A 70,957-nucleotide genomic window follows, 5' to 3' on the forward strand; every position below is an offset into this window, starting at 1 on the left:
ACCTCAGCTTTGAGAGACTAATTTGGATTACTTGAATGTGTACAGCAAGTAAAGAGTTGGCAAAGCCTCTTGAATTTATGGGCTTGGGCAAAACTTAAATATTTATGCACTTATAGAGCTAACTGTATTATCAACCTCTCATTTGTAGATTTATAGTAATATTACCGAAGTATGGAAATTATAAATATTGAAAGTGGTTTTTCTCCTACATTCTCTACTGGCTGAGCACCTTAACAAGCTCTGGCTGAAAACCATTCCAACTTTGTTGCTGGTAACTTCCCTGTAACCTGGGCAACTAAGCTTTGAGGAGAAAACAAGAATATAAGTAAACGTAACTGCAGTTTATTTTAAAATATTTTCCATTATTAACACATTTTTAATAGCAGGAGACGCCCAGATTTTGGCTTCATTATTAAACATGCTGGGGAATGGGGTTTGTGCTGCAGCAGCTGCCAGCTTTGTGTCTCCACTCACAATTATTTCCAAATTGTTACCCTGCTACTGCTATTAACTGGGTTGGTCATTCACAGGTTTTTAGAAAGCAAAAAAAAAAAAAAAAAAAAAGAAGAAAAAAGGGCATTTTAGCATTTTACTTCAATTTGGGTCACTACTGTCTTTAACCTGTCGTGTTTTCTGGACAATCTCACCACGGTGCCTTTTTGTAAAAGCCCTCTGAATGATGGATTAAGATCTGTCTTGGATTTTACATGGATTAAGCTTTAAATTAACATAAAAGAATAACAATGTGAATCAATTTGATCAAAGAAAAAGTGTCACTAATTATTTAAACAGGACACTTAGTCCCGAGCTTTAAAGGCAAAGGAGCGGATTTCCCTTGCATGTGGATCGAATCAGAAGTATCCCATAATTGACTCTTTACAAGACCTTTCTGCAGAGTAATGGACTAGATATTAAAGCCTTAAGTATTTAAAGTGAGTTTCCTCCTTCCCTAAGTGGAGTGCAGCTCTAAGAGCAGTTTTACAAGTCTGACACATTAGTGCATCCCGGGAAATGGCGGGCCGGGAGCGCGGCCCTCACGGTGCGAACCGGGCACCGCGGCACCCGCCAGGAGCATCCTGGCAATCGCTTCCAGATGGGGCTGTGCTGGCAAGGAGCAGAGACAGGGGATGGGGCTGTGCTTTAGAAGCATCTAATTGGCTTTATCTTTGCCACCTAGTTCTAATTTTGTTGGTGCCTCTTGGGAGGATTCGTTCTCCGGTGACAAAGGCTCACGTGGCCTCAGAGCTGTTCTCCCTTCTGGGCTCTGGAGATGTCCTTCTGCATTTCTGGCTGTCCAAAACAGATGAGATGAATGCTGGTACAAATAAAACACGGGTTTGTACCTGAAGGAATTCTCTATTTTCTCAGCCGGTTTTATTTTGGAGGGGATGCAGTGAAGTGATTCCCAAAAAGGACCCTGCTCTCTCCTTGGCCAGTCCTTGTTTGCATGAGGGGTGTTGCAGAGCTTGTCCTTTCAAACTGAGATATTCCTCCTAAGGGAAGCAAAGGTAGTGCAATTTATCTAATCTTTTAAAAACAATCATAAATAAGACAGGAAAACATGAAAATGTGCTCCCATTCTTTCCCAATCTTTTTTTTCCTAATTATTACTACATATAAAATGGCATGTGTTATATTAGGGAATATTTCTGTCAATATAAACTTTATTTTGTATTAATCCTTGTTTAAATTACTGCTGTGCTTTGTTTTAGAGCCCATGAACATCCTCCAGCTCTTTATTTTCCTTTCATCCAAGCTCCAAGTGGTTTCTCCCACCTTGTACCTCAGATTTCATCTTTTCAGACAGCCCCATGTATGTGTTACAATAATATTACACTGATAGGAAAAATCAGTTCCTTTTTGTATGGAAATAATTCATATATAAATATTCCTTTGCTGTGTGGTTTATACTGTATAGACTCACAGGATAATGTTACTGAGAAAGCAAAATAATCCTTACTATGATACAGAATTTACTTTTAGCCAATTTCTGTATTCTGCTGTCAGGTAGGAGCCAAATCATGCTGAAATCAACAGGAGATCATTCAGGGAAGGAGCCCTGGAAAGGGAAAAATTTTTTCCCATATAGGCACAGTTTAAAATTCCAAAAGATGTGAAAAATCTGAATATCTCAACTTCAATTTGTAACATCTGGGACTTCAAACCAGACATAAACAATATTGAATGAATTATATTTTTTCTGTTTCATCAAAATAACATTGTAAATACTGAAGCCACAAATTATACTTTAAAATGAGAGTGGACATTGACTATGATTCCCCTGAAAGTTGAAGTATTTCATACACAAAGATCAAAGAAATGCTGCAGAGGAGAAATAATTTATAAAAGTTAGTCTGAAGCTCAGGTTATGGATTGAACTGCTCCTTTTTGTGGAGGTGAAGAAAGAGAGCCAAGTTTTGCAGTATTTATTTTCACAATTACTCCTGGGCTTGTCCTCTGCTCTGAGGAAAGGACCTCCCGTGTTCTGGGCGAGCCAAGTGCTCGCTGTGCCAGGGCTGGGGTTCCTCCCCTCAGCTGCAGACAGGGAAAAGGGGCTCAACAAAACCCCAATTCTGCCTCTGGCAGGGCGACCTCGTCCCCCAAGACTGGGGTTTGGGCCAAGGCTGCTCCTGCAGGACCACGGCAGCTCCAGCCCTGGCACACCTTCCCAGGTCTGGGCAGGGGTAAGGGACTCCTTCAGCTTTGTCCCAGGGGTTTTAGGGGTTCCCAGATCCCCCAGGCTATGTGGGACACATTCCCAACCTCTCCCAGGTCTGGGCAGGGGTGAGGATCACGTTCAGCTTTGTCCCAGGGGTTTTAGGGGTCCCCAGCTCCCCCAGGCTCTGTGGGACACATTCCCAACCTCTCCCAGGTCTGGGCAGGGGTGAGGATCACGTTCAGCTTTGTCCCAGGGGTTTTAGGGGTCCCCAGCTCCCCCCAGGCTCTGTGGGACACATTCCCAGGTGCTGGATCTGCTCCCTGTGCAATGCCCAGGTAAATGGGGTTTGCACAGTGCTGTGAGTGGGCAAAGCAAAGTTCCCAAAATCCCAAACTCCCAAATTCCCAGATGCCCAAACTCCCAAATTCCCAAATTCTCAAATTCCCAAACTCTCAAAATCCCAAATTCCCAAAATCCAAACTCCCAGCCTCCCCTCTGCACCCCCTGCTCAGGGCTGTGTTTGTGCTCGTGGCCTCCATCCCTTTATTTCCCCCTGGTGATTTCCCCAAGGAACAAACTCTCAAATTCCCAAAATCCCAAACTCCCAAATTCCCAGATTCCCAAATTCCCAAAACCCCACATTCCCAAACTCTCAAAATCCCAAATTCCCAAACTCCCAAAACCCCAAACACCCAAACTCTCAAAATCCCAAACTCCCAAAATCCAAATTCCCAGCCTCCCCCCTGCACGCCCTGCTCAGGGCTGTGTTTGTGCTCGTGGCCTCCATCCCTTTATTTCCCCCTGGTGATTTCCCCAAGGAACAAAATGAGTTCCTATGGCACAGAGTTTTTCCACTGACCTTCCAGCTTTCCACATCCTGCTGGATGCCATAGAGGGAATATTGGAGCTCTTCTGTTGCTTGGACTCTAGGGGTCTGAGTTGTTAAACCTTTTACAGCTCAGGGATGGATGTTGGGTATGTGTCTTGAAATCTAAATTATTGAAGTCTAATAATTAAAATTATTTATGAAAATCCTCCTGATTTAAATCGTGCCAGAAGGTGATGCTGAGACCCTCAAGGGTCCTGAGCATTGTTGTCCCAGAAAAGAGTTTGTAGGTTTCTGTTGCTTCCAAAGAAAGTAAACCCAAGAAAACCCATAACTTTTAACTTGGTCTTAAAATCTTACCAGTCTAATTTTTCAGTCATGAGATTTCTGCCTGAAGTACTTTTCTTGGGCTATCTTTGTTTTCCACCAAAACAAATATTTTGAGAAATCCAGTTTCCATTGATTTCCTTCCCCAGAAAAGCAGCTAGGAGCTAATAAAAGGAGAGGAGCTTCTCCAAGGAAAGCACTGGGGCTGCTGGAGACTGCAGGGCTGGGCAGGGAGCAACCAGAGCTGCTGTCAATCCTCTTCCTCTTCCTCCTTTGCAAGGCACAGCTGGGCTTCAAACCATGCTGGGGCTCCTTTCCAACAGCACCCAAATGGAGATTAAACTAACTAACATTAATTTATATTTTAAAATTAACCCAAGGAATCACCAAGAGATATTTGAAAGTAATCATAAAGCAAAGCCTGAGCTCAGAAAAATCAAAGTGAACTCTCCAGCTCTTGTTCCAGATGCATGGATGCTGTTCTCAGCTCACCAGAGCATCAGAGCTGGGTCCAGGGAAGCAGAGCCTGGGGCACACCAACTGCCTCCAGCCTTCAGGAGAGTCTAAGAGCAGAACATTCATTTAACTCTGTTAAATTTCCTAGAGGTGTTAATTGAAGATGCTGGAAATAAAGGTGTGAATTCTGCTTCAGAGTCACAAATGTTTTAATTCATCTCCAGACAGATTATTTTTAAGTAACGTGTGATTTGGTTTTCATTCTCTCTTAGTTTTATTTTAAAAGGCTTCTGCATTGTTCTTTGCTGCTGTAGTTAATCTGTGCATTAGAAGTTAATTTATGGCATGGAAAGCATTCATGCTGCTTGGGGAGCTGAATCCATCACCCTGTGTTTATTTGCCAGCTGTTTAGGTTTCCTTCCCTTTGCTCACAGTCCTTTCTCTGCAAGGGCTGTGTGCAGTATGAAATAAGTTCAAGCTGTGTGTACAAGTGTGTGTACACAGGTCTCTGCTTCCATTCTGGCAGCCAAACCTTGACTCCTTCCTTTCTGGGGTTTCCTGAAGAATGTGACTGCAAATCAAAATGTTTGGGATGGCAAAAACATCCAGAACCCCTGAATTATATTTGGAAATCTCAGCTTTAATACATGGCAGAGAGACAGAGCAGATCAGAGCCAGCACACACCAGTGGATTGATTTTGTCAGCTGAACAGATCTAATTCTCCCTCCAGCTTTCCCTTTATATATTTATATGTTAGAAATGATTTATTGATGGGAGCCTGCTAATGTAGGTGACCACTTGGAACATTCCCGTGGGACTAAAACTCCCCCTTGACTTTCCCAAATTAAAGTGCTTTAGGTACAGTGTTCATTTTGATATTTCAACCTTATGAAATTCATTTTAGCCCTTTCTCATTGTTGCCAATATTTTCTATTATTATCACAGCCTATCAATGATCTGATAAGAGTATCCTAAATACTGCTCAGGGTTCCTCCTTTCTCCAGAACTGATCCATAGCTCTGGTGTCAAGTTTCCAGGGCTGATTTGGGTTTCACTGGTGTCAAATTTCCAGGGCTGATTTGGGTTTCACTGGTGTCAAGTTTCCAGGGCTGGTTTTGGGTTTCACTGGTACCAAGTTTCCAGGGCTGATTTGGGTTTCACTGGCAGCTCAGTGCCACGGCTGCTCCTGGCTCTGTCTGCTGTGGTGAGTGGCACTCAGGAGGAGCAGTGGCACAGGAACCCTCCCACCCTGCAGCTGCTGAGCTCTGCTGGAGCCAGGGCTGAGCTCTGGGATGCCCAGAGCTGCTTCTCCCTGCACTCAGGCAGAAAAGGCTCCGGGATGAGTGGCTGAGCAGGGCTGGAGCAGGATGAGATGAGGAGGAACCAATCCTCCCTTCAGGAGGGATGGCTCAGGCACTGCAGCTGCCAGGTGAGCACTGCAGCTGTCAAATACTCACTTGCCACAAGCACTACATTTCTGCTCTTAATATTAAAAGTGTGTCAGAATTTCCATTATAAACCACTTATTTTGTGGGTTTATAGCTTTGCCATAAAAATACACCTTGGGTTGAGCCCTGGCACGCAGCCATTTGGCTTCTTCTAACACAATATTAATTCAGAACATCCAGACAGTGTTTTTAAACATCAGTATCTGAGAAGTTGTTGCTTCTTTTTTTCTCTCTTTTTTTTTTTTTCCTGAAGTCCCTTGTTTTCTGCAGGACTCAGAAATCAAAGGTAGCCAGATGTAATTGCAACAAGAATCTGCAACATCTGGAAGCCCTTTTTGGAAGGACTGAGACCTGTGATAAGAAAGAAAGTTCAGGGGACATCTAGAACATTCCCAGGCCGGGTGGGAAGGCTGGATACAGACCCCAAGGTCTGGCTGCCATCACCCACAGAGCTTCCCAGAAAATGGCAGAAAGGAGCAAAGTCTGGGGCAGATGAAGATATAAGTTAAAATATTCATTTTGGAGCCAAATCAAAGAATCTTAGGTCTCATTTGAAGCCCACGGTGCAACAAAGGATTGTCAGCCAGTGATCTCTGTGAGATGAGAAATTAGGACCAAAACCAAATTTATAATTTGAAATTTAAGAATAATTGTGGTGGGATATTTTAAATCAACTTCCAAGCTAACAAACCATCTCCATCTGAGCTCTGGGCTTCAGGAGGAGCATGTTCTTCAAAGCCCAGCCCTGATGAATGGCTGGAAAGGTGGGCAGAAACTGGAGCTCCTGGCAGCCAAATCCTGAAACTCAACTCCTGCTTGGAAAATGAATGATGAAAAGGGGCAATCCTGATCTGATCCCTGGCCTTACTGTACAATTAGGAAAAGTGATAATCTTCGTTTGTGAAACAAGGAAAATTGGCAGCTGGGAAAAAAAGAAAGGAAGTAGTTCAGTTTAATATTAGACTTATGAAGAAATTGGCCATAAAATCTGCTCTGAGGCTGGCCAGGCCAGAGCCTCAGAAATGTCTGGGGAATGTTCCTCAATCAGTTCAGGGAATGTGAGGACATGAAGCTGAAAGTGCTGAGCTCCAGAGGAATGAGGATAAAGCTTCAAGCTTTTCTCTAGATTTGGTCAGTTTACTTTCTGAATTGGGATCTGGGAAAGAAATGGAATCAAGTCCCCTTTCTCAGGCTGCAGTTGTTGGACAAGGTGGGCTGGAAAAGAATAAATTGGGCTCAGGCAGGGAGAGTGACTGCTGGCAGACACAGGGATTTCCAAAGGTGGGAAATTGATTCAGAAAAGTCATCCTCTCTGAGCAGGAAATGTAACTGAAATGATGGATAGGCTATGGAAGGATTTGGAGATCATTATGGCTGGTAACAGAGTAATACAAGCTGGAAGTATTGTCTTACCAATGAAATCCCTGGAAATTTTCTTTAATTATGTGGCTCAGATGAAGCATAGAATTTGCAGATAACTGATTTGGAGTGAGGAGATTTTCCCAGTGCAGCAGGCAGCCACTACAGCAGCTGCTTGGGGCAGTATCAAAGTACAGGTTCAAGTGCTGGAAATCATATTTTAAAGGCCAAGCATTTGCAGAAACTTTTGCTGATGGATTTGAGGGGTGATTTTTTTTCTTGCACTAAGCAATTTAAATTCTAAATTTCTTTCAGTGCAGAGCTGCAGCAAGATTTCAGGTGATCTCCCTGCTGTGTGTGATGCTGTGTACTTACTCTGACTTTACTCCAGCTTGCACAACTAATTGAAACTGAAAATACAACAGCTTGGAGGTCAATCCAAGTCCTAAAGGTCCAGGAAATAATCCAGGATCCACAGAGCCTCCGAGGCTCTGCTGAATTGAGAGGTGCCATCCCTGCTGGTGCTCGTGTGAGCAGAGCTGCAGTCACCACAGCTGTGCCACAATCCCAGTTCCAGGGCACTGTTTAGACTCCCAGAAGTTTTTTCCAGTTAAAAATCAGTTCTCTGAATCCAATAAACACACAGGCTGCACACAGTGGTGTACCACAGATGGATTCTGAGGGAAACCAAGCCATTCCCAGCACCTCTCTGTCAGAAAAGTGCTACTGGGCATGCAGGGAGTGAACTGGGATGGATAAATGAGCTTTCAACGAGTTCTGGACCTCACTCACAGCTCTGATTAAAGTCAAATGGTGGCTGGAGTGGGTCCTGCAGAGCCAAAAAGGGGAGGGAACAGCTTCCAGAGCAGGACAAGGCCTACTGCAGCTTTAAAAGACGACTTTTGGCCCAGCACCTTTTGAGGATGGGAAGGAGCTGTGCTGCAGCCTGCCTGGATCAGATTAGCTCTAGATGGTATCTTGGTACCAAGTACAACACTGAGGTGTGAGCTGATGTATTTACAAATGGGCTGGAACACTGAAAAGCTCAGTTCCAGAGGCAGGGGAATCATTGGAAGCAGAAGTGATTAATTGTGAGTGCACAGGCAGCCTGGGAATGGCTCCACAGGCAGGACAGAGGGAGGCAGGACCCTCCTGGGCACTGCCCCTCAGGTGAAGGGTTTTTTAAGGATTTTTTTAAGGGTTACTGCTGCTATTTCAGGCAGATTTTTTGTGGCTTTGTTAATATTGTAAAATCACTGCGTGAGCTTGGTGGAAAGGAAACAATTTCAGTGGCTGGCACAGCGTGATTATTTAACGTTTACAAAAATGTTTTTGAACAAAACCTCTTGTAACTGCTCCCATTTTCACCTCCCCATGTTCCAAACACCTTCCAGGCTGGATGGGGACTTGTCACAACAAAATGTTCTGTTCTGAGGGGAGAAATTCATCTTCTGCTCAAAGAATACCTGATGGTGCCTAAATCCAGAGAAGGTCCCACCGTGGCTCCTTCGGAGAGGGTTGGCCAAGCCCTGGCAGGGCTGAAGGACAGGGAGGGCAGGAATTGGGGTTTCATGGGCTCAGCTTCATCCAGAGAGCAGCTTTGGAGGTCACCCCAACATTGTCCCATCCCAGAACATCAGGAAAGGGTCACCTGGGACACCCAGGTTTGATGTCCTGCTGGCCAAGAGGCTCTCCTGGAACTCTGTGTTCCTTTGGGCCAGGGAGTTGGAGCAGTGGGTGAGACATCACTCCTGCTCTGGGATTCCTGCTCTGGACTTTGTTTGTTAGACAGCACAACTGGGTACAGGAAACACGTGGCTCTATCCTCCATTAATCTCTCCTGACATAAATATACAGCAATAAATAAAAATTTATTAATTTTTGGTGTTCAGGAAGATTATTCTGCTGTTAAATTCTCCTTCTCTGCTGCTGGATGAAGCAAAGGAAATCTGTACTTAGTGAAGGGTGCTACAATACCACGAGGCTGGAACATATGTGGTTTTATCCCTATTCTTTTACAAAATATCATTCTGATTCCTTGGGTCAGTGCATGTGAACTAAGTAATGGACTGAGCATTTTCTTGCTACATTAAACCAAGTGCTATGAACATTTGAGAGGATTTTGCTACAGCAGAGATTCAGCTTTTAATTTTTTTGTATCTAAGCCATGCTTCCCAGAACGTCTGATTTTTCTGTACCTAAACCACCCTGGAGATGTCATGTCACCTTTCAGGTGTGTCACTGACATGTGCAACAACAGACAGCAGAGTTACACTGCTGCAAATAGGTTGAAACATATTTATTTGAACACTGATATCCCAACTTCTGCACATCACTGGTGGCTGAAACTGCAAGGACAAAAGCTTGGAAATTGGCTACTTATAAATAATGAGATTTTAACACCTTTGTGTCATTCCAAAGCTGCTGGAAGCTTTCCTCCAGCAGTGAGGCAGGGTGGCACACTGGCAGATCAGTCCTGTAAGGTTTCCATCAGATTCTGAAGGCGGAAGGAGCTGCCAGTAAATCCTGCTGGGTTCCTCTGGGCTCCCCAGGAATGCTGCCCTGCACATTCACCAAACCTGAGGCAGGGATGGGTTTTATGGACAAGCTGCTGATGTGGGTTTTACACAGAGGAAGTGTTTAAAACCAGGAATGAAGGACAGCACTCCTGCAGAAAGCAGCTTCATGAAACAGCAGAGTCAGGAGTGAGGTGTGCCTGATGCTGGGGCTCTGACCCCACATACATGTGTGTTTATATATATTTATATTCATATATAATAATATTATAATTAATATAAATATATAATAACACATTAATATATTATATATTATTATATAGTAATATATGTGCTATACCTAGGTATATATAAAATGATATCTATATAAATATATTATCTATAGAACTATATAGAAACTACAATACTACATGTTAATTAATCGATAAATGTTATATATTATTATATAGCAATATATGTGCTATACCTAGTATATATAAAATGATATCTATATAAATATATTATCTATAGAACTATATAGAAACTACAATACTACATGTTAATTAATCGATAATAGTTATATAATTATATAACTATTATCGATTAATTAACATGTAGTATTGTAGTTTCTATATAGTTCTATAGATAATATATTTATATAGATATCATTTTATATATACTAGGTATAGCACATATATTGCTATATAATAATATATAATGACATGATTAGCATATTGATATTAAGACACGTTATATTATATATTAATTATATAATTTTAGATATATTTGTATATACACACATATATATTTATATGTACTTGAGAGGTGCTTGGTACCTTGTGCAGTGACACGAGGTCTGAGCACCTACACAGAATTCAGGCAATTTTTGGTTTAAAATTAGGCCTGCTGGGGGCTGCCTGGCAGAAGGTTTGAGGTTGCTGGAGATTTCTGATTGTTTGAGGTTATTGGATGTCTCTGATTTCTGATCTGTTTGAGGTTATTGGATGTCTCTGATTTGTGATCTGAGGTTACTGGATGTCTCTGATTTCTGATCTGTATGAGGTTATTGGATGTCTCTGATTTCTGATCTATTTGAGGTTGCTGGGTGTCTCTGATTTGTGATTTGTTTGAGTTTCCTGCATTTTTCTGATTTCTAATTTGTATGAGGTTATTGGATGTCTCTGATTTCTGATCTATTTGAGGCTGCTGGGTGTGTCTGATTTGTGATCTGTTTGAGGTTAGTGGATATCTCTGATTTCTGATCTGTTTGAGGTTATTGGATATCTCTGATTTCTGATCTATTTGAGGTTATTGGATATCTCTGATTTCTGATTGTTTGAGGTTATTGGATATCTCTGATTTCTCATCTGTTTGAGGTTATTGGACATTTCTGATTTCTCATCTGTTTGAGGTTATTGGATATCTCTGATTCCTGGTTGTTTGAGGCTGCTGGCTGTCTCTGGTGCCTGTGACTGGCTCAGTGCTGGGGTCTCTCCTGGATCTCTCCTGGCAGCAGCTCAGTGCTGTGTGCTGGGCACTCCCTGGGTGCAGCCCTGAGCATTCCTGCACATCCCTCTGCATCTGCAGGGCTCAGGCTCCCTCAGGGAGCTGCTGAGCTCCCTCCACTCCAAACATCCTGCAGAATGAGGCCAAAGACTCCGAGGGAGGAAGAGGTGTGAGGAGAGCTTTATTAGTATGGCACATATTTAACCCATAGGAAAACCCACAAATTTGACTCATTTTAAGTGTATTTCACACTTTTGGACTATTTGAAATAACCACATTTGTAAAAACTTCTTTTAATGAATAGAGCTCTTTGTGTACAAAGGCAAACCCTTTTTTTTCCCCCCTAAAACGAGTCCTTTTAAAATACCATTTCTTTTGTAGGTCTGGCTGCTTCCCTCCTCTGTTCATTATTGCTTGCTGCTACAGAACCCTCCAGAACTGAAACCAGGACATTTAGATTCTGTTTTGTCTTAGAAGAGTTTTGCTGATCAATGCTGTGTATTCATCAGGACTAATGGGACAGATAAGTAAAGGACTTTAATTATTTAATGCCAACCTCAACCAAGCTGGTGTTCAGCACAATATTTGTGTGTGATGATGGGAAGGAGCTACCTGGGTACAAATTCTGGCCCCACTGAACTCAGTGGGGTTCTGCCATTTGCACAAAGCAAAGGCTTCACCATATGTTCAAAAGAAATATTTCACTGGGGTTTTCTGAATGCTGGTAAATGTGTTTTTATCTTCCTTTTCACTTTTGAATGTTTGTTTACCTTACATACCCCTCAAAGTAATTTAATATCAAAAACTTCTCATTGATTCCATTTTATTCCAAGTTTGAATTGCCTCATTTTTTAATTTCTTGTGCATTTAGAGACCCCACATGGCAATGTCTGGCCTGAAAACCTGGTAGGGGAGCATTGGCATATTTTGTCTCGCTGTGATTACAACTGAATTAAAGAAACCCAGAAATAAAAACATTTCCATTTGTTTATGTAACTATAAAAGCCCTATAAAACTGAGCTAGCAAGAATATCCTTTCATGAGCACAAACCCTTTTTGCAAGCAGGCCACAAACAGAGGGACACACACCCCCCCACGTCCTATCTCCCCTATCAACAGCAAATTACAGCAGGTCAAAAAACCTCCCACTATTTTTCTTAGGAAATATCCACCACTTTTACAGGGAATTTTGGAAAATATTTCTGTGGCCAGCATGGAGGTGAAACCCTGGAGCACAAAGCAGAGCCACGGGCTGCTGCAAACAGCCTTGTAGGAAGGCATTAAAATGCCCTGCACACGTAAAAACAACCAAAAACCCATGAAAACAAACCTTCAAATAATGAGGATCTCGTGCCAGAGGGCAGGGCTGATCTCCATGCAGATTTTCCTGCTGCACTCAGAGCAGGCTGAGGCTGATGTCTGAGGAGGAATCAGCAGCACTCGTGCTGCTCCTCCTGCTCAGCCAGGCCTAAAGCACCCTGCAGCCCCTCCAGCTCCTCCTGTCTGTGCCCTAAAGCCCCCTTTCTGTCCTCTAAAATCTCCCTTCTGTCCCCTAAAATCTCCTTTCTTCCTCTAAAGTTTCCTTTATGTCCCCTAAAGTCTCCTTTCTTCCTCTAAAGTTTCCTTTATGTCCCCTAAAGTCTCCTGTCTTCCCCTAAAGCCCCCTTTCTGTCCCCTAAAATCTCATTTCTGTCCCCTAAAGTTTCCTTTCTGTCCCCTAAAATCTCCTTTCTGTCCCCTAAAGTTTCCTTTCTATCCCCTAAAATCTCCTTTCTGCCCACTAAAGTCTCCTTTCTCCCCCTAAGGTTTCCCTTCTGTCTCCTAAAGTCTCCTTTCTATCCCTAAAGTTTCCTTTCTGTCTCCTAAAGTCTCTTTCCTGTCCTATAAAGTCTCCTTTCTGTCCTCTAGTCTCCCTTCTGTCTCATAAAGTCTCCTTTGTCCTCTAAAATCTCATTTCTGTCCCCCAAAGTCCCCTTTCTTCCCCTAAAGTTTCCCTTCCGTCCCCTAAAATCTCCTTTCTATCCCTAAATTCTCCTTTCTGTCCCTCAAGTCTCCTTTCTGTCCCCTAAAATCTCCTTTCTATCCCTAAAGTAGCTTGGCATACACTTTGTTTAGGATGCCAGCATATTTTTTTTTAATTGTATCCCAGGTTTTTATCATGAGCATGTGAAAGGTGGGATTTGCTGATTTTCAGGGTGAGCCTGACTGGCTGACACAGCCAGAAATAGCTGCAAACCCCATTTCTGCTCTTGCAAATCTGCTGTGGGTTTGTTTTCACTGCAAGTAATGTGCTTGTATTCATTGAAAAGTTTAACAATATTTTGTTGTGGTTGCTGGTGTGTAAAATGCACCAAACTGTTGTATAAATTTACCCTTTCATGCAATAAAATAATTCTTCAAGAACAATTTTATCACCTGCAATGTATGGAAATACCAAAAAAAAATTATAATAACTGCTCATTCATGTCTGTGTGTTTAAGTCCCAACTGTTGTGATGGTTGTTATTAGCACAGCTCAAAAAGCTACACCATTAAAAATGGATTTGGAAGGAGCTGTGATTACATAATTAACATGATAAATTAATAAGGCTGTTGCCTAAAACTTGGGCATTAGATTCTCAGCTTTAAGTTGGAATTTAATATATATTTTTACTAAAATAACCTCAAATGAATATTGGTTTTCTTACATAATAAAATTACTGTTTTGATCTCCATTTTACAGGCCACAAACATCAATAATTCAGAGGAATTAATGTATGTCCCTTCTGTATTTCATCTTGTTTCCTGTTTTGTCATTAGGTAACAGTTCCCCCTAAGGCACATGGTTTTAAACTTCCAATCCAGCCTGTGCCTTTCTCCCAGATCTGCAACTGCAGATGCTTTTCAGGTTTGTATTTTCCACACCCAGACCTGTGCCCATGATAGAGCCCTGTGTGTAACATTCCCAACCACCAGGACAGATCCTGGCACTGGCATTTCATCCATTGATCACTTTTATCTGCCTTTCTGCTGGCCTGGCTTTTCAAAGTGTGAAAATCTGCACTGCAGAGGAATTTTATGGATTGCAACCCTGATTTTTAGAGTAAAATTCTACAGAACTGCTCTGCTTAGAAAGCTTTGGGCAGAATTTTCAGGCTGCTGTGAATTGCTGTTAAGCCTGTGTTGCCTTTTGGCTGGAAGGACATCCCAATTAGTGACCCTTGCATGGAGCAGTAGCACACAGAAGGGATTTGGTTGGTTTTTTTCAAGGCAGTTGTAAATGATTAGTCCAAAGGAGCAGCATAAAACTGCGAGTCCCCTGCAGGAGCCGGCTGGAGGAAATTAAAGGATCAACAACAGAAGGGAAGCACTGAGGTAGGATTGTTCCAGGCTGCAGCCACAGGCTTTCACATGCACTCAGGAAATTGGCTCCATCAAAAGCTGAGGATGCAGGAGTGAGGATGAGGAGGATCACGCAGGTGATGGTTCTAAATCATGGCCTGAGATCCCAGCGCTTTCCCAGGGAGAGCTTTCCTCCCTCCCCACAAAAAGCAGCATTTTCCAGGTAAAAATGGAATCTTCCCTTTATGAATCAATAAAAGCTGGGCAGAAATGTGAGCTGTAAATCTGATATAACTCAATAAATAACAAAGATTGGGTGTCCCCACAATAACATCAGCTGGAAGGGGAATTTTACTGTGCTGTGCCCTGTGTTTGTGTGTGAGAGCTGTGAAAGCCATGACTGGGGAGTGTTGGCAGCCAGGTAAAGCTCTGCCTTTAAAGCCTAAAGTCAATTCATTCTGCAGAAATTTGCATCTTCTGGGCCTGGGATGAAGCTGAAAGCTTTGCTGGTGGAGCAGGAAAGGATCACAGGAGGGGAAATGCATAAATCCCCATCTGGAGCCAAGTATGCTGGGAAGGAGATGGGGGAGCAGCAGTGCCAGAGCAGGCTGAGAGAGCAGAATTCCAAGGGAAAAGTGGAAGAAAGGAAGAGGAATGTCCCAGGAATTCAGCTCTTCTAATGCTCAATACTTTCAGCAGAAGCAAAGCACTGGAAAGCTGTAACCCAAACAAGGAAATTAGAGCAAAAATTAACAATATTCAACTATTGAGATGTCAAAAGAACCAGTGGAGTTATTGGTGTGAGAGGTTATTGCCAGAGGGGAAAACTCAGCATGTCCTGGGTAATTAAGCTTCACTGGAGAGCATGGATCCCTTCTCCAGGTAAGAAAGTCTTTTATAGCATGGCATCTTTGCTATTGTAATTAAACACCATGGGCTATTCTGCATATGAAGTCTTAAACACTTCAGTCCTTTATCAGGGGATTTTACTGGCCAGGCATGTGTGTTCAGATGGCAAAAAAACCCAGCTGCTATAAAAAAAGAAACCCAAACATTTCTTTTTATTACTCGACTTGCTGTATTTTTATATATATTGAGCCAAATTCATCCCTTGTGGAGCTCAGTTGAAGCCAATAAGGGCAGATTTGGCCCATGCCTATATGAGAAAGGTGGTGACAATTAAAATATATTGTTTAATAATGAGAGCTATGGTAGTGAAGTGTCTTTGTGTCTATGAAATTATACACCACGACACCCAGCCAGTGTGGAGCTGGGACTAGCAAAACATCTAAGGCTGGTTTCTGATGGAAAGGCAAAAGCACTCTGACTTTTATGATTATGATTAAATATCACAAAGGCATTTGAACGAGGCTAATTTAGGTAACATCTCCAGAAGTCTCATTTATAGTGCAGTATTTTACCACTTGAAAATATTTCTTGGCTGTTTTTATGTGTGGCTCTCAAGGACAGCATGACTGGCTGTTATTAGCAGTAAGTAAAAGAACAGTTTTTATTTCACTTAGATTTGAGGGACTTTCAGCAATATTACAAAGAGGAATGTACCCTATTAAACACAAGTGAGGACAGCCTTTACTATCACTTTCCACTGGCAATTCCCACTTGTTCCCTGCTCAGGGCATGGCACCAGCACATGAAAGGCACTGCTGATACCTTGGAGAGCTGGGGATGTTTCCAGGTTAGCAACAAACCCCTGGGGTTAAGTGGCTCCTTGCAGCAGCTCCTCTGTGGATCCCTGCAGTTAATCCTGGGTGCATTTCCAGGCTGGGGGTTGCTGTGCTCTCTGCTGCCCTGCATGCCCTGCTGCAGTTTGGGCACAGCTCATCCACAGCAGGAGCCACATGCCCCTGCCAGCTCCATCCTGCTGCAGGGGGCCTGCCCAGCCCTGCTCTGCCTTGCAAATGGCCCAAATGTTGGCCCCAACACTTTCCTGTTGGCTCTTCACCTTGCCAAGAGGGGAGCTGGGAGGCTGAGGGGGATAAGCAGGAGATTTCCCTTGGGGAAAAGTCTTTTCCCCTGGGGGTTCTCTGTGCTGGCCCCTGGCAGCCTCTGGCTCCTGGCTGTAGGAGCTGGGGTGAGAAAGGTCAGAGGAATAAGAGATGTTCTGTTAAACCAAGAACTAAACTGGCTCTTGATGGCCCTGCTCAGAGTGTGAGAAGGTGGAAACACCTCAATGGTGAAAGAAAAGGCAGCTCTTAAGCAAAACTGGAGATATAAAATATCAGTTCCAGTGCCACTGGTCTTCTAAGGAGTCTCTGACCCCCAAAAATGAGAGTGGGGAGGGAAACACAGAAGAATAAAAATCCTTTTTGTTGTACTTATTACTCATTCTGAATCTCTTTTATGGAAATCTGGCCTTTGGCATCAGACTCAAATAATATTTTATTAGAAGAAAGCATGATTCATTGGAATGGTGCAGTGCAGTGTCTGTGGAAAGGAAAACTGGGAAGGACACAAGAGGAGCTCAGTGGAAAACCAAGCCAAGGAAGCACTGCCCCACAAAGGATCTCAGCCTCAGGAAGAAACAACAGAAAGGAACAAAGTATTTCCAAGCAAACCTCTGAGTGTGGTGGCAGAGCCAAGGAAGGAATTATTGCCATATTAGACTGTCAGCAGGGTCATACAGTACCTGTGCAAGGAGAATGTGCTGTCCTTTGGAAATTAATAGGATTTTTTATTAACATCAATGTGATGATCAGGACTGGCCCTTGGACCTGAAAAATTGAAACTTAACCAGAGGAGTGATAAAAGCTCCCAGGAGGAGGGGGATGTTTAGTTTGTCTTAGATAGGATAAAAGTGATTTCTCTCCTTTTTTGCACATCTTCAGAGATCTGTTTTTGGAGCTGTGAGAAGCATGGCTGTGTTATCCACAGCTCTTTCTGTGTGATGAGAAGAGAAGCAGCAAAAAGAAGTGAACAGAACAAGCTCAGCCTCTCCATATTCCTGATTATAACTCATCCAACACTGCAACTCCTTGGCAAGAAAACAGCATCTATATTTATTTTACTTTTATTTTCCCCCCTTTCTCTCCTTTAAGTTTTCCAGCTCACGTTTTCCCTGTATTTAATTCCTGGTCACTGACCTCCTTCTTCCCCTTCTTTTGCTGTTAATAGGATGAAAACTGATTTGGGGACAATCTAATTAGCTACTTCCAGAGGTGAGGGGATGTTATTTCTGTGTTATGCATGAGAGAAACAACCCATTCACTAAGGGCTGGGGGTAGGAGCATCTGTAAATCCTGAATTCCATGGAGTCCATGGCCTGCAGTGGGAGCTCTTTTCTCCCAGCTAGGAGGAATTCAGGTGAGTTGGGGGTTCAGCTTCACTTCTGCTGATTTTCAGTTGCAGTTGGCCCAAATGAGATCTTGGAGACTTCTGTGCCTGCTGCAGCCAGGGTTTGGCAGCAGGCACTGAGCTCGGGGAGCTCCTGCTCTGCTCCCCCAGCTCTCACTCCTGGATTCCCTCAGCCCTGGGGCATTTCAGGCTCCACACCCTGCACTGAGTGTCTGTGCTGCTGCCAGGTTTGTGTGTCCCTGCAGGAGGACGGGCAGGGCACCCCCAGGGTACAACCCAACAACCAACAGTGTGGCCTTTCTTATCCAATTACACAAAACCACCCAAACCCGTGGGGAAGGTGACAAAGAAGGATCAGCCATGGCCCTAAAACCTCCACCTTGTTTCTATCTATTATTTATATATGTCCCTGCAGGGAGGATGGGCAGTGCATCCCAGGGTGGCAGAGCTCAGCCCTCCTGCCTCGTGCTGCGTGTCCTGGATGTCTGGAAGGACAATGTTTGCCCCCCAGGCAAGCCCCCCAGCCCTCCTGAGCCCTGCCAGCCTGGGGAGCCTGGGCGAGGCTTCCCCAGAGCTAAAATCCCTCCCTCCCTCCCTGGCACTGCTGGGAGGGCTCAGTCCTGGTGCTGGGTGTGAATGCAGAGCTGCCCTCTGATCCTGCACAGAACCAGGGCAGCTGCTCCTGCCCCCTGCCTGGATGAGGGATGGGGAAGGGAAGGGTGAGGGGCAGTGGGGACCCCCCAAGCTCTGAACTGCCTGTGTCATGGGAGGGGAGAAGGAAGAACAGACTCATTGCAAGCAGAGTTTTTATTTGGATGAAATCCTTTTACTCTTCATCACCTTTGGTGCTCTCATGAGTCAGGCTTAGAGCAAGTGCTCACCCAGAGGTGTCTGATCGGGTCAGGCACTGTGGCTAATAAATGTAATTAATGTACTTTGATTTTTTTTCTGTGAATGGAAATTCTGTGAATGAATTCCCTGTCCCCACTGCCATCCCTGCCCTGTCCCCTGTGCCTCCAGCCCTGCACTCCAACTGGTTCCCATTACTCTGGTGCACCAGGCAAGTTCATCACCTTTCCAGGATGTCCTGTGATTGATTCCTCATGGCCAGGGCAATCTGCTCCAAAGTTTCAGACTAAAACGAGCTCTTGGCTTTAGAGGGGATAATCAATGGTTTGGGTATTATTCTGTTCCATTTTCAGCTGACCTTCCATGTGTTAGATTCATAGCTGATATCAAATACTAACTATTATATTTATTATATTTATATTTATAATGCTTAAATATAAATGATTCTATGTATAAATATAATAATTTAAACTTTTATATATTATATTTATGATATTAAGTGTTAAATACAAAGTATTAAATGCGAAAATATTAAATTACTAATTTGAATATCAGATTCAGACTTTTGTTGCTCTCTCAGTAGCTGCTCAGACACCCTGGGCAGGAGCAAAGTGCAGTTTTCAGTGTGGCTGTGTCATCCATCAAACTCAAATACTGCGTGCCTCATTCCTGAGCTGCACTGCACAGCCAAGGCTGCAGTGAGGGGAAGATGAAAGGGCTGCTCCTGCTACTCTGAACTCTGTAAAAGTTTTCCTATTGACTTCAACAGAAATAGGACTGAGCTTTAGGATTTTGGCATGAAAGCACAAAAGCAGGATTTTCGTGTGTGCTGAGCTGCAGCAGGCACTGCTGCCTGTAAGGAATTTTCTCTGCACATCTTGTTCTCTGGGGATGCTCAGGGATGTCCTCCCCGCTGCCAGGGCTGGGCTGAGCACACAAACCTGGCCCAGAGTCCTCTTATCAGTGGGAACCTCCCAGCTAGAAAACACATTTGTCAGATTTTGTCTTTCAGGACTGTTAAAAGCAAAGCTGCCCAGGCAGACAGTGCTGACACTCCACCTAATTTTTCTTATTAAAAAGTCAAATTTCCTCCAGTTTGTAAATACAGCCCCACTGAAATGTTCATCCAAACTGCAGCAATGTATGGTTCAAAGCCAAAAGTTTGTGTTTGCTGGGAATGACAACAACAAAAAAAACCCAGATGAAAAATGTTGGCATTTGCCAAACAATCCTTCAGACCTCTTTCCCATCAGTATTTGTCAGTGGAACAAGAGCCTTGTGACCTGTTGCAGCTATTCCTCCTCTTTTCATTCCAGTGGGATTTGCTTTTCTTTTATTAAATGAGTTTCTAATTAACAAAACCTGCAATTAGCCTGATTTTAATTGAATTGGTGTTATTTGCACTAATTAATCTCTTTTTTATTTCCTTCTCTCAGGACATTCCAAAGGTGGGCAGGGGCTCAGGAGGGCAATTTTCCATCCTTGCTGCTGTGAATCCTCTGGGACACCTGAGCTGCCATTCCCAAAGTGCTCAGCCAGGAGCATTTGCTGGCCATGGCCAGGGAAGGATCCTCCTGGCAGGACTGGGCCACAAAAACCAACCAAGGTGCACAAACCTTCCCCTGTCATGTCCCAGTGAGGCTGAGCAGCCCAGGCCAGGTTTAAATTTAATTCTGGTTTAAGTGGGACCAGGCTGGGCTGTGCACCTTGTGATGAAACCACCCCAGCCCCAGAGTTTTACAGGAATTTCTCTCATGGCAGGCTTTGCACATTAAATAAGGTTCATGTTGGACAAGGCTTTGTGCTTTGCTTGTACCACTCCCAAGATTTCCTTTTCTTTAATTTTTCGTCTTGATCCTGTTCTTTGCAGAGAGCAAATCAGTGCAAAACGTGATGTTTTCTACCAGCAAGTCCCAGGCTCAAGATTCTCTCCCAGCCTGCTATCACAGGAATAAATCCCTCCAGTCACACTGAATTTAGGCTGCCTCTTGTCACAGTCAAGGGCATGGCACCTCCTTGGAGCAGGTCCTTAAATTAAAATATTGTAGATATTTTTGCTGTTTAAGCACTACTGCAGAAACATGAGTGGCCAAGGGGAGAGGAGGTTTTTTTTTCCCCTCTGGCTGGAATTTTTCACTATAACCATCCTCAGGGGAGTTCTCATCTTCAAAAGAAACATTCTTTCTCTACAAGCTGCAAAAAGAATTATTTAATGACATCATAAATTAATACAGAGAGGCACAAATTTTCCAAAATGTAGAGAGAGAGAAAAATAAATTTATGTTTGCCAAAAACACCCCAGCTCTTCCAGACTTAGGCCCCTCTTGAGCCTGTGAGCTGCCAGCGATGCCAAATTGAATGGTGGGGCTGTTGGCAGGACTGAAGTTTAGCTTGTTTAAATTTTGGCAAATATTCCTGTGACTCACATTCTCAGCAAGCTGATACAAATATTTGTTCTATTTGGAGGGAAGTCCAAGCTCAGTCTGGCACCGAGTGCTGCTGGGATGCTGGAACTGAGCCTGCCTGGGCCAAGATGAAATTTGGACATCTACCTTCAAGAAAAACAGAATTAAAAAATTCCCTGGGCCTTTTAGCACAGATTAGAGCACATCAATGGAAAACGGTCCTCGTGTGTATTCAGGTTTTTCTCACTTGCTAATTTTTGCTTTAATCTGATTTGAAATGGGCCTGGTTTCCCTGAGCTTGGATTGCCATTCCAGGCTGCAGCTCCGGGGCTGGAAAAGCCTCACACATGAACCTCCACATTCTTGAGAATGAAAAGCTGTTTCAAGTGCAGTAAATCAAAGTGGGACGCAGTAACACGCTTGATCTCTTTTAAAGCTGTGCAGGTTGTTGGGATTTTTTGTTAGTGATGTCCCCAGTTTAGTGTTTCTGATTTGAAAAACAAACAGAGCAAATCCTCCAGGACACTCAGGGTTGCTGTGCTCTGCTTCATCCCCAGGAAGGATCCTGCTCTACCAGGACCAGGAACAGCACCTGCCAAGCCTGTCCAGGTGGGAAAAGCAGGAGAAATCAAATGGAACCTGGGTGCCTCACCTGGGACTGGACACACAGCCAGGTTAGAAACCTTCAATGAAAACATCATAAAGTGAACTAAAAAAGAACAACCTGTTTCCATCCCATAAATTAACACCACCAGGTTTGATTTGTTTGTTTTGGTTTTTTGGTTTTGGGCTGGGTTTTTTTTTTTTGCCTGTGCTCATCTTGAGTGGGATCTGTAATGCAAATAATTCAATGATGTCCCAATGTTTTTGTCAAAGTCACACAGGAGGGGGATCCCACTAAAATGACTTTTTGAGCCATTTGGAAATGGGAAATCTGCTCTAAGGAACTGGATTCCTCTGAGTGGAAAAAGATTGTCACTGGAGAATGATTCATCCCATTTAATCTCAATGTCTGATCTCTCTCCAGTGACTATAAAAGGAACCCAGATGACCAGATTAGCATATATCCAAATTTTGCACATTTTTATGCTAACTCAGCCTTTCCCAATCAGGTCCTGTACTCATAAATACCCTGTGCTATTTTTACAAGGAAAAGCTCATGGTTTGGCACAGGGATTCCCAGGGCACTCATCAGCTCCAGTGGCTGCTGTGGGACAGAGCCTGGGCCCTGCCCTTTGCAAAGGCTGCCAGGTAAAACTTGCAGCAATTCCATGGCCAAGATTTCTCTACACCCCCTGCACTGACTGAAAGGTTCTGGGAGGATTCTTACAGCAATCACTTTTTAAACTGCCTCAAATCAATAAATATTGCATGGGTGAGCAGAAGGTACATGAAAAACGGTTAAAATAGCAGAGTGATTACTCAGTAAAAATGACATTGTTATTGTGTTGGTCACCTTTGGAAAACAGCAGAAGATCCAGGCAGATTTTCCTTTGCAGCCTGGGCTGACCCCACTCATTTTCGGGTTCCATTTGTCAGGTCAGTGTTGATGCAGTGTCAAGGTGAGAAATGAGCTGAGCATTGCAAATTCTGGGCACTGACACCCCCAGACCTCTCCCCACTCCCTCCCTCCCTCCTCTGGTTCTTCACCACTGTCCCTGGGCTGCAGCTCAGTGCTTTGGAGCTCTGGGGGCCAAGGCTGCTTTTAACTCAGTGCTCAAACCAACTCAAGTGACCCCTAAAACAAAGGAACACCTGGAAAATCCCAAAGAAACCCACGGGCACCTAAAACCTGATGGTGGAGTTTGAGGTGGTGGAAAAGGGTCGGGTGTGACCTGGGGAAGTGGGAGGTTGGTGTAGCCAGGAGCAGGAGACAGAAGAGAGACAAAGCATCTGAATTCACCATGGAACATTTTTATACTAATTATTGAAATGCACCCAGAGACAGCTTGTAGTAGTAAAATGACTTTATGTTCTGATATGTAAAATAAAATGTCCATGCTATGTAACAAACATTTCAAAATTCCATACCACCTGTATCTAATGTGGTTTCTAATAAAGATTTATCTGTAGTATATATGGTTTTTTTGTCTAACCAATTCTTAGTTTTTACATCAAAGGTGTGTAATAAAAAAAATTTTAAATAGATGTCTTTCAAAAAAAAAAAACCCTTTGCAACATTCATTTTTATTAAGTATTTCATTTGTTAAAAGCAAAGCTGAATTGGACACGTGGCCTGCATTTGTGATATATATAATTTTATATATATATATATATATAAAATATATATGTATATAAATAGCTATTCAGCATGCAAAAATTGTAGTGATTTCCAAAATCTGGTTACAAAATCCCCAGCAGCCACCCAGGAATTCTGCTGAGTGGGTGCAGGGGACTGTCCTGGTTGAAATGTGACCTGGAGGTGTGTCACAGCCCCCCAGACCAGGCTCCTCCTTGGGATGGACTCACCAAGCACAGAGGTGTTTGTGCTCCCCACTCCAAAGCTGCATTTCAGCTTTCTGCCTTTGCCTGTCTGGGAAACAATGAAATAAAACCCCACTGTCAATGACCAAAGCCTGAACACTGTGCTCTGCAGTGGAACACGCTCACCTCGGTGTCCCCTTGGTGGCACAGCTGGGAGCCCAGCAGGACAGACACTGCAGGACAGAGCTCTGTGGCCAGGGCAGTGGGAGCTCTGTCCCTCTGTCCCTCTGCTTCCCCCCCTGCCAGAAGCACCGAGGCTGGAAAGGATCTCTAGGATGATCAGAGCCACCCTGGGATGGATCCCCCAGGAGCTCACAGGGACAGCAGAGGGCACAGCCAGGAGTCAGCCCTGACCTTCCACCATGAGCAAAGGGAGCCACGAGTGCCCTGGTGACAGATTTTACCTGTTCTGCAAATATCTGTACACTGTGAAGATTTTACCTGTTCTGCAAATATCTGTACACTGTGAAGATTTTACCTGTTCTGCAAATATCTGTACACTGTGAAGATTTTACCTGTTCTGCAAATATCTGTACACTGTGAAGATTTTACCTGTTCTGCAAACATCTGTACACTGTGAAGCCTGACGGGCCACGGGAGCTCTTCCCTCCCCACCCATCATTAGGAAATGTTCCTCCAGGCCTCCTTCAGGCCGAAGACAATTCTGTCTGAGCTAGATGCAAAAGGAAAGAACACAGCACAAAAGGCACGTTTCAGCTGAATACGAAAGAAATCAAGGACCAGCAAATACAGAAATTGGTTCTGGAAAGTATTAGCGACTTTTAAGCTTAAACTTCATAAATATATTGCAATAAGCAAATGTGATTCAATCAAGGGATGGGAGTCTGGAGACACTGGGAATGTTCCTAACGCTGCAATGAATTTGGCCTCGGACTTAACTCTTCACTTTGCTTCCCACAGCCACGACCGGTGTCGTGGGGTCGGGGGAGCCGCTGGAGCACGGTGCCGGTCCCGTGCCCGGCCCCGGAGCAGCGGGACTCTCCGGACAGCACGGCTGGAGAAGCGCTGCCACGGCAGTCCTGGAGCGGCCTTTTCCTTGGAGCCTCGGGAGGCTGCGGCTTCCTCAGCCAAGGACCGTAAAAGCGAAGCTCGTCTTTTTCCCAAATAGCCAAAATTTGCTCACGGATGTTTGACATTACAAGCAAAAGAACATGACTAGCTAGGTCACTCGTTAGTCAAGATGGTTTCTACTGGATGAAGACACGAGAATGAATTTATTTGGGAGTCACTAAGAGCCTGATGAATCCAGCCCACTGAGACAGGAGACGGAACTCTGTGTGTGCCTGAGGACACAAGCTCTTCACCCACACAGATCCCTCTGGAAGCGCACGCGTGTCTCACCGAAGTGCAAGTTACCCACAGGCGTCAGCGCTGCCCGCAGCGTCCCGGAGCAGCAAGGCCGCGGCGCGGGCTCACCCGTCGGTCCAGTTCTCCACAGCCCCCATCCCTGAATGGTAGGGCAGCGACGCCTCCCTGGAGAGCGAGAAGCCCTGCGAGTACAGGAACTCGTTGGCCGCGTTCAGGTGCGGCGAGGGCGGCTTCCTCTCGCACACGGCCGGGTGCACCCGCTCGCGGGGCGGGAAGGAGGCGGCGGGGCCGCGCTCGCGGGCCGCGGCCGGGCCCAGCTGGTTGTAGACGCCGAAGGGGCCGCTCCCCGGCGGCTGCGAGCCCTGGCCCGCCATGGCCGGCAGCCGCGGCAGCACGGGCGCGGCGGGGAAGTGCGGCGGGAAGGGCTGGTAGGGCACAGTCTCCACGGCCTGCACGCTGTAGCTGGTGTAAGGTGCCACCGAAGTCCACATGTTGCAGCTCAGCGGAGGAGGGGGAGGCGGTAAATCGTCGACGGCCGAGACGGCGGCGATGTCGGCGCCGGAGCCAGAGTACATGCAGGCCTCCCTGGGGGCCACCTCGCCGCAGTAGGACGGGCTCAGCATCGGCTGCTCGTAGGGCGGCGGCGAGCGGAAATAGTGATCGTCCCCCACCGAGGACGAGGCGTCCAGGTAGGAGCGCTTGCAGGGCAGGTCCAGGTGCCGAGCGCTTTCTGCGAGAGAAATTCGCATTCAGTTCACGTTCAGTTCAAATCGCATTCAATTCACATCCAGTTCACACTCAGTTCACATTCAGTTCACATTCAGTTCACATTCAGTTCACATTCAGTTCACATTCAATTTGCATTTAATTCACATCCAGTTCGCATTCAATTCGTATTCAGTTCACATTCAGTCCAGATTCAATTTGCATTCAGTCCACATTCAGTCCACATTCAGTTCACATTCAGTTCACATTCAGTCCGCATTCAGTTCACGTTCAGTTCAATTCACATTCAGTTCACATTTAATTCACATTCAGTTCACATTCACTTCACATTCAGTCCACATTCAGTCCACATTCAGTCCGGTTCACATCCAGTTCACATTCAGTTCACATTCGGTCCACATTCAATTTGCATTTAATTCACATCCAGTTCGCATTCAATTCGTATTCAGTTCACATTCAGTCCAGATTCAATTTGCATTCAGTCCACATTCAGTCCACATTCAGTCCACATTCAGTCCACATTCAGTCCACATTCAGTTCACATTCAGTTCACATTCAATTTGCATTTAATTCACATCCAGTTCGCATTCAATTCGTATTCAGTTCACATTCAAATCACATTCAGTCCACATTCAATTCACACTCAGTTCACATTTAATTCACATTCAATTCACATTCAGTCCACATTCAGTTCACATTCAGTCCGCATTCAGTTCACGTTCAGTTCAATTCACATTCAGTTCACATTTAATTCACATTCAGTTCACATTCACTTCACATTCAGTCCACATTCAGTTCACACTCAGTTCACATTTAATTCATATTCAATTCACATTCAGTCCACATTCAATTCGCATTCAGTCCACATTCAGTCCACACTCAGTTCACACTCAGTTCACATTTAATTCACATCCAGCTCACATTCAGGAGCGCTCTGCTGCGCTGGGCTGGGAATGGGGAGTTCAGTCCACACTCAGTTCACACTCAATTCACATCCAGTTCACATTCAGGAGCGGCTCTGCTGCGCTGGGCTGGGAATGGGGAGTGCCCTTGGAGGCCGAGGTTATGGCACTAAAGTGGTGCCCTTTCTCGGCTTAATCCAGTTAAACCGTCTTAGTTTGGGGAAACAATGTACAACATCAAAAAGACATTGTGCCGCAAATGTCGGGCTAATCCTCACGGCCTCACAGCGCTCCGGTGACATTTGTCAGCCTAAGTGAGGGACTCTTCTCACATCAGGGATTACTCCACGTTCACCCAGATAAGGAGGGCCCTGGCACTCCTGCACGGCTCCTCCTGACAAACTCAAGGAGTCTCTTAAAGGCTCTTATCACAGCCTGCCTTCCTGTCATTGCAAAAATGACTCTACATTTCCCAGATATTCACGTCAAAAGCTGCAGAAATATCTCAGATAAAGGAGCCCTTTCCCAGTGAGCAGCCCTTCCTCAGCTCTGCACAGCCCCTCTGAGGACCATGGCCCTGTTCCCCAGCAGTTTTCTGTTATTTATTAGCAATATTCTCTGGATGAATTAGTGAATTCATCTGCACATTAAACATCTGCTAAAATTACACATTTGCCTTGCAGCCCTCATTACTGGTGCTGTTAGATTCTTCATTTAGCCATGATCAGAGGATTCTCCCAGCTTAAATAAATTAGCAGGCAGTGAGACATGCAAATAGAAGGATTTTTTTCTTCTGTGCAAAATTTTTCCATTTAACTTAAAACATGCCATGATCTCATCTGATGCTGGACTAAAAGGAAGAGAATGCAGTCACAGCTCACTTAAATTTGAGAATTAGTGGATGAGAGGAAAGGGCTGCTCATACCAAGCTCCCACAGTCCCACTGGCCTGCAGACATTGAGGGAATTGCTCATGGCTTTGCCTTGGAAAGTGTAGAATTTTGGTAATGCTAATGGCCTCCTGCAAGCAATTTTGAATTCAGCTGATCCTAACAATGGATCATTTTCCGCTGAAGCTCTGTGCCATTTGAATTACACATTCTAATTAATTGTTTCAGCTCTGTCTCAGAGTCTGAATTTACCTTCTATGGAACAAACCCACTAAAAATTGCTCCAAACAGCAGCTTTTGCCTCCTGACCTCCAAAACCCTCAGTCACAGCAGTATTTTTGAAGATCAAGACCCAAGAGACCAATCCAAACCAAACTCATGGTCTCAGGTTGATTTTCTATTATATTTTTATAACTGTGAACTCGAGTTACCTCTTCTTTTTAGACAATGGTAGAAGAGCCCTGAATCTCTCTGTGCTGTGAAGGTGTTGAGTGGCAGATCTTGAGTATCTGAAGCTGCAAACTGCATGTGAGCACCATTCTCATACTGGTAATGCTGCAGGCTCTGGTGGTTCCCATGGAGAGGGTTAACATCTGGCTTTGCTGACAGCTGGCCATGACTGGACACCAACCTCTGCCTCATGATGCTTTTGGAAATGACTGGATATTCTTTGCTAAAAGAGGTGAGAAGAATGAAGGCTTGTTAGTCAGTGATCAGCATCATCAGAATTTCATCAGCAGGGTGAGGAAATCTTGGTTTGGCTCCCCCAGAGCAGCTCCAGCCAGTGACTTCAGCACCCTTTGCTTCAGAGGATGAACTCGCCGCGCTGCTCTGGGCGTGGGCAAGGCTGGCAGCACGGGGTGGCAGCAGGGCCTTCGGAGGGTATCAGTGCCATTCGGGCACCAGCAACACTCTGGCACCTTCAGCTGCTTCTGCCAAGAGCTGCAGCCCGTGAGGGTGAGGAGGAGGAGGAGGAGGAGGAGGGAGGTACCTTTGGAGCCGTGCCACGCGCAGGTCGCTGTCGTCGCTGCCCCGGAAGCCCTTGGCAAAGGGGTTGTTCTCAATTTTCAGCTGGGTTATCTTGAAAAGAACAAAACCAAGAATAAAGTGTTTGAAAGCAAATCAGAGCAGAAGTGCAGCAGCAGCAGGGCTGAGCTGCTGGGTCTCAAGGGGCCCAGTCCTGGTGACCCCTGTGAAATGCAGGGTCTGGGTCTTATTCTAAGCCCTCTGTTCTTTTTCTGGACTCCTGATAGAGAGAATTTATTTGTCTGAATTAAAAGGTTTCCTCTGTTTCCATGTTAGAGAGCCCTGCTTGTCATGGTGTGGCTCTCCCTAATTTCCACTACAATTTAACACACCTTTATGGCCACCATTCAGGCATTTTAACTCTGAAAATCACAACCCAAACACTCTTTTATCCCTGCACAGCCCCTCTCCCTGCTCTGAGCCCCCTGCATCCCATTTTAAGGCTGAGGAGAGCAGCCAGTTCTGCTTTGGGATGGTTTTCCAGAGCGTTGCTGTTACTAACAAATGCACTTTTTAGCAATGTTGAAAAATATCCTTTACCAAAAAAACTCCTGAGAGCACAGCTGGCCGCTATCAGTGCTGCAGGGGAAGGTGGTGACATGTGAATTTAAGCAGCCTCCAGGGCTCAAACTCTTCCAGGGAAGCTCAAGCAGCTGATGAACCACAAGAAGAGTAGGACCCTTCCAAACCCACAGCCTGACAGCAGGTTTGTACATCTTAATTTCATTTTGTTATTTAGCGATCGTGGTTTTCCTCTGACGTGAGCAGGATCAGGGCTTCAGTCCCTCCTCGTCACCTGGGCCTGGCCTCATCCAGCCCACGAGGGGATTTGGGGGATCACACACCTTCCTCCCTGACCTGTGCCCAGGGGTAACCTCTATCCTCTTTTTTTTCTTTAGGAATACAATTATTTACAGCCACACTTCTTGCTAGCAGGAGATTTCTGAGCTAAATATAGTTCAGCAGTTTGTTTTTCTTCTAAAAGAAACCCAGACCAGGTTTTTCATTGTTGATGCTTAAGAGAATAAATAAAACCATTCAGGTATTCCTCCGAGGTTGAGATTTTCTCCAGACCACACTGAGGTTCTGGAGAGGTCCTGAGGTCCTTCTGCCTGCTGTCACTTCTGCAGGTCCCTGTGTCCCCTGCTCAGGGCAGTGTCCATCCCCCCCTCCTGCAGACCCCAGAGGCTCCTCACAGGATCTTCACTAAAGAATTTGGGCTCATCTGGGACATTTTCCCTAAATCTGTCAGGTGCTCCCTGTGCTGCCCCCCAGCCACAAACCCCCAGCACAGCTGGGCAGCAGTGACAGTGCAAGTGTGGAGTTCCTGGAGCACTCTGGGAACTTTAGGGATGAAAGGCACCATTGACAGCAGCCATTTTAAATATGTATTAAATATAAGCTCTTTTGAGTCTTTTTGGTTAACCATGTTTGGGCAATTGGTCATTTTACATCAAGAGCTACAACTTTTCTGCCTTCAGTGTCCTAATGGGCCTTTCCCCCACCCTGCCTGACCATACCACATCCATGCTCCTGCTCTGAGTCTCTTTACTGGCTCACTAATTGCAGCATTTTTGCAAGCACTCCGTGCTTCCAGCATCAAAGGGCACACAGGCATCCTGCTTGGGAGGAAAAGCTCTGGTCAGGTTATTGGGGAGGAAGAATTTCACACTTGTTCCTGTTCCTGCAGGATTTTCCTGTGAATGTGTAGGAAAGGAACTGGTACAGTTACACATGGCAGATTTCACACTCAGGGTGACAGGACCTGACTCTGCACCTTCAGTTATGAATCTTGATGCCCTTTAAAAATTCCAATTAAATTATTAATTATTCCTCAAACAGCTATTGGACTTTGCCATTAGGAAAATGCCCGGGAGCAGGAGCTTGTGCACAGGCAGAGCAGTAGCAGGAAAGAATCTGAAGCCTTTCCATGCCCTGCTGTCATCCTCCCCTGTCCCTTCCCTGCTGAGGTGACACAGGGAGGTGACAATTTCCTGTCCCACTGCTGTCAGTCCTGCTGGGGTCCAGCTGAGGCAGAACTCTGCCCACTGCACAGGTAACACCACGCTCACACCCCAAAGCAGCCCCAGAGCACACAGGTGCCCTGACACCCAGCCAGAGCACAGAACTGCCCCTCTGTACCCCAAAGTCCCCTCCCCAGAGCCCCAGCCCCTGCTGTCCCCACGTGAAACCGCAGGGGCAGCTCCGAGTTCCGTTTTTATGGTTACATTCCTCATCTGTCTCACTAAACACACATTCTGTAATTACTGCTCACTGCAGATTTATGGGCAAGCTTTACTGCTCATTATTCCATGTGCTTTGCTGTTTGAATGACAGCACAGCGAGTCAGGGCAGCCCAGGCTTTGCCAAAATATTGTTACCAGCAGCATCCCTGCTCCTGCAGAGCTGCACCCCGGCTCATCCCTCCCGCTTACAGCCAGGACACAAACTTGTCTTTTAAACCAGCAGAACAGGGAGATTCTCTGACAAAGTTCCTGGCCAGAAATAAAGCACTTGTAGCCCCAAAAGCTGCCTACCTTGTGGTTCTGGTAGGAGGTGACAGAGATGAAGGAGGTCTCTGGGAAGACGTGGGTGCAGAAAGCCGTGTTCTTGGAGCCGAAGGCGTTGTTCTCGTCCGCCTTCACAATGTGCAGCCGCGGCTGGTACTTGTGCATTGAATTAAGGATGATCTGGAAAACAATTGATGCCAAAGTGAGAAATCCTTTCAAAAAAGAAACGAGTCAAGCCACGGCTGTTGGAGACTTTGCAGCAGGACCCAAAGCTCGGCAGAGCTCAGCTTTAGCTTCGCTTGTGAGTTAGAAAGGAAAATTGACATTCTAGAAACGCACATGGACCAAGGCACAGAAGGTTTCTGCAGCTCTGGCAAGCAGAGCTGAACTTAAAGCTTTCCTGGTAAACCCTCATTTTCCATTGCTATTGGATAGAATCGGTCTGGGTGGAAAAATGTCATAATTTTTTTTCCCCCAGCTCACGCCGAAGCTGTACAATATATAATTCACCAGCAGCCTGGCCTGTAAAGACTCCTAATAAATGCTTTACTGAGCTGAAAAATACACAGTTTAGCAGAGGAAAAAAAAAAACCAGCACAGAAACCACAGGGGAAAAAAAGCTAGAAAGCTATTTTTCTTTTATCTGCTGGTAAAAAAAAAATTAAAAAAAGAAAATTAAAAAAACTACAAAGCAGCAGCTTGGTTTTTCTGCTGTTTGTGGAGTGGCTGAGTGTGGGTGGCTGGTCCAGGCACCTCTCCCCTCCTCGAGCCTTGGCCAGGGAAAGGCAGGACCAGCCCCAGCCAAGGGATCTTTCTGGAGGGTGCCAGGGGGGCTGGGGAGGGGCTGGGGGCCAGCAGGGAGCACAGCCTGGCTCCAGGAAAGGGTTTTTGGAGCTTTTTGGGCTGAGAGAGGCTGCCCAGGCTCATCCCACTGCAGCACTGAGGTTCCACACAGCAGGGATGTGCCCAGACACTGCAGAAGAAAATGGCTTCGAGAAATGGAATTTCTTTTAAGAAGTGGGATGGTTTTAAGAAAAACCTTTATTCCTTTCACTGGGCAAAGAAGAAACACTGCTGCCTTGTTTTCTTAGCATGGTCCTGTCCAATCTCCTCCTGCTCCCAAATGGGCTCCTGAGCCTGCCTGCTCCTGGGAGAGAGGGACTCCAGCCAGGCTGTCAGCCCTGGGGCGCCAAAGCCCAGGGCAGGGACAGGGACAGGGACAGGGAAAGGGACAGGGACAGGGACAGGAGGGGACACTGGCATGGCTGGCGTCTTCCACTGGTGGTGGATAAATGACTGGATGGAGGGATGGATGGATGGAGGGATGGATGATGGATGGATGTGCACACTGCAGCACACCAACATCAGCTCACACTAATTATGGTTTTAGCCAGTTTTAAATGAGAATTACCAAGAAGCAGAAGGTTTTTGCTCAGTGATTACTCTGTGTCCAGAAACCCTTTCTTCCCCATGACTGCCACGGCCAGGAGAGCTCAGAGCAGCAGCTCCAGGTGCTCCAGCCAGGATGGGAGGCAGAGCATGGAGCTCGTGCTCTCCAAACCCCCTCATCTGCTGCAGTCCCCCTGCCCACAGTAGCTGCTGCACTATGCACCACTTAAATGCAATTTTTACTGTTGACGTTTTCCAGACAACCCTCCCTGCTCCCCAAGAGAGAGAATGAGGAATTTTTGGCATTTTATCAGCTTTGCATCAAGCCTCTGAACCACTTTGTGGCTGTTGGTGTAGATCTGAGAGGGTCGGCTCAGGTTTGGGGCTGCAGCCTTTTCTCCCTTTCATGTATCAGCCACTCATAAAACAAAGTAACACCCAAGGGACAGGACTTTCCTGAAAGAAGGGACATTTCAATTTTCAGTAATTAAGAGCTGAGGCAATGCTGATAAATAATGGCTGTCTGGAGCAAAACTGGGGATTGCTGAGCTCTCCTCACTGTCTGTCCCACACTGCCCAGCACGGGTGGATTTTCCCCAGAGCTGGAGCAACTCAGCTTCAGGATGGAGAAAACAACTTTAAACTGAGCTTTCCAAAGGGAAAATGAGGAGCCCAAGTTTTGATACACCCTGCATGAACAGCCTGTGTTCCCCCTCCAAAGCAGGACCCACTGGGCTGTAATGACCCCTTTAAAAAGATAAATGAGTTTTTAATAACATCTTCAAAGTAATGAGCTCAAGCAATTTCCAAAATGAACAAATGAACTTCTTGGAGCCTGATAGAAGAACTCAGGAAAGGATTTCTGACAGATGCTCAGTGTTTCAGTTGTGGCTGCAGATCTGCCTGGAGTTTTATAACGAAAAAATCCCTAAATGGCCAAATTTTGCCACTGCATTTACAAGTTAGGGCATTTCTGTCCATTGCACAAAAAATTAATATTAGCTCACCTGTCTCAGTGTAATTCCTGTTGGAATTTGAGTGTGTGGCTCCCCACCAGATGCAGAGGGGATTTCCCACATTTTTTGGGAATCAGCAACCACTCTCTGTATAAAACCAGCATTTTACTCAAGAACAAGAACTCCTGCACAGAGGCTGTGTCTGCACACAAATCCCCCTCACCTGTGCTTGGTGTAATCCCTGTGCATTCAAAACCCTTACAAACCACCCCAAAAACAACCTTTAGCCACAAACACCGAGTCTGTGCAAAGTGAAATGCCAACAATTCGGGCTAAATAGTTTTCAAGGCTGCTTTGGAAAGCTAAAAATACACAAAACAAATGTAAATTCCACTCCAGTGACGAACATCAGTGGAAAGATTAGCTTCAAGAATTGTGTCAAAAATGAGAAGTATTTTAATAGATGGGACAGAGCACTGAGCAGTGATGTAGGAGCCCTTGGCCTCAAAGGTGATGTCAAAACAATAATTTTGTATTTTCCTGCACTTCCCTTGTTCCTGGGGAGATGAATTCAGACACTGTCACACTTATTTTGAAATTGTTTTTGTACAAGAAGGAGGCAGTTTGGGATAGGTTGGGACCCTCCTGGGCTGCACCAGGTGAGACCCAAAGAGCTCCTGGATATTTTGGGAAATGTTTTGCCCCTCTTGGCTGCTCCCCCAGCCCCTGGCACTGCCTTGGTGCTGGCAGAGAAGGCAGAGCACCCCAGGGTGATGTCACTGCCACCCCTCAGTGTCACTCGTGCAGCCCAGCCCCACAGTCCAATGGGAGCTTACACAAACATCCTTCCAATTTTTATTTCTATTTTCACTCCCCTGTCTCCCTCCTTTGTGCTGCTCACACACTTGCAGCTGGAACTTCAGCTCTTACTGCACTCAACTTCTTCATTTTGTTGGCATTCCCCAGCCAGCAAGAAATGTTAAAAGAAATGGTGTCATTTGCTCCTTTCATTTAATTTTACTTAGGAAAACAAACTCCTCTAAGTCCTAATCTCTCACACTGCTGAGTAATGTCAGCTCCAGGGCCTGAGTTTGCAGGATGGGACCCAGAGGCCACGAGCTGAGCTGGGGAAATGGTGCCACATTCCTTGTCACAAGGCAAACTCGCCTTGAAATCACCAGTAAAATGTATTTACTTTCATATGAAATTTGGGGAGTTGATTTAAGAGCTCCCTGTTTGGCCAAGGTATCAGATGTCAGATGATGCAGTGGTTGCTATGGCAACTCCCCTTTTTATATTGAATAGTAAATGGCCACGAAAAAGCCACATAATTTTATGGTTGCTCCCGGGGGATCACATAACTAATATAAAATCTTGCATTTTAATATATTTTCTGCTTCTTTCTTCCTTCCCTCTATTCTTTCAAAGTGAAAAAGCCTTTGAGCTGAGGCTGGCCCTGGTCCCACACTGGGACTCGGAGCTGGAGTGTGATGGCCCAGCACAAAAACCTGACAATCCAGTTTTCTGCATGGAAAAAAACGTGTTTTAATCAAGGAGGCTCTGCAGAATCATCTCAATTAATATTTTGAGCATTTGGTGGTATAAACAGCCCAGACTGAAGGGGTTTTTAGGAGTGAATGGTTTGGAGATGCTCCATCAGCACTGGAACTGACCCGGGATGTGTCCAGGGGATTTGGGATCACAGATCCCTTTTTTCCCTGCACCCACCCTGGGACACCTCACCCCAAAGCCAGCATGAAAATCACACCAACATTTGCAGTGGGAAAGGCCCCTGAGATCACCCAGCTCAACCAAATAAAACATTCTGTGCCCACAGGCTCTGCAGCAGCTGACGGTACTGCTCCGGTACTCCCTGGATCCCACGCTGTGGGTTTTCCCTCCCAGGGGAGGATTCCCCTCTCTCTGCCCCAAGGCAGGCACAGAGCAGGCTCTTCCCAGCCCTGGGTGCAGCCAGGGGCTCCTGCAGGGCTGCAGGGGAGCCTCCCAAATGCACACGTTTGCCCTGGCAATCAGCACGGAGGGGAAGAAAAGAAAAGCTGGAAAATCCTGGGAAAAGGTTCAACATGAGCTCAGAGAAAAGTTCCTTAGGAGGTGGCCAAAGTTTCTGGGTTTGCTCTCCCCTCAGCTGGAATTCACTGGGACACAGCTTGGGGTGATTCCACCCCTGCTCTGCCACGGGAGGTTTTGGGGTGTGACCCCCCGGGTGACCCCTGCTGTCACCTCTGCCCTGCCCCGCTCCAGGCTGGCTCCCTCTGCAATCCCGGCCGTTTCAGGAGTGACTCCAGCTCAGCTGTACCAAAACCTGCTGCATTTGACTCACACAGACCAGCGATGTGACAACAAAAAGATTGAACAGAGAGAAGTAAATCTTCTTTTCAACCACCAGGTCATGGGCCTCTTCTGCCCAGGACTGAAATGGAAACCCTGGACCCATCCCTCCCTGTGGAGCACACACCATCCCAGGGCCACACAGCTCTGCTCTTTTTTGTCTTTCTGCAAACAATGTAAAACTTCACTTTGTCATTTATTTGGGTGCCATTATTGCTCTGGTTTCCTAAAATGAATGGGTACAAAAAAAATAAAGAAAAGAAAAGGAAAAGAATCTTTTCATGGATATTCTTTCAGCAGAAGGCTTAGTGATGCTCTGAAAAAATTGTCTGCAAATTTAGGGGTGGGCAAAAGGGTTTAAATGGATTGGTAAAAAAGGTGGTTTGGTAGTGGGGGAGATTACATATAAATAAATATAAATATAAATATAAATATAAATATAAATATAAATATAAATATAAATATAAATAGAAATAGAAATAGAAATAGAAATAGAAATAGAAATAGAAATAGAAATTAATGCCATATATAAGAAAGAAATAGAAATAGAAATATTTATATTTATATTTATATTTATATTTATATTTATATTTATATTTATATTTATATTTATATTTATAAACCCCCAAATGTTATACATTAAAATACAGGAAATTTTTAGCTGAAGATGGCTCTGAGCAGGACAAGAGGGCTGAGGCTGTGTCCTCTCCCCCATCCCTCCCTCCCTCCCTCCCTCCCTCTGGAGATCCCAGTGCCCGGGATGCCATATATAAGAAATAATATAGATTATATTATCTATTTTTATATTTATATAGATATACATATATTTCTATTATATTTATATTTATATTTATATTTATATTTATATTTATATTTATATTTATATTTATATTTATATTTATATTTATATTTATAAACCCCCAAATGTTATACATTAAAATACAGGAAATTTTTAGCTGAAGATGGCTCTGAGCAGGACAAGAGGGCTGAGGCTGTGTCCTCTCCCCCATCCCTCCCTCCCTCCCTCCCTCCCTCTGGAGATCCCAGTGCCCGGGGTGGGGAAGCTGCTTCCAAGGCAGCACATAAAACCTCCCACCAGCACCCGAGAGGAAACTGCTTGGCCACAAGTCATAAAGCAAACAAATAAAAAAAAATTATGAATCAAAATTAGGGTTTTGCAAGATTAGCAGGACGTGGAGCTAATTAAAAGTGCCTGAGTGCGTCTGACGGGCACAGGCAGAAAAAAGCTGATTTAATTAATAGAAAAATGAAAAGGAAACCCCAGGACTAGGGGAAAAATTAAGGCTTTCAGTGATAATCAAATAAAACCAAGTGTGCAAATATTAAATCTGAAGAGAAATAACAAACTCATCAGCATTAATGAGTGAAGCCAGTAAACAGCAGATTTGGGTCAAGGAAAACAGGAATATCACTTCAGATGCTGTCATGAGTGACAGGCCATCTATAATACCCTGTAGTTGGTTGGTTACATCCCAGAAACTAAAATAAAGCTTTCTTTTAAAAGCAGACAAAGTAATTATGGCAATTAAAAGGCACCAGCAGCAGCCCAGGAGTGAGGTAGGTGCAGAGTTTGTAACACAACCAAGCTCAGCAATGCTGAGTTGGGGAGGATTAAATTAAATATCTACTTTTATTTGTCACAACCTCCACTTCTATTCTCCATTTATTACTTGCCTCCTTTGCTTATTTGCTTGTTTCTCTGCAGGAATACCTTTCTATATTCTAGAATGTATTTATATATTCTTTATATTCCCATTTTTTCATTTCCAATCGATCTGGTCCCAGTCAGAACCTCTCAAGAATACTGATGTGATGCTCTTGCCCTTTCCTGGCTGCAGGAGCTGAGTCCCCTGGCAGAGAGGTTTCATTTCAGAGGAGTCACTGAAAACAGAGCACAACAGCAGCACAAACCCCTCCTGGGATGCTCTCACTCCTCTCCCATTTTCCAGCGCTGCCCTGGTGTGACTCTGAGTGCTCAAAACCAGGCCTGGGGTAAGGCTGGAATGTTTTCTCCCATCCTTAACTCTGGGTACTGCAGATCTCATTCCTCAGTCCTCAGGAGAAGGGTCCTGGGCTCCTGAGCTGCCAGCAAGTCTGGAGCCACCACTGTGGTCAGTCCTCTGGCCAGAGCCCAAAAGGGCTCCCCACACCCAGCCCCAGTGCCCAAAGGGCTCCCCACACCCAGCCCCAGAGCCCAAAAGGCTCCCACACCCAGCCCCAGTGCCCAAAAGGGCTCCCCACACCCAGCCCCAGTGCCCAAAGGGCTCCCACACCCAGCCCCAGAGCCCAAAAGGCTCCCACGCCCTCCCTGCAGCCCCAGTGCCCAAAAGGCTTCCCATACCCATTCCCAGTGCCCAAAAGGCTCCCACACCCAGCCCCAGAGCCCAAAAGGCTCCCACACCCAGCCCCAGAGCCCAAAAGGCTCCCATGCCCTCCCTGCAGCCCCAGTGCAGCTCTGAGCCATCCCCTCGTGGTCCCTCAGCAGCCTCACACCCCCTGAGCACCCCTCACCTGCCAGGGCAGGAGCTGACCCACACCAGGACAATCCCATGGGCCCCTTCCACCCCACTGTTTATGGACTTTAAACCTCTGGAGAGAGTGGAATTCCCTTCCTGGGGATTTATCATGTGCAGACACACACTGCTGTTTCCCCATACTGCCCTGAATCAGCTTTCTAAAGAAATACAGGTGCTGTGTTCCCCTGTCCAACAGAGAGGGGATTTTTGTGCCTCCTCTGCAGCTGAGATTAGCACAAAATAACCTGGAGTGATGGAGTCACTCCCATTTTCCACCAGGTATTTCCCAGACAGCATACTCTGGGAATGGGTAAGGGATGTGCCATCTTTGCTGGTACTTACAAGATTATTTTCACCTCTGCAAATGCCCTGTTCAGAGAGCAAAGCACCAGCCCTGCCAGAATCCCTGGTGCTCAGAATCACTCACCAGCCCCACGTAAATCAGAGGCTCTATCAGGTTGATTATCTCTGCATGTAATGCTTTGAAAATACATAAATTCAGATTTCACTCTAAGCAGAGGTGGCTTACAGTGCTTTCTTTGGGATCAGATAGACCTCACTGTAGCTAAACATTACAGTGGCTGCTGATTTCTTAATCCATTTCCAACATGAACGTTCCTCAGTTGTTAAGCCTGGTGTGAAAGAAGCCTTTCATGGATGAAAAATCCCCCCGGAGCAAAATATACAGCCCACAGTTTTCAGGCTGTGCTGTGTGAGCTGGGCACAGGCTTACCTGCCACAAAACCTGCTCAGCCACAGATTACAGAGCTCTGAATTTGTTCTGATATAAAACCTGCTCAGTTTTACATGTCTGCATTGACAAATGCCTCCCATGCCTCTGACTGTAACTAATAATTTACCACAACAGATAACAGCCAGGGCAAGCAGGAGTGAGGTTTGTGAGGCTGCAGAGAAGGGGCTGGCTGTCAGAGAGTGAGGATTTCCCACATCCCCAGCATGGTAAATAATCTCCAGTCTAATTCCATGGATTGCAGCAAGGCTTCAACTCCACAGTTTATTAATTAAGATGTTTATCTTACTTACTTTAAGCCTCAAATGTGCCTCCACTTCTCATAATCTCCATGGGGCTGCTCATCCCTGATATTAAGCAGCTATTTCAGTGCACAGTCAGCCGTGGATGGATAAATGGGTTCATTTCTGATGGAATCATGTGAAATTTCTGCTGCCTGTCTCTCAGGTGAGATCCCTGGCTCAGAGGAGCCGTGGAGGGATGGGGACACCGCAGAGGCTGAGGCTGCCAGGGTGGGTGACCCAGCTCAGCTCTGCCCGGGCTGCTGCCCACACACCCAAAAATGCCCCAGCCAAGGCTGCAGAAATCCTCACTCCACGTGGTTTTGAGGTTTGGAGGAAATCAAAGACAAAAGGAAAGGCAGGCAGGCTCCGCTGGCGCACGGGAAGGCAAACAAACCCTGTGGCTTTCCTGACTTGTTTTTTTAGGGAGCTTTAAGAAAGTGTTTGCAGTCACTGGGAACAAATTCCTAGAAATGAGAAGCTGTTATTATTCCTAACGTAATGCCTTCGTGGGACAGGCCCTGCAGGAGCAGAACTGAGCCTGAGCTGGTGGGAGCCTTTCCCTGTCCTGCTGCAGAGCCCAGCTCTCCATGTGCACCACCACAAAAAGTGGAGCACCACATCTCTAAAGCAGATTATGAATTTAGAATCCTAACGAGGAGCTGGCTGAGGGTGGGTTCAGTGCCATTTAGCCAGGCAGGTTGTCAGTGCCTGAACAGAGCAGCAAACCAGGCACTTTAAAACAGATTATTTCAGGCATTTTCCCATTAATGTGAGAGGGAAGGTGCTGGGCTGTGAGGGCACTGAGCAGGGCTCATCTGGAGCCACAGCATGGTGGATATCACCCCAAAACCCAAACCACTGTCTCAGTAGGGAAAAGACAAGCAGGCTGTTCATTGGAAAGGAGAAGGGAGGGGGGGGTTAAAATCTGCCCTGTTAAAATGCAGTGCTAAAATCTCAGTTAAAAAATGACAAAGTCAGGAAAAGCAAACGTTTAAAGTTGCAAAACCAACACGGCACATCCTGTTTGTTTTACAGCCACATCGCACATCCTGCATGTTTTATGGTTTACATTTTACAGCATAAACAGTCGTATATTAAACTGCAGAGTTAACCAAGAGGAAAACACAGAGTGAAAAAATGCCACGTGCAAAGGCAGCGGCCCGGGATGGCTGTGGCAGCCAAACGGTGGCAGGGGTGTCACTGGTGCTGACACAGCCCTGACACAGTCGTTTCATTTCATTTCATTTCCGTGGTGCTTCCCCCCTTCAGGGGAGCAGAGATGGGCTGTGATTAATAGCAGCAGCATTAAAGGGTGCCGGGGAGCCTTTGAAGCTCACACATGTCTCAGTGGGGTCAGTAGGGTGGGGAGGGGGTCAGGGCCCAGCACGGGGCTGGGTTATCACCGAGTCCCTGTCAGGGCCCGGCTTTTGGAGGCTCAAAATCCACAAAAAAATTATAAACACGGGCAAAATTTCTGAATTTTTAGCAGTGTTTTAAGCTGGTGGGGTGTTCCTGCCTCTGGAGTCAACCCTCTAAAGCTCCAGCTGATTTAGCTGTGCCAGCATCACACTTATCACACTTTCTGGACAGCTTTGGGAGGCATCAGGACACTGGCTCCAAGTGAAAAGCTGCTCTTTAGAGGCTGGGTGCACAGTCATTTTAAACAAAACAGATACATCCCTTCCCACTCTGCACCCTTCTCACAGCCTCCCTGGCCCTCCAAACTGCTGCTGCTTAAAACACCATCAGGTTAAACCCCACATTTGATGACACAAATTAGATTCTCTTACCTTTGGTACAAGGAGGAGCTGATGGCACTAAACCTAGAAGGGTTTTAACCTCTCTCTTCCCTTCCTCTCACCAAGGATGGTTTATTTTCACATGACTTTCAGCTCAAATTGTGCAGACCAGACAGGTCTGTGTTTTTATATGCAGTATCTGAGCACTCACTCTCCTGACAGGCTGCCAGGGCCCTTGGTCTGAGTTATTAAATGCACTGGGGCAGATAACTGTGTGCTCCCCACCTCTGCATTCCCAATACACATGAATCCAAATTTTCCAAATAAAATACTTCATCTTTTTTAGGGCTGCCAAAGCCAGCTTGGAAAATCAGCAGTTTATGCAACCAGCTTCTGTGAGCTGCATGTACCACGTGCCAGGCTGAAAATCCCACAGTGCTGCCCAGAAAGTTCCTGGGCAGAAAAGAAAACCTCAGTGGCATCTAGCAGGACACAACTGAGCCAGTCATGGCTGTGTTTCCAAGAGCAGGGGAAGCATACAGACCCCTTCCCTTTGCTTTAAACACTCTCCCCAAACACAAAATAATGTACAATTTAATAATTATTAAATTAACGATTATTAACTGTGACATCCCAGACACAAACCCAGCATTGTGGGCCCACCTCCACCCGAAGCCCTTGCAGAACGTGTCTCTTACGTGTCCAAAGGGATCCAGGTGGTTGTTGGTGAGTTTGAGCTTCTGGAAGGACACCAGCTGCCTCATCCAGTGGGCTCCTGTGGCCGGGGAGTCGGGGTGCACGTACAGCCTGCCCGGCATGGCCGGCTCGGCCTTCCCAGCCACCATCCTGAGGACAGAGGGGACACATGCCATCACCCTGGCACACGGGAGAGCTTTTTGTCCTTGGACTCATCCCAGCGACCCTCCTGCCAGCCCTGGGGGGGGGAACTGGGATGAGGGGAGTCAGGGAGGCTCCTGCTGCTCATGGCGGGTTTTGGGATTCTTGTTTCAGCATCACAGGCTGGCAGGGTAACCCCATCCCTGCTCCCACACGGGATTTCCTTGGGGCAGTGTCCTCACATGGGCATTGTGGAGACACTTTTCAAGGAGGAAAACTTGTCTGGGTTTTTGGAAGAGCCTTCTGCAAAGGGAGATGGCCCTGCAGAGCAGAAAGTGCCCGTGGGCAGGAGCAGAACTGGGGTGGCTGCACCCTTCACAGGCAGGCAGGGCTCCCTCAGCCTGCCCCAGTGGGAAGGGGCTGCCTCCCACTCTGGCCCAGCACCCTTCTGCAGCTCCCCTTGCCCCACACCACCATGGACACCAGGCCCAGCCATGAGACATCATTTAATGGCAACGCCCTCATTACTCCACATTGTTCTCCTCTTATAAAACCCCAATAAAAGCAATATTACCAAAAACAACAGAAACTTTCCAGCAGCAATAAAAGGAAAAGGGGAAACAGCTCTAGGGCTGGCAAAAACTAAATTAAACAGGGTTCAGGACTATCCATCATCTCGTGTTTAATGTCTGAAAGACACAAAGTGGCCACCGTGGTGCAGAGCCCCTCAGTCCACTCCTCTTACCCAGCGGCGTTCCGGGACAAAAGCACACGGAAAAGGGAATTTTTTTAAAAAACTGGAGCAGCCCTAATGTGCAAGTAAATAATTTCTGCTTTCTGGGATGTCACTGAGCTCGTTCCCTGTGAAATTTTCCATTGCTTTTCAGCAGGCAGCAGCCAGGGGAAGGGTTTGGGGAAACCACAGCGAATAGTGGCACTGAGGGAGGCTGCCGGGCATTTTGTGGGGGGAAATCAAAAGAGAAAACAACACGTTTCCTTTGTCAGAGAGCAAAAATCCCAGCTGCCTCTCGGGTAAGTAGCTCTGCTTGGAAAGGCAAAGGGAAGAATAACAGAAGAGAATCAGGGCTCTGAGTGAACCACCCCATATTTCGCTTTATAGCTGCTCTCCTAAAAGCAAAATATTACTGTGGAAGAAAGGAATTTAAAACTTTTCTTGAGTCACATAGAAACCTGATTTTGAGGGCCAAAATGGACCATTAGATCATCCTGTCCAGCCTCTGGTACAAGGCAGGCTGTGGCTTTACCCTCCTACACTGCACATGGCCAGATAACCCGTGCTTGGCCTAAAGCACCTTCTCCAAGAAAACTCCCCAGCCTGGAACACTTTGGGATGGACAAGTCACCACCCCCAGCAGCACTTTTTTCCAGCAGTTAACCACCCAGCCTGTTAATAATATTTCATTTTATATTTGCCTGGTTTAAACTTGCAGCCCTGGCTCTTGTGTCCATCACCGCTCCAGCAAAGAGAGCTCTGGGATGTTGGCATCCCTCCCATGGGAAGGTGTTTCTGTTGGTTTCTAAGTTTGCACAACAAATGGCTGATCCAATTGCAAATTTCCTATGGAAAAGCAGGCAAACAGAAGTGTTGTCTTACCATTTGTTGTCACAGAATTTGTAGCGGTGGTCGTCAGCCGGGACGATGTCGATCAACAAAATGTACTTGGTCTTGGGGTTCATCCCAGTCACCTTGACCTTGTAACTGGGAAACATCCTCCTTAGGGAAAGCAGAGGGTTACCACGTTAGGAGGGATGGAGCACTGGAACTGATGGACACTTGGAGGAGCCCAAAAAGCAGATCCACCATCAGAGGGATTCATGCCAGGACATTGTTGGTTCTTGTTCACACCTGAATTAAATTCTCTCTTTCCAGAGTGTGTCAGTGCAAAAGTGGGCACAAATTTTGATAAGGGTATAGGGAGGGGGGCTATGGGTCAGTGCCAGGAAAAGGAGGGTGCAGAGAGAGGTACAGAGGGGGTCAACACATCCCTGTTTGTGGGAGGCTTGGACAAGGAGCCCTCACTTCTACAGGAGGCTCTACCTGGCTTATGGCAGCACCAAAATTGCAGATTTCTTGCTGCTGTGGAAGTGTTTGAAAAGTCAGGAGACCTGACTACATTTCAGAGGAAACCAAGCACGGGCTTTGTCATCCACACAATCCCAACATCCACCAGGTCCCATCTCTACGCCTGTGTTCCCTCCAACAAACTGAGAGCTGAGGATCAGTAAAGCCTGGGGGAGATGAAGGGTTAAACCCTGTGGTGGTGCAGACAGGCTCCTCTGGCCTTCCTGGGTTTCCCAAATTCACAGCACACCCTTAAACCTTGCTGGAGTATGGAGCATGGCAGAGCTTCCCACCAAAACATGCCTGTCCCACTGGCTGCAGCAACCAACAGCAAACTAGAGCATCCCATAAACCAGTGCATCACCAGAGAACATTTACATCCCTAAAGACTCTTTGTGATATTAAATAATACCTTTTATGAAGCTATGTGGCTGTGAAAACAGCAGATCCCACCCCAGTCCAGCCTTGCAATCCAAAGGAGAGGGCCCTAATGGATCCTGACACTGCCATGGGCTTCCCAGTCCCTGGAGGCCGTGTCAGCAGCCAGGATTTGCAGGATTAGGCACTTCACATCCTCAGAATAACTATTTTCTTGGCTCCATCCTCGCCACCTCCTCCTCATCCAGTAAAAACAGCCGAGTCAATAGAGCAAACTGGCTCACCACAGCCCTCCAGGCAGGACACAAAGTTCTCCTTCCCTCGGCACAGGCGATGGAGGATGAGAATTGCCACATCCTGGACTCGTTCTAATTACGTGAATTAAGATGGGCCCAAATCCTGATGTCATTTCTCCATCAGACATCAAGGCCACTTTGTCCCCCCACTTTATCCCTCTTTTCCTGAGCTGGTCCAAGTCTGCAGCACCATTTTGTTGCTGCTTGGGGAGAAGGCAACAAAATGGGCCCTGTTCAAAATCGTTTCAATTGACTCTTTTAAGCGCCCTGCATAAATTCCAGATGTTTACCATGTAATTAGCCTGGACTAAAAAGGGGTGGTTTAGCAATGTCCCTCTTTGATTTTCATTCATAAACTCTGCACTCCTCTTAACCTTCTCCTCCTACAGGTAAGCACCTGGGTAAATACAGTGGGACATTTCAATTTGTGAATACACAGCCCAATTCACACATTGAAAAAAATTGTATAAGGAATCCAATCTGAATGCCAAGATTCTTTTTTAAATTAGGCCTTAAAATGGCATTTTAAAATGAAACAAAAAAAATTAAAAAAAAGAGGATAAAATTATTAAAAAACATAAATGAAATGAACACAATTTGACAGTGTCATACCTGCACTGGGGATTTTATAACACTGAGCTTCTGAATTTCTTTTTCCCTCAATCATTTCATTTACTGTAGAACATCCAAGCTGCTAAAGTAGCTGAACTGATATATTGTAAATGTTAAGTGCTTTTTTAATGGCATTTAAAATTAAGCTTCAGCATATGGAGTTCATATAGCATGGACATGCCTGAGTTTATAATGTTCTTTAGTATAGCCCTCTAAAATAAATACAAAGAGCCAAAGTACTACTATAATATATACAGCTGAAATTCTTTAAGGATAACAAATGGGGACTCACATCTGATTGAAGGTGTTGCTTAACTTGCAAACCACTCACTATCTCGCAGTGGTAGCATTGTGCTCAGCAGTCCACAGACCCAGCTACAACCAAGTTTGCCAACTCTCCACATTCTTTTCCAGGAAAACATGGGTAGATTTTAGTAATTTGGCTGTGCATGGACATTTCATCATTATTATTAGCTGCTGCATTTTGGCCTTAAAGAAAAAATATGCGACTAATGTGCTGTCCAGGGACTTGTCAGTTTAATTTTCTTAATGAAAACATATTTCTCAACCCCTTGGCAGAGGCTCGTTTAGTAAATATCTCCGCGGTATGATACAAACATGGGTTGTGCATCTCTGATGGGAAGGCATGACAAACCCGAGAGCTGGGGCCAAGGAAATGCAGTCATAGAGATTGAATTAAAAAGAAAAAAAAAAAAAAATCAAGAGACAGCACCTCATATCATGTCCTGGCCCTTTTTAAATGTCCCACTTGAAAGAAGGGAGCAGAAACCCACGGTGGAGCTGCACCAGCCCTGCCTGGGAGCGAGGCCATGCCTACAGTGGCTCTATAGAGCTCCTGTCAGGCCTGGGAAGGGGCCAAAAACCTGCCTGCTTGCCCAAATTTACTACAGGTCAATGGAGCTACTCAGAGGCACGAGGAGCTGCAGTGAGCAGCCCCTTTGCACAGGCAGCCCCTCTGGCAGCCGGGCCAGGCAGGAGCTGGGGCGGATGGGCGGCTCCGCCGAGGATGCTCGGCCCGGCCAGCTCCTGCACAATAGGTTGCTTCATCATCCATTGCTCGGGGACCAGCAGAGGCACAAGAATCACCCAGTGCTGCAATAAAACTTGCCAAAGTCTTGCCAAGCTCTGGGAAAGCTCAGGCTGGCTTTGGTGGGAGGTCTAAAGCAAGATGCAGGCAGATCCGTTTTATCCACCCTCCTTCCCACAGGGCTCCAAACTGGGGGAGAGCATTGCTGTGCAGAAATTGGGGACAAAAACTGGGAATTTGGGGCTTCCTGGGGAGCGTGTGCAAGCAGGTGATATCTGATCCTCAGGGCACCTCCTGTGCCAAGGGCAGCTGCAGCCCTGCCTGGGCAAATGGGGCAGCTCGGTGAGGTTCAGTGGTGGGCACAAGTGCAGCACAGCAACACTCAGGTCTGGTGAAGTTTGAGCCACCAACACTCAGGAAATTAATTGCAGCAATTCCTCGCTCATCACCTGTTGTTCAGACCCAAAACCTGTTTGGACACAGTGTCCATGGGCTGCAGCAAATGCCCTGAATGTGCCAATGACAACACCACCCCTGGAGTGGGGATGTCCAGCACTGGACCTATTTCCTCCCAATTTATACTCCTTCTTTTGAAAGCCACACCAGGTGTGTGTCCAACCCAGTAGCACACCTTAGGTGGAGGCAGCAGGGCCACTCAGGGAGCAGGGCCCAGCAGCCACCAGCAGCCCCACAGCTGCCCTGCCCACCCAGGGACCAGCCACGAGCACCCGTGTGATGCACAAGGGACTCAGCACAGCCCCAACAGCCTCTTCTGCAAAACACCAAAATTGACAGCACTCCCATTTTAGGCACATTCAAACCCATTTCTCCCTCCCTCCAGCTCCAGCCAGAGCAGAAGGGGCCATCCAGGCTCCTCAGCCCTATCCTGAGGGTCTCATGTGCCCCTCAAAGCTCTCTGCTGGTTTAGTGGCTCTGCCAGGCACGTTCCTGTCCCACCCCTGCACTGGCAGGGACAAAGTGCTGCTGTGCCATGGCAGCAGCCCCTCACAAGGCAAAACTTAAAGGAGATTTTATGTTCACAGAAGAAAGACACCCTCAAAAAAAGCAACCAGGACACCCCATATGGCACTAAAATCCCACAGTCACTGGGTGATGCCCTGGGGAGGGCAGAGGGGCTGAGCCTGGCACTGGGGACTGGGCAGTGGGAGCAGGGTTGGCATCACCAGAGCTTGGCACCACACTGCCACAGCCCCAGCTAAACCCTTCCCTGCAGACGAAATGTAGCAAAAACAGTAAAAGCCAGGAAAATAAACAAGCAGCACAATTCCACAGGCCTCCCAAGCTTCAAAGATGATGTGCTAGTGAATTATTTGTTCTGATAATGAAGCAGTCACTGCTTAGCTAAGTTTATGCTAGGCACATTTTATCTCTACATGATATTCACAAATTGTTTTAAAATGAACTGTTAGAATAAGCATCTCTTGTTTATTTATTTATACTATTACTATCCAATCCCCTTAACCGTGGAGCAGTTGCTGACATGGAGCCAAAGCTTCTATTATTGTTCAAACAAAGTTTAATTGATGTGTAATTGGCTGGTTGGATTTGGAAGGGAGTGATAAGAGAAAAGCTTTGCTTTTCTTTGGGGCAGCAGTTCCCAGCCTTTCAGGCTCTCCAGGCTTGGCCTCTCTGTGGGCATCTCACGTGTGTTTTAATGCCCACATGAGCAGGTCTGGCTGATCCTGTGGGCATCTCACGTGTGTTTTAATGCCCACATGAGCAGGTCTGGCTGATCCTGTGGGCATCTCACGTGTGTTTTAATGCCCACATGAGCAGGTCTGGTTGATCCTGGAGAGATGGGTGGCTGCAAAACTCCCATGTCCAGCAAAATATTATTTTTTGGGCTGGGGATGGCAAACCAGAAAAGGGGAGAGAACCAAAGCTGATTGAAGGAGCTGAAATTTTCATCTGAACAATGACTGTGCTGTGCCACATTGAACATCAGCAACAAAGCCTCACCAGGATTGAACCTAACCTCCCTTTAGATGCCAACACCATTCCTGATGCCCCTATGGATGCATTAGCTGGGAAGGGATGTCTCTGACCAGAAAAGGGCAAGCAGGGAATTCAAACAGTATTTCCACAGAGAAAACTGCATGGAACCAGGAGCAACCCAAGCCATGCCCTCACCAAAGGCTGCCAGTGCCCTCTGAAGCCCACGGATTTACCTGGGTTGGTGCTCACTGCACGTCCCTGAGATGTGACTGGTCCTTCAGGTACTACTGAGTGCTTCCTTCTGTCTTTTCAGGGGGATAAAACATCCCCAAGCACTTTAGCAGCTCAGCAGCTGAAATTCTATTTTTTAAGACAATAAGACAAAGATTTCCAAAGAGAGACAGAGATTTTACAATCCTGGCTTTTGGGATGATCAAGTAAAGCAGTGACTGGAGTTTTGGAAGCTCCTGTGCTGTGCTGCCTGTGGCAGATGAGGTTGTTGTGCCACATTGAACATCAGCAACAAAGCCTCACCCCTCTCCTGCTCACCAGGATGGAACCTGACCTCCCTTTAGATGCCAACACCATTCCTGATGCCCCTATGGATGCATTAGCTGGGAAGGGATGTCTCTGACCAGAAAAGGGCAAGCAGGGAATTCAAACAGTATTTCCACAGAGAAAACTGCATGGAACCAGGAGCAACCCAAGCCATGCCCTCACCAAAGGCTGCCAGTGCCCTCTGAAGCCCACGGATTTACCTGGGTTGGTGCTCACTGCACGTCCCTGAGATGTGACTGGTCCTTCAGGTACTACTGAGTGCTTCCTTCTGTCTTTTCAGGGGGATAAAACATCCCCAAGCACTTTAGCAGCTCAGCAGCTGAAATTCTATTTTTTAAGACAATAAGACAAAGATTTCCAAAGAGAGACAGAGATTTTACAATCCTGGCTTTTGGGATGATCAAGTAAAGCAGTGACTGGAGTTTTGGAAGCTCCTGTGCTGTGCTGCCTGTGGCAGATGAGGTTGTGAAAGGATCAGGAAACAACTTCTCACTCAACATCTTGGCTAACAAGCCATGTCATGGCTGAGCAACCCCCTCCTGAGAACCTGCTGGGCATGCTGAGATGCCTCCAGCGATGCTTTCAGAACACCAGGGCAGGTGACACACCTGCATCCCTGATAACAACAAATGTGGCCCCAAATTCTGCTTGAGACTTGGCCATGGCTGCTTGAGGCTACTTCTCTTCATTGTGAGAAGGGAAAAGAATGGTGTGCAGAGGCTTCAAGAACTACGTCTCCATTCTGATGACCTTTCCTCATTTTTTTCTAATTTCCCTTCTTCTGACAAGTATTTCTTCCACTGACTTAACGCATCTTTAAAAAGAATATTCTCCAGGGCAGATTAAAACAAATTTGGGGATGTCAGCTGTTTCTTTTAGCCTTTTAAATGGCATTTCCTTTTTGATAGATTCTTGCTTTCAAAAAATACTTTAAAGAGATCAAAGAGTTTTTCAACAGGGTCCCATTTTCCCAGTGTATCCTAACCCTCAGTCCCTTATTTCTCTTATCACCCACGCCACTCCGTTATGACGCTCTGTATACAAAGTAAGAGCAGTTAACTTTGAAGTGCTGGATTAGCCCATGCCAGATCCTTGCCTCAGAATAACAAACAATACAGGTTCAACAGGAGTTCTCATCAGTAGTTCATTTTTCAGCCCCAAATTCACTGTCACTAACACAAGCAACATTGAACTCTCAGTCTATGGGCAGATAGCAGAGATTTATCTGGTGGCAGGACCATGACCTAGTGATGAGAAGGTCAGACAGTTAAGGGATTTTTATATTTTGGAATGGCGAGGTTGTATTTTTTCCTTCTGGCTAGCACATCTAATTTTTAAATAAAACATTGTTTCTCACATACTTGAGAACTTGGTGAGCTGGATGGCTGCTTTCATGGTCTAGAAACATTTCCTTTCTTTGCCCCATGGTGACTCGAGGCACGGGCAGGCTCCTGGCCACGGGCTGCTTCTCTGGGCTTTCATTTTGCTGAAGTTGAGCAGAGAAGGTCCCAGCGTGCAGGAGGATGGGAGAGGTGGTGCCAGCAGCACCAGCAGCACAGCACAAAGAGAGAGAACCTGGGCAAGAGCATGGGCACCAACAGCATTTCAGGGCAGGTTTGCTCCCTGTCCAGCCCAGCTCCCTGGCATGGGCTGAGGGAGGAGCTGAGGCAGCCTTGGCACTGCTGGAGCCACAGCCCAGTGTCCAGGAGCCTTTGGGGCAGCAGCAGAGCCCCAGCAATGGTTGGGACCTTCCCCAGCTGATCTGGGCTTGACCAAAGCCTCCCCTCACCGTGCCACAGCTCCAGCACAAGGACGAGCAGGGAAAGCTTTGGGAACACCCTTAACTGTGAGCATGCCGTGTCTTTAAAAAGCAGGGATGGCTGCTTGAGGAGAGAAGTGAATCTGAACCAGACTCCCATCCCTGCCCTCCTCGGCGTGCACAAGCTCTGTCCCCCCTGCCAAAGCTGTCCACAACTTTAGCAGCACAGCAAGAGCCATTGGAGCTCACTCCTGCTTTTTCTCTAAAAGCAGAAGTTTGCCTGAGCAGGATAATTCCAGGACCCCAAATTTAGGAGCAAGCAGATCAAACATTCCTCAAATATCTATTTTATTTCTATGTTTTAAATTGACGGCTCACATTCCTTCGTTGATCTCGGATATTAAGGTTTGCTTTTGGATCAAAAACCATCAGCAGAAATTCTTGTAACTGCCTCAAAAGATTCTGGACAAATATTTCCCTTTAATTGTAATGAGAACTGGGCATCCATATGCCCTACAGAGCCATGGAAAATTTAACTTTTAAAGGATTATTCACACAGGAAAGCTGCACCAGCTTAGCCAAAGCATTTATACTTCTTCAGACCTTGATGTCCTAAAAACTAGTTTTATTTTGGTTTACTAAAGTTGATTAGGAACAGATTTTTTTTCTTTTTTACTGAAATAAGCCACTTTTAAAATGAAACTTGAACATCTAAAGGGGATTTGTGTCTTTTCCACACATGCAAGATGCTTTATCGATTCTGTTTTTTTCCTCTGCAGCATTTTCCTACATATGCTTCTTAAAACCTGCTACCATGGAGACCAGAGCTGGCTTTGTACCTGTGCACACCCTGCACTCCAGCCAAAACTCAAATTCAGTATCTAGAGCCTCCTGTTACACCTCAGGGACAGTTCTGCTACCACAGAGAAATGACACCTTATTTTCTCTTAGGGAACTGCTCACAAAAATGTGACCAGACATCCTATGAACTGGCATTTTTTCCTGATGAAACAAAAGCTTTATCAAATTGTTTATCCCTGGCAATACCTGGATAGAAATTACAATGCTGCAAAGACTGGCACCTTGGGAAAAAACCCTAGGAAACAGCTAAATAAATAATCTAACAGAAAGAAGAAATCCTGAGCCAGGAAAGCTGTGGAAGCAAAGATTAACTTCCAGCAGAAATAAAGTCCCAAAGACGAGATTTCACAAAGAATGGTTTGCCACGAGCTACAAAAGAATCTACAATTGTTCAGTCAAATAATAGCACATAAAAGCGAGAGGATGAAATGGGAAAGCCAGATTTATAACAAAGTCCCTCATTTGCTTTCTGCTTTCCCCACCCCTGGTACAATTCCACAAGTGTGGAATTCCTAAAATCGGGCAGGAAAGGTGTGCACCCTGCCAGGACAGAGCGATGCCCCACAGCAGCGCGGCCAGAGGGGAGGAATCCAGATGTGCAGCTGCATCTGCATCCCCTAACACACCCTGTGCCCTTCATTAGCGTCTAGACTGATTGATTAATTTGATTTAACAGGATCTCACCGACTGGAACTTTTCGGTGGAGGTTTTTAGGGTATTTTTTGGTTCAGTATTTTTTCTGGGGGAAGGGATTTTTTTGGTTGGGTGGTTTGGTTTTGGAGGAGTTTTTGTTTGTTTTAACACACACATATATATAAATACACACACGCGGGAAGGTTTGTGAACAATCATTTCCAAAACCAGGCACTCACAGCTCGCTGTGGGTGCTGGATTCATTCCCCCCATCCCTGGAAAGCCGCGCTGTGAGCAGGGATGGGAACGGGGATGCTGCAGCGGGGACCGGGAACCGGGAATGGGAACGGGACCGGGAACCAGGGACGGCAATCGGGGACCGGGAGCGGGAGCGGAGAGCGGCTGCTCAAACAGCGGGATTCCCTCTGCCTCCCGAAAATCCTGCCCTGCAAAACGCCCTCGGGATGGGCAGAGCCTGGAGGGATCAGTGGCCGCTTTTCCTCTCGTTCCCCTCCGGTCCGTGGGTACCCAGCGCTCCGGGCAGCGCCGGGGAAGGACGGGACAATCTTTCAGCCCTTTAAAACCATCACCAGAAAATGCTCCGGAGGAGAAATCCGTAATTAGAGCAAACCTCGAAGAGGAGGAAGGAGAGGAAGGCTCTGAGTGATGGAGCCGGCGCCCTTCCCGCGGGCGCTCTGAGGATCCGAGCGCTTTACTCCAAAGTTCAGGGAACTTTGCTAACATAAACTTTTTATCTTTTGATGATCCTTTTAATATAAAATAATCTTTTTTTTCCCCTCCCACAATGAAGCAGTCGGACATTAAAAAGATAGCGAGTGCATTTTAAAGATGTTTCCACTTTATAAATCAAACTTTCTTGGCAACAACATGATTTCTATTTCAATGCTGAGCTTGCTGTGTTCTCCTAATATCTCCTACAGATCAGTCCTAAGAGGGAGTAATAATCCCCTAAAGTAATTCTCAGCCCTAAATTCTCGGTAATTTATAGTTGGCTCGTTCTGTGGAGCTCTACAAAGAACGAAACAAATGACTCCCCCTTTCCCCCCCAACCAAGTTATCAATATTTGCCTTGTTTATACAAAAAAAGCTATTTTACACCATTGCCATGGAATTAACGCTTCCGCTGAGCTTTACATTTCCTCTCCATTGAGTGAACTTGTCATTAAAGTCACTCGGTTTTTTTGTTGTTGTTGTCTGAAATTTAAAAATCAGGCTTCCATTTCTTTTCGTTTGTGCCCCTTGAGGTCAGACAGACCTACATTTAAGTGATTTCAACTAACGGCATTCAGGGGCATCTCTGTGCCTGCTGGGAGGGGGATTAGAGTCCTGATTAGTGCCTGCAATTAGCCGCTTTCCCTCCTTCCACACCCCCCCAATGCCAAATGCAAGTGCACACAAATCTCCATTAACCACCGTTTTTTTAATTGGCTCAAGAGGAGGTTTATTATTGCGACTCTCTATTTAAATAGCCTGGGTAAAATAAAATCTGCATGAAGTAATAATTTTCATTTTGTCCTTTGCATGGGGATTAGAGCAGACTGCAGCTCGTGGGCTGCCCTGCCCTCAGCACGGCCACGCGTGGCACCGCTGTGAACTCGGGGATTTAAGTGTTCGATTTTTCGGCCGTTCTCATGCTAATTATTTTGTGTATTTTTGCTGTCGGGGCTGAGGCAGAGCCCAGCCCGGGCAGGGAACCGAGCGGGGGCTGTGGGGCTGTGCCTCCTGCTAAAAACACCGATAAAAGCCCTCGTCCTGTATTTTGACACCATTTGCAGCTGAACCCAGTGAAAAAAAAAGTTCTTTTGTTCTGTGTTATTCATCAGCATTTCAGCCACTTCTTTCATAATTTTTTAAAATTGAAAACTCGTAAAAAAAAAGAAATAATTCTTTTAGCTCGATGGCGCTGCACTGAATTTCGCCAACGGAGAATTTGGCTCAGATAAAGTAAAAAACCCAAATTTTTGTACATCTCGTGGTCTATCCCTCATCCTACCTCCTGAAAGGTGCACTGCCAGCTCCACCGGACAAGGAATGTGGGACTGAGCCCTGTCCATATGGAGCTGTTTAAACAAGCCACGTTAAGGCTTACAGAGAGATAACGTGCACGTTTGGGATGCTTAGGGTCTAGAATTTGGTACAGATATTACACGTCTCCACAGGCACACTCAGATACTATAAATTAAGGGTGAAATATCTGAGGTCTTGATCCCCTCATCTGAGCTGACTTAGGGAGCAGACCCATCCAAATGAACCCGGCTCTTCCCATCAGCAGACGCTGCAGAACAAGCCCTGAGGTTTTATATGCCAAAATAAGGTGTGAAAAGGACAGAGTTACCTGCACCATCACTCCATAAACAGCCACATAGCAAATAAATTGAAGATTCCTGGGACAGACATCCCCTCTCCAAGGGGAATAATAGGAATTTCTGGCTTATTAGAGTCCAACTTGCCTACAACGAGCAGCTGCTGCACAGAGCAGCACTGCTGGGATGGAGGAAAGCAGAGGGAAAGAGCTCATCAACCCCAAAAATCCAGTGCCGAGGGTTGGGTTCTGGGTCTCACACCGTGAGCAGCAAACAGGGGAGAAAAGTCACACACACACTCCATGAGCACCCACGGCTGCTCTGCACGAAGGATCAGAGACCACAGCGAAATAAATACTGCATAGAAATTATTCGTGGGGTTTTTTTCTCTGTTTTCTCCCGTTATTTGAGTGTCTGGCTGCACAGCTCGCTAGCACGGTGTAAAACAAGCAATGGGAGGGCAGGGCAGAAGCACTCAGCCGTGCTGGAGTTAATGTTAATGCCTCGATTTTTCCTTCCCAGCAGCAGCAGCGAGCTGAGCCCGCTGCCGCAGAAGCCAAGGGCAGATACTTTGGTGCCCACAGTGACACCCGGCTAATTTTCCTGGGAATTAGCTGATTCCCAAGCCGGTGATGGTCTGAGGTTTAATTCTGACTCGTAATTTTCTGACATTAATTCTGCCATCTCCCACTAGAGCAGCCCGGGCAGGACAGGAGCCCTGAGCAGAGGCAGGGCTGAGTTCTCTGGGCAACCGAAGCCTCGGTGAGGCTCTGGGCTCCCTCCCTGGGTGTGCACACTGAGGGGGCTTTCTTTTGATAAAAGTAATTATTTGTTTCCAAGGGAAAACAGATTATTTTTTTAAACCCAAAAGTGGTACCCGTTTCTCTTTCAGTTTTGAGGTTAAAAGAACTTTCGTACTGTGAAAACTTTGGTCCCAGCACACGTCTTAGTGCACGGCACAGAAAAGGAAAGGGGATTTGCTTTGTGGGGGAAAAAAAACCCAAAACGCCATAATTATGCTAATTTCCTAATTAAAAATAATTTAAAAAAAACAAAAAGAAAACATTACCAGAGAGAATCGGGACTAAATGCTCCAAACGACTCCACAACATTTTCTTGCATTTACATTCCAACTGCCATACTCAAACACATGTACAGTTTACACTGAAAAAATTATCTTACTGAAATTTGCAATCACAATAATATTTTTTAAATCCTACTGACTGTACCAGCTCTGCAAAACCCAGTCTTAGCAAAGAGGACATTTCACAGAGATCAGAAGCAATACATGTTTGCAGGGAATTTTCACTAACCTGCCTGCTTTGGTTATTATCATTTCCGTGCCAGCTTCATGAAATTTCTTCCATAGCTCCTTCTCATGGAGATAGACTTTGATATTTTCTATTGTCTGTAAAAAAATTAAGATCATGAGAACAGCAAGAAACGATGGAGAAAACCTGCGAGGAGGGCTGGGAAGGGCTGGGGCTGGGGACACTCAGGGCCGAGGCTCAGAGCGAAGCCACCAGCCTGTGCGGGAGGAGGATGGAGTCTCAAAAATTCCCCTGTCCTTTGCCAAAAATAAGAGAAACAAACGGAGGCCGGTTTTAATTGCAGACTTTCACAACCAGGCAGGACACTGCGGCTAAATGGAAATTTTTTTCTTTTTTTTTTTCTTTTTCCTAGGGATAAAAAAAAAAGTCTGTTGGGGTAGACTCGCCCTAAGCCTCCCAAAAACCGGGGCCAGGAGCAGCCGCGGGGACAACGCATCCACATCCAGGGTTGTGCTTTGTGCGTTCCGCGGGATGCCGGGGACATCGCATCCGTGCGCGGAGTGAAGGCACAGAAGCCGCGTTTTATTCAGGGATGGAAAACCCCCAGTGAATTCCCCGCCGGGCCGCAGCCCCGGGAGCAGCGGCGGCGGCTCCGCCACGGGTCGGGCCCTGCCGGCCGCGGCTTTCAGTGCCCGGATTCGCACCGACGGCGGGGCACGGCTGCGGACAGCGAAAATAAAATTATAACAATAAAAAATAAACCCAAAGAAAAGTGAAGAAAAAGGAGCTTTCCCCGCAATCCCTCCCCGTGTCGAAGCCGGGGGTGATGCGCGGCGGCGGGCCGGGCTGGCGGCGGGTGAGGCGCAGCGGGGCCGGACGGAGCGTACCTGCTCGGGGTCGGGGAGCTGCGGGCTGCTGAGCGGCGTGCTGCTCCCCCCGGCTACGCCGAGGACGGGGGAGCCGGCGGAGGTGTCCGCATGGCCGGGCGCGGGGGCTGTTGGAAACCCTTCCTCGGTTTCAGACAGGCTTTTCTCCTGGAGCATTTCCTTGGGGGAGAGAGGCGCAGTGTTAGCTCGAGGCACCGGGGGCCACGTCCAACCCCTGCCCCTAGCCCAGCACAGCCACTTGCGAGCTCAGGCCCGCCCGGCCCGGCCCGTGGTCGCTCCTCGGGCGGCGACACCGGGATGTGACACCGTGGGCCCCGGGGGAAGAGCCGGGCCGGGCCCGCCGGCCCCCGCGGGAGCCGCCCACGCGTGGCTGTGCTCCCGCTTGAGGCCAGGGCAGCTCACGTCTGATGTGGCCGCAGGCCCCCAGCCCCGATTCTTTCTCCTCTCCGGTACGCGTCGGGGAGGGCAGCCCGGCCCGGTCGGTCTCGCTGCCCCGTCCCGTCGGGGCTGCGGGGGCTCCGCGACGAAGCGCTGCGGCGGAGCCGGACGGTGTAAACAGGGGGAGTGCTGGGCTCCGAGATAAAAGGGCCCCTCTTAAACTTGGACGGAGACTGGGAAAAGCCAATAAAGATAAGGCCTGACAGCTCCGCCGGGGCTGCCGCGCATCAACGCCGACTTTTACAGCGCGGAGGGACGCGGCCGCCCGCCCCGCTTGACGGACAGACAGACGGACGGGCAGCGGAGGGGGAGCAGCTCCGAGGGGGCTGCGGGGTGCCGGTCCCGGGGACCGAAACCGGCGCTGACCGCGGACCTGCGGCCCCCGAGAGAACGCTCCTGAGGCCGGCCCGCAGCCCCGCTCCCTGCCCCGAGCCGCCAAGGCCCAGCCGCTCTTCGGGACAGCGGCTGTGCAGGGGGAGAGAGGGGCTGGGAGCCCAAACTGCAGCTCCAGCAGAGCTCCGGTGAGAGCGGGGCTGGCACCCCAAACTGCAGCTCCAGCAGAGCTCCGGTGGGAGCGGGGCTGGGACTCCCAGCTCGCACCAGAATTGCAGGGAGAGCTCCCGCCGAGGAGCCGGACAGCCAGCCCGGCTGTGTGCGAGCGGACACACATACCCCAGTGACCAGCCGCAGCCCTCGGGACAGGGAGCACCGAGCGGGGAGCACGGTACGGGACTCACTGCCCCCAGAACTCCACCGCTCCCTCCGCCCGCCTCGGGGTGTCAGGACGAGGCGGCCCCAGCCGAGGCGCGGATGTGTCCCGGCGTCCCACGGCAGAGCGGAGCCGGGTGACCGGGAGGGCACAGGTGGGAGGGAGGGGTCCGCGGCGAAGCCCGAGGGCAAGGCTCCAGCCCCGGACCGGGACCGGTGCTGCCGGTACGGAGCAGGTTGGCTGCCGGGGAGCAGCAGGGAGCAGCGGGGCAGGCTGGCGGCGGTGCCCGCCCCAGGCCGGGGCTCGGCGGGCTGCGGGGAGCTCCGCACGCCGGGACCCCCCGCTCCCTCCCGTCCTTCCCCCCGCACCCCGGGAACTCACACGGCCGGCCGAGGGGCAGGAGGCGCAGCGGGGGGCTCCGGGCTTGGCCTGGGGGCGGCTGCGGCATGAAGGGCATCCGCGGGGTGCTCAGGCCGGGAGCGGCTCCGCGGCCCCCGATGGCAGCGGCGTGCGGAGCATCCCCCGCTGCGCGGATTCACTTTCCCTTGATCTCGGCGGAAAATGTTCCATAAAGATCCAGTTTGGGGCCTTTCGACTCCCTCCCTCTTTGTCTCCCCCCCCCTCCCTTTTCCTTCCCCTCCTGTTGCTGACGTTGCCGCTGTCAATCACATCCCCTTACACCGACTCTGGCCCGCTCCGCCCGGCCCGGCCCGGCCGGCTCCCCGGCTCCCGCGCACCGCACCCGGCCGCGGCCTTCCCCGGCCTGCCTCGGCGCTGCGCCGGGCCTGGCGGCGAGCGGAGCCGCTCGTTGCTCCGGGAGGAGCCCGGGGAGAGGGGACATCCTCGGCACCACCGCCCCCTCACAGCCCCGACGGTCCTGGGGCTCCCCGCTGCCCGCCGTGGAGCCGGGCAAGGCCGGGGCTGCAGCGGAGGGCATAGGCCGCGCTTGGAAGGGCACCCGGCTCGGCGAGACCCCGCGGCGGGAGCCGGGGTAGCCCGGGAGAGGTGATGGGGAAGAGCCGGGATCACGCCTGGGGAGGGGTCCCACCTCAGGAGGGGCCCACAACCCCCGTGGGGTTCCCTGACCCTGCACTGCAACCAAAGCCTCCACATCCGCCGGCCTGCGGCCTGCCTTCAGTTGCAGATCTCCCTGCGCGCCCGGGGACGAGGACAGGGCTCTCCCTCCTCTCCATGTCGCGACAGAGAACCCTGAGCCTTTCCACAAGGCAGGCAGGAGCTGGGCGGCCACAACAAAGCGACGGCCAGGCCAGGCCGTCAGGGCCGCCCCGAGGTGAGGGCGGCAAGGGAAGCGGCCCCTGACACCAGCCGCTGGAGCTCCCTCACCCTGCGGCACGGGCACCGCCCGCTCGGGGCTCCCACCGCCACGCTAAACCCCCAGATCAGGAGGGGAATCCTTGCGGGAGAGCTCCCGAGTGCTGTCGCGACTCAGAGGGCCGCTCCAGCTCGGCTGTCGCGATTACCAAGCCACACACGCAGAGCCCCGCGGCGCTGCCCTCCCTGCGCTCAGCCGCCCCTCACATCCCAGCCGCGCCCAGGCCGCCGTGCGCTACCCCCTGTACGCTGGCCTGTCGCGACAGCTCCGCCTCTGTGTCCCGCGCTATGTCGCGACAGCACCAGGCTCTGCGCTTCCCCGAGCCCCTGAGCATCCCGTCCGCGCCCTTACCCGAGCCGGGGGTCCCGGGCGGGCGCCGAGGCGCCGCTCGCTCCCGCAGCGCCGGGCTCACAGGGACCCCGCCATGGGCCGGCGGGGCTGCGCGGGGCAGGGGTCTTATCGGGGTTTTCTTGAAAGTGAATTTAAACCCAAACTCACTCCCACCGTCACGTGGTGCCGAAATTGGGAACAGGAGCAGAATAAAAAGTAAAGTGGGGTCAACCTCGTAATGAACCTTTTCCCCACTCCTACCAAAAAAAAAAAAAAAGGAAAAAAAAGAGGAAAAAAAAAAAGAAAAGAAAAAAAGGAAAGGAGCGAAATAAAAAAAATAAATAAAGAAAAAAAAAAGGAGCCGTGCGGGCCGGGAGATGCGAGGCGAGCGGAACTCGCGGGAGCCAGCGGGATGGGGCAGGTGAGAGCGGGCCCGACAGGGCCGGGGCGTGAGGGGACCCGCGACCGCCCTGTCCCCGCACGGACCGGGCGGCGACGGAGAAGGGGCGAAGGGTGAGGAGCCGTCCCGGCGCGGGGCAGCGAGAGGCCCGGCTCAGCCAGGGCTCCCGCCGCTGACCTGCCCCGCTGGGTTCCCCGCGGCCGCCTCCGAGCTACGGGCCCGGCCCGAGCCCCAGCCCCGCGCCCCTCGCTCGGACCGCTCGGTCCCGCCGCCGGTGCCCAGCCCCGGGCCGGGCTCTCCCCGCGGGCTGCGGGACCGGGGAGGCTGCCGAGGGCCGGGCTCCACGGCAAGGTGAATTCTGGTGTGACTCTGCAGCCGGGAGCGGGGGCTCGGCTTTGTCCGGAGGGGTCTCCCTTCAGCCCTTCTTCCCCCCGCAATCGCGGCAAGGGTTCAGCGGGCCGCTGCCTGCGCCTTCCCGACCTTAAATGCAGTTTTCCCCCTTGAACAACAACAACAAAAGGGCGGAGGGGTAATCCTAGGTGGGGAGGATTTAATTAAAGCAAATCCAGAGACTCTCAGGCCTCCTTCCAGCCGCATTTCCCGTCGGGGCTGCAGGAGCGGAGGGGTCGGGCCCGTTCCCCGCCGTGCGGGCCCGGTCGAGCCCGGCCGCGCTCGGCTCCCCGTGCCCCGAGCCCGGGCAGCACCTGCTGGAACCGGGGTCGGTTCCTCCGGGATTGCACAGATTTCCTCATCCCCCGAGCAGGGGGACGGGGCCAGCACGGTGAAATGTGTCACCGAGGGGTGAAACGTCCTCCTCGGACGGAGCCCCCGGCTGCGGCAGCTCCGTGCGCTTCCCGAAGGCTGCGGCGATTGACGGCGAGGCGAAAGCAGCCCGACTGTCATCACCCGGCAGATAAACGGCCGGATCCCCGACGGCAGGGTGGCTCCTATTCACGGCTCATCAACGCCGAGCCGAGGGAGCGGTGGGAGGAAAAGCCCCGCTCTCAGGGACCAGCGCTCCAAACCACTCATCACTGTCACCGAGCTCGCTCAAGCCTTGGCCCTAAACACCGGCGATTAATAAAAGTTTACTGTCGCTTTTCTCCGGAGTTACACTCAGTCCGCGGGCCGGGGAAACCCGAGTGGGATCCGTCCCGCGGGATGCTCCAGCGCTCTTCCAGCCGCTGCCCCTTCCCGAGGCTCTTCTTCCCCCGAAGAAAACCTGCTTCTCTTCCCCCCCAGGAAAAGCTGCCAACCACGACGGCGACGAGGGGAGAAGCGAAGCCCGAGCCCGCACCCGACGGCACCGCGCGGCCCCGACGGCGGCGGCTCAGAGCCCCGAGCGAGGCGAGGGAAAGGCAGGAGCGAGCCTCGGCCGCGTGGGTTGGCATCGATTTGCTGACTTGAGGGGAAACTCACCGGTTTACACTGCTGAGAGGGGTTTGAATGGATGAGCACTGAGAAAAAGTTGCCGAATTTGGCCAATAACAAGGCTGGAAGAATGGAAGGCTGATACTGAGTTATGCGTGGACTCGGGAGGAATTACACAGCATCAGAGTCTTGCTTCTAAACAGCGACAGTGCCAAATTTCTAATAACTGTGTAATATGCTTATTTATACCATACAAGGACTTACAAACCTCATTGTGCATAGCAGCTGGGTCATATTTCTTTACCCTTCCATTCCTCAGGCTCTTTTGCCAAGAGACTGGTACCAAACACTTCTAGGCTGAAAGGAAAACACAAAATTTAATCGCAAAGAAACGATGACAAGGAAGCGTGGGTAAGATACGGGCTGACGTGCAGCCCTTTAATCTTAAGCATCTGCCTAAAATAGATGCACGAAGGGGGTATTGGAAATATGGTTTGAAATGCAAGAGATTCTCTGCTTCTAAATCGTTCAGCCCAATTATCCACATGTATTTCCCTGACCTGGGCACGTTTGCAGGCTCTAAGACTTTGTTTTAAACTGTTAAATAAATATTTTAACGAATGTTTTAAAACGTTGTAAACGAATGTGCTGCTCAGTCTCGCACCAAGCTCCGCTGGAACCGGGTAAATCAAACGAAGAACCATATTCCGATTTGTTTTTAAATATTTGGAGGGGGGTATTTGTTAATTTTATCCTAGAGTACCAAGTGTACTCACCCGTCATAATTTTAAGCAAAGCTATGCAAGATGCAGCCTAGAAATGTTAAACCTGTATCCAGAAATAATTAAACTATGAACGAATATTCATGTATGTCGACAGTTTTTGAAAACTTAAATATTTTAGAAATAAAAGCTATCAATTGTGGAATTGGTTTAATTTTTTAAACTGTCCATAATTTTGTCCAAATGCTCTAGACTGGGGTTTTTTTAATATGTTCACTTTTTTTTTAAAAGTAGCATCTAAAAAACCAATCATTTCAAATTAATTGCACATTTTTTGAAGGAAAAGATTTTACCATGAGTTTGGCAAAGTCTTTGTAAGAATGAATAGTCCAGAGATCACTTCCCTGCTGAGCATCAGGCTGAGATAGTCCCCAGTGGTATTTCCCAGCCAAAGCTCTGATTTAACTTCAAGATTTACATACAAAAAAAAAATAAATTTTTAAAGCTCCATCTATTTAGCAATAACTTTTTTTTTATTTTAAGAAAAGAGCCCTAAAGCTACAACATGCTGGAGGATGGGAGCAAAATGGAGCTGGAATGAGAATGACGGTTTAAAAAAATAAAAGGAGAACAAAGCCCAGTGCTCAGAGCATGGTGAATTCTCTGCAGCCTTCCAGCACCACAGCAGCCCCAGCTCTGCTTCCTGCACCAAACTCTGCCGTGGGCTGGGGTCTGAGCAGGGCGCTGGCACGGGATGGGCTGAGCAGTGCCACCGCTGTGCCACCGAGAGCAGCTCAGTGCCTCTGGTCACACCAGCCCTGCCGAGGCCTGGGGGACAGCCCGGGACAGAAGGGACTCGGCTGTGGGTCAGGGTGGCAGCCAGGTGTGTGCAGGGAGAGGGGACAGCAGCTCCAGGCAGCTCAGTGCCCTGCAGGGACCTCGGTGGAGCAGGAAGAGGACACTGGCACCTCCCGGGAGGAGGACACTGGCACCTCCCGGGTGAAGCTGCTCTGGAGCACCTGGGCTGTGGGCAGAAAGGAGAGGCACATCAATCCAGCAAGGGACAGCACTGCAATCTCTTGTCCAATCTCTTCCAACAGGCAGGAAGAAAAGAGGAGAGCCTTGTCTTAAGCCTCGCATCAGAGCAAGAAACTGCCCTAAGGTACTGCAAATGCAGGCCAGTGCCCTGGCAGAGCAATGTTTTGTGGTTCTGCACAGAGTCCTTGGCATCATCCATCCGTCACCGTGCAGGAATGAGGGACTGGCAGAGCCCTGCCCAAGGTGATTATTCAATTTGTGCTGGGCATGAGGAGGAGGTTATGGCTGTGGGAAATCACTGTCCTCCAGGGTAAACAGAGGGAAATGCTGCTCTGGGTGAGAAATTCCCAGCGTGAGGAATGAAGGCAGCCAGCTGCCAGCTCTGCCTCTGCCCTGGAGCTGGGCACAGACGCTGTCCAAGCCCCCGGAGTGGCACAGTGTGATGATCTGACAGAGCAACCAGGGCCAGTGGGGCCAAACAACCAAACAATCTTGTTCAAACATCAGAGACCCCTCAGGGGGCAGAAGCCCTGAGCCACAGCCTGAGCAAGGCAGCAGAGCAAGCCCTCACACCCAGCAGAGCCTGCTGCTCCTTTGGCCGGTCCCTTTCCCCCACGGTGCTGCCCAGAGGGAATATTTCCTCTTTTTCCCTCATCCAGGGCTGGACCCAGCATGGCAGAAGGTCAAAACAGGGCTCAGCACTGCAGCTATAGGGAGGGAACAGAAAACACTAAGCCAGGAGCAAGCAGGGGCCCTGGGGGATTAAACCCTTGCCAGAGAGCCGTGCATCACCCTCCCAGGGATCAGTCCTGGCCTGAGTCCTGCCTAAATCACCCAGGGCAGGTTTAGGGGTGTGGGGCTTCCAGAGATGGGAAGGCAGCCGGGATTTCAAAGGGCAGAGGGAGCAGGGAGCAGCAGGAGCCGGAGAGCAGAGGCACAAACACTCATCCGGATGTGGAGCTGTGGGGAGGAGGCACAACAGGATGGAGGAAGGCGAGGTGAGAGGCAGATGAGAGCAGGGAGGAAGGGACTCTGGGGGTCTGGGGAGCAGCAGGCTGGGGGAAAGGGGCCACTCTGGGGAAGGGTTTTGCTTCAGGGGCAGCACACAGCACCAGCCAGCCTCTGGGATGTGGCAGCTTGCTCCCTGCTCAGTCACATCCCTCCCGTGCCTCCGTCCCACTCCCGGGACACTGACGTGAAACACATTCCTTGGGCTGTAGTGGGGCCTGGGACTAATGCTCTTCTCCATTTTGGGGATTTTCCTCCCTGCCCAGGGAGTGGGTTTGCTCTGAAAACAGGGGTCAACCTTAGGGGTGCTGTTTCCCCCCCCAGTAAAGGGACAAGAACTGCAAAAAGGCCCCACATTCCCATTCCTGGGGAAGGTTCTCAACAGAAGCAAACAGGAAGGGAAAGGACAGCCAACTGGGATGGGGCCCAGAAGCTGGGAATTTCCTCCTCCTGGGACATGACTTGCTGTGGGACCCCAAATTTGCTGCAGGTAGAACGAGGGAAACTGGAGAGAGGGGAGGGATGAAATGCTGGAGCAGCATCTGCCCCTGGCTCCAGCAAGGAGAGAAAGGATGGCTGAGATTCATTAAATAAAGAGACAGGAAAACCTTGCTTAAGGAGCTGTCTGGGAAAGGGGCCATTTCAGGCCTGCTGTATACAAGTGCCAGTGATTTGGGGCCAGAACAGACAATTGCTAAAATTTCCTCCAGGCTCCGCTCTGTGAGGAGCTGCTCTCAAGCAAAGAAGTTACAGAAAGTTGTGGGCAGCTTACTGATGCTTTTCTGCTTGGGTTCTGCTTTTCTGCTGGCTCCATCAGAAGGGAAGGGAAAAGATCCCTCAAATTAGGATTTTTTTCTCACACAACAGCTCAGAGCACTGACCTGGTGGTGCAGAGAGGACGAGGCAGCTCCTGCTGGAGGAAGGGCACAAGCGTCTCACCATGCAGTGGGAACAGAGAGAGGGATGGAAAAGGGATTTCATGATCCTCAGGATCAGTCTGCACCTGTCATACACCAACAGGGTGAAATTTGGGGAGAAGCAGGAGCAGTGGGGACAGCAGGAGCTGTTCCCATTGACAATGTTTATATCACTGAACCTCAGCACAACTACAGAGAGTCCCGGTGCTTCTGCCCCTGCCATTCCCTGCTCTGACCTGGCAGCCAGGCAGGGAAGAGGGCAAAATGGGCTCTGCCCCAAACCCCAGCACTGCTCCACCACCAGAGAAGGATCCACACTGGGATTTCTCACCTTGCCCCAGGTGATGGGGCTGCTGCAGGTCTGGCTGCTTTGGGACATCCTCAAGATCATTCCCCACCTCTTCCACGTGATGTTCATCCATTTCTGTGCTGGTGAATGGCTGGAGAATGCTTGCCTGGGTTGGGAACATCAACCTGAGGAAACCTTGGTCTGTGAGGTCCAGCACTGGCCATGGATCCTCAGGGAGATTGGGGACAGCAGACACAGAGCCAGCATGGCTCTGTCCTGATGTCTCTGATCCTGACACAGAAATCAGGAGCTGGGAGGGGTCCATCCCCTCTCTCCTGCTTTGCCATGTTCCTGCTCTGGGGTTGAACCTCAGAAGTGTAAAAAATCTGGGTAAGGAATGCTGGTCAGTGCCTTCCACAGCAGCATCCTTCAGCCACAGCACATTCTCCAGCCAAGGAGAGCCCTGTGGCTTTGCCTCTGTGCTGGTGCCACCGACAAAGTGCAGAAAAGCCCCAGAGCTGGAGATAAGTGCCCTGAAGCAGATGAAATCAGCCAGGAACACCTGATCCTCATTCCCACAAGGTTATGGTTAAGGTTGCGAAACGAAGGAAGTGCCGCACTGGCAGGCTGGCAGCAAATCAAAGCAAATGACATTAATTAAAGCAGATGTTAGGAATAGGAAATTAAGCTAAAGCAACATTTCATCTGCAGCGTCTTCTCTGGGCACTTTAGAAAGGGTATAAGTTTACTGTAGAGAAAGAGAAATGAGGAGGCTGGTGCAGAGGATAGATGTGCGGGAAGTTAAAAGAATTAGAGGAGAGTTTTAAAAGCTTTAGACTATACACTCAAGGTCATGTTCACTCTCTGTATTTATTTTGAATTGTGAGTGAGGGGGAAGGCTGACAGTGCTGGCTGGCACTGCAGGAAGACTCAGGCTAGCACGGACCAAGCATCCTTGACAGGGGGGCTCAGCCCCAAAATTGGGACCCTCCACACTCCTCCCTGCGTGGCACTGATGGCACCAGTTTTGCAAAAATAATTTCCCAATTTTGCTTTTCTCAGCTCACTCAGCCCCAGAATTGACCAAAGTTCAGTGCATTTCTCTGGGCAGCTGGGGACAAGGGCACCACTGTCCCCTGCACCGTGCCGGGGCTGGGAGCTGGCACAGCCCGTGGCCACCTCCACGTGTCCCCTGTGCCAGCTCACAGGGTGTGTGTGGGTGGCACCATGTCCCCATGGCAAGGGGGTGACATCCCCGCTGCCCGAGCTGTGCCAGGAACTATGCCAGCAGCTGTACCAGGAGCTATGCCAGATTCTGTGCCAGGAGCTGTGCCGTGCTGGGTGCCAGGAGCTGTGCCAGGAGTTACGCCAGGAGCTGTACCAGGAGCAGGATCTGTGCCAGGAACTATGCCAGGAGCTGTGCCAGGAGCTGTGCCATGCTGGGGGGCAGGAGCTGTGCCAGGAGTTGTACCAGGACCTGTGCCATGCTGGGGAGCAGGAGCTGTGCCATGCTGGATGCCAGGAGCTGTGCCAGGCTGGGTGCCAGGAGCTGTGCCATGCTGGATGCCAGGAGCTGTGCCATGCTGGGTGAGTTACGCCAGGAGCTGTACCAGGAGCAGGATCTGTGCCAGGAACTATGCCAGGAGCTGTGCCAGGAGTTGTACCAGGAGCTGTGCCAGGAGCTGTGCCACGAACTATGCCAGGAGCTGTGCCAGGAGTTGTACCAGGACCTGTGCCATGCTGGGGAGCAGGAGCTGTGCCATGCTGGATGCCAGGAGCTGTGCCAGGCTGGGTTCCAGGAGCTGTGCCAGCTGGGTGCCAGGATCACGGCAGTCTGTCCCCGTGCTCTCCTCCTCCTCCTCCTCCTCCTCTTCCTCCTCCTCCGGGGCAGCGCGGCGCGCAGCGGCAGCGAAAGAAGCCGGGCAGCGCCTGTCCCCCGGCGCTCTCCTCCCGCTGCTCCGCTCCCGGAGCGCTGCCGTGTTTCCCCGGAGCCATAAATCGCTGGCCGGGCTCTCCCGGGGCTGTCCCCGATGAGTTACGAGGAGCGAGCGGCGCGGCCAGGGCTCCGCTCCAGAGCCCCGCGAGGCAGCGCCGCTCCCTCCTCGCATCCCCTTCCCCTTTCCCCGCTGCCCACGCTGCTGCCCGGGCAGCCTTCACCCCCTGGCACCCCCGTGCTTCCCGTTTTCCCCAGGAGGGCTGGCTGGAGCCGCTGTTTACCCAGGGCGAGCGGGCAGATGGCTTGCTGACAGCTTCAGGAACACCTTGTAGCAGTTGCGGTGATTCCCGAGATCCGTTGCTTCCCATTTCAATTCACACATCATGATTTCTAAACCTCAGCTTGTACCTTCCCAGCAGAGCTCCCCACCTCCATCCTGGCTGCACGGAGTCGCTCCCGGCCCGGGAATGACGGGGAAGGGGATGCTGAGGCAGCAGCAGCCACCCTGACACTGCCCCTTCAGTGGCCCTAAACCTGCCAAAGGAAGGGGAACCAGCAGCACAGAGGCTGGAAATTACTTTGAAAATGTAAGCATTTCTTAAGGATGGAGAATTCTTTTTCCATCCCTTTCCCCAGCTGAATGATGGTTGTAAATGTATGGAAAACAGGGAAGTGGGGCTGAGGTGGGCAGGTGGGAGTCTCTCCTGCTTTTGGTGTGGAGCATCTCCACTCGGGATGAGTTCCTGCCATCAGCTGCCGGGGAGCAGCATTGTCCCCGCCTGGTCAGCCCCTGGTGCTGTCTGGGAGCAGCTCAGAGAGGCAAAACTGAAGCTGGGATGGAGCTTGGCCATGGTGGCTCCTATAAACAGCATAAATTCAGTCAGCAGGAGGCTCAGACCCAGCTTCCCCACCTGGAATGGCTGCTGGCCCCCACCTCCCCTTCAGGAATTGCTTTCTGGGCCTGGTGGGACCAGAGCTGGTTGTGGGGACCTTTGTGCCCCCTCCAAATTCCCCAAGCAAGTGTGGAGCAGAGCATCCTGCACTTGTGTGCATTCCCTGCCCTCCCCGTGCTGCTGTGGCAGAGCCTTGGCCTCAGGGTGACAAAAGGAATATGTTTTTCCAATTAAAAGAGCCAAATGTGTTTTCCTGCCAGTATTTAGTCCAGCCTAACATGCAATGTCTACATTTTAACCTTGAAGAAGCCTCTGGAGACACTGCAAAATAAATCAATACTAGTCCACGTGCTGGAAAACAGAACCAATAAATAACTTCAGAGCAGCTTTTCTGTTTACCCTGTGAAATTCCCACTCTTGGCCGTGTGCTTCAAAACAGCGTCTCAAAATAAAATAGGAAAGAAAAACAACCCCCTGAACCCTTCATTAGTGGCGCAGCGTGAGGCTCTCCAGCCAGGCAGAGCTGGTTTCAGATTGCAGGTGCAGGGCCAATTCTCCACTGACCTCTGGGCTGGGATTTGGGATTGAGGTTGCCTGTGCAATGGTTTAAAAATATTAAATAAAAAACATGGGAGAAAAAAGAATATATATACACCTTGTATGGTTTCTTATGGCATGGAAGGTGCTGGAGGAAACAAGCAGCTGGGTTCTTGGGTAGGATATCCCAGCCTGGTTCCTGAGCCTGATCCCAGCTCCAGCTGCTGCAGCCAGGATTCCTTGAGCCCATCCCACCACGGGGACCTGCACCCCGTGGTTTTTACCTGCTGTCATTGCTGTGTCCCCAGATGCTGAGGGATAACCTCAACCTTCTCCCTCTGCCCTTCCAGATCCCCAGGTTTGGGGCCAGTCAGGGATTCACCAGCTCTTCCTTCTTTCTGACAATAATAAACGTCTTTAGCATGAAATAAGATTTACAGGAGCTATTAAAAGGCATTTTCCTGCATCCTGCTAAGGAAAGGCCTCATGTGGGAGGCAGGTGGGGCTGCAGGACAGTGCAGGGACACACAGGGCAGCTGGGGACCCCCAATGGCACCAGCAGTGACACGGACACACAGCGGGGTCAGGACACACAGGGACACCCCCTGCACAGGGCACAGCGACCCCATGCTGCCCTGGGATGGACAGACGGACACTCAGAGCTCCAGGGAGGGTGGCAGGAGGCAGGTCCAGCTCCTCAGGCCCCACCAAGCTCAGCAGGGATGTTCCACAGGGACGAATCCAAGCGATTCCTCTCCCATCCCTCCCTTTGTGCTCGCCTCCCCGCTGTTGTCAGCATGAATTACGCAGGACAGCTCTGCCAGTCACACCCTTGGCGGCTGGAAAAACACCCGGAGAGCAACAATCAGCAGGGCTGAGCCTCACACACGCCCTGCCAGGACAGCCTGGGGCTGGGGGGATCTGCTGGAGAAGCATCCAGGTGAACCAACCCCAGGATGGGTTTTACGTGGTGGTTCAAGAGTTAAATCCCTGCTGTCCATCCCTGCTCGGAGCTGCTCCTGCTGCAGTGGGATGTGCTCCCTCTGGGCTGGGCTCTGCCCTTAAAGCACTGACCACACCCCAGGAACTGCAAATCTCCTTCCCTGAGAGCTAGCAGGGAGGAGCAGGAGCAGGAGTTCATAATTTTGGGAAAATCAGGCAGCCTTTTACAGCTTCTCACTGGCCTGGCCGGTTTTGAGAGCAGCTCCCTTGTCACCGAGGCACTGGAAGTGTCTGAGCTCTCAGGGAGCAGCAGGCTTGGTATCAATCTCCAAAAAGCTTCAGGCTCCAAAGCATCCACCAGGAGAAGGTGGTGAGCACCTGAAATCCCAGCACTGCACAGATTTATCCCCAAAGCCAAGGCCAGCAGGGCATCAGGCACCTGCTGGAGCACAGAGCAGGAGGAGACATTCCCACCACGAGGGCAAAAGTGGGAAAACTTCAGGTTCTTGCATCCTGCAGCGACCACAGCAGAGGATCCGTGTGGGGTGGGTGTGAGCCTTGCTTTGGGCAGTCTCTGTGCCATGCAGCAGCTCCAGGAGTCCTGTGGGAGATGGGATGGAGGCAGTGTTGGCTCTTTATAGCTGGACACCAGGAGGGAAATGCAGGGGGAAAAGGATGCACAAAGCTGCAGCTCATACAAGTAAACACTAAATGCATCCCAGGCTGCAGCTCACACACTCACATCCCTGTCCTGCTTGGGTGCCCCTGCCCTGGCTCCTGGTGGCACCACTGCCACCCCTCTGCCACCCTCTCTGTCCTGGACAATAAGGGGAGAGGGCACGACCTTGCAGGGTGTGGGCCACACTCAGCACTGGCTGTAAAAACCTGCTGTGGGTATAAACTGGGCAGATTTAGCGACTGTAGGGCCTTCTGTTCTTCCATACATCTCTGGACCATTTCCCCACCCCTTAAATGCTTTACATTATTTATTACATTTCATTTAACCCCAGCCACGTCCTCCAAATAAAATTTATTTTGCAGCTGTCATTCAGGTTTACTCCGGCCTTAACCTCGTAATCCTATTGATTCCCTCATTATTCTCAGAGTGGGGATTGATTTCATGCCTTCTGTGCTATGGAGAAGCCTTTGCTCATTAATCTCACACACATTTACAAACAGTCCATCCTGCTCATTCATTATTTTCTCCTTCCCTGACTCACGAGGTTCTCAGCTTGTCTGCTTTGCCTCCTGATTTTGGGGTGTGGATGGAGAGGGAATATAATGCTTGTCCTAAAGGGCATCCCCCTGCATCCTCACAGCCTGGATCTCCATGGCCAGAGGGTGATGGGCTCCCGTGCAGGGAATCTCCAGAAAATCCCCCAGATCCCTGCTCTGCATCACCTCTGGGACGTGTCCCAGGTCTGCATGAAACCACTGAAACCGCTGAAAAAGGGAACCAGAACAAATCCAGCTCAGGAAGGTCTCCAGATGAACACCCTGCCCTCACCCAGCAGCACCCACAGCCAGGCCACGCTGCCCAGGACCCTGCAGGGGCACTGCACAGGTGCCAGCAGTGCCTGCTGCTGGGCTTTGTGGTGCACACACGTGTGCACGCCTCCAGACACACCAGAGGTGTGTTTGTGGGGTGTGATCAATCATCCTGAGCATTTCATAGAGCCCCATCCCTGAGCACAGCACTGTACAGTGTGTGGAGGAAGACATGACCCCTGTCATGGAGGCTTAGAATAAAAAATGGG

General features: G+C 48.8%; 1 protein-coding gene across 3 annotated transcripts; it reads right to left on the reverse strand.

Moving 5' to 3' along the window:
- Window positions 1–22,850: 22,850 nt before the first annotated feature.
- On the reverse strand, window positions 22,851–58,033 carry TBX4 (T-box transcription factor 4). Of its 3 annotated transcripts, XR_005628858.1 has the most exons (10): window positions 57,866–58,033; window positions 56,338–56,496; window positions 55,493–55,587; window positions 43,287–43,406; window positions 41,533–41,680; window positions 30,857–31,009; window positions 28,285–28,373; window positions 27,725–27,966; window positions 23,889–25,506; window positions 22,851–23,851 (listed from the first exon to the last, which is right to left on the reverse strand). XR_005628858.1 is itself a non-coding variant. In XM_039721004.1 (9 exons), exons 2-9 carry the CDS (start codon window positions 56,491–56,493, stop codon window positions 24,881–24,883), a joined length of 1,629 nt encoding a protein of 542 aa, XP_039576938.1. In that variant the 5' UTR covers window positions 56,494–56,496; window positions 57,866–58,033; the 3' UTR covers window positions 22,851–24,880. The 3 variants fall into 3 exon arrangements, 2 of the variants coding, with proteins under 2 accessions (XP_039576938.1, XP_039576939.1); XM_039721004.1 differs by having other exon boundaries at window positions 22,851–25,506; XM_039721005.1 differs by lacking the exon at window positions 57,866–58,033 and adding an exon at window positions 57,448–57,500 and having other exon boundaries at window positions 22,851–25,506.
- Window positions 58,034–70,957: the final 12,924 nt, after the last annotated feature.

This window comes from Passer montanus, unplaced genomic scaffold (assembly GCF_014805655.1).
Source record: "Passer montanus isolate IOZ18808 unplaced genomic scaffold, ASM1480565v1 scaffold44, whole genome shotgun sequence".
NCBI lineage: Eukaryota > Metazoa > Chordata > Aves > Passeriformes > Passeridae > Passer > Passer montanus.

Coding starts and splice junctions, on each gene's coding strand:
- TBX4 (XM_039721004.1), bottom strand. CDS start 56,493: ATGCTCCAGGAGAAAAGCCTGTCTGAAACCGAGGAAGGGTTTCCAACA. Junction 43,407..55,492: donor ATAATAACCAAAGCAGGCAG/GTTAGTGAAAAT, acceptor GCTTTCCCTAAG/GAGGATGTTTCCCAGTTACA. Junction 25,507..27,724: donor CCATTGTCTAAAAAGAAGAG/GTAACTCGAGTT, acceptor TTTCTCTCGCAG/AAAGCGCTCGGCACCTGGAC.